Here is a 66,073-nt window from a genome sequence, read left to right on the forward strand (position 1 = left end):
CTGGTAACGTAATGTTAAGGGACTGGTAACGTATTGTTAAGGGACTGGTAACGTAATGTTAAGGGACTGGTAACGTAATGTTAAGGGACTGGTAACGTAATGTTAAGGGACTGGTAACGTAATGTTAAGTCAGCTCTTATCGTAAATATAAAGTGGCAGCTAAAAACCTTCATCTAAATTTCGATGTGGTCCAAAAAAGGATCATCTCCGGTCCGTTTTTTCTGCTCATGATAAACTAAAATAAATTGAAAAATGTTTATATAATAACTCCTCTTACTGATGAACTATTGAGAGAGATGAACACAAAGTCTCATATGTAACCAGTTAAAGGAATTGAGTCATTGCCACAATTGAGCCTTTAAATTCCTACATCTCTGTATTCCGGTTTTGTGGACCTTAGATATTTCAAACTATGAATTCTGTCGGATCAAATTATCTAAGTTTGAAACATCAAACGTTTACACCATAACGCTGTAAAGATATAGTGATTAGAAAATTTGAGTTTGTGTCTGGGTCTCAATTCCATTGTATCTCAAATTTGAGCGTAATTTATAAACTACAAAAGCTACGAGGTCACAAAGTCGTACTGGTAAAGTCACCGTCTCTTTAATTCTGGATAGTTTAGAAAAAGACGTTCCTCATTGCATTTATCCTAAGATTTTCGCTGATAAATTATTTATTTTACCCAAATTTAATCGCAACATAAATTTAAGAATACATTGATTTGTAGAAAATTAAGTATTTGCAATTGGACTTTTAAAACTGTGGGAAAAGGAAGACGAAATAAAAGCAATCTTGCATTTCATTGTGTTATAAAACTATAGCTTTAAATAAACTAATTAACGACATGGGTCTCTGTACACGACACAATTTCTGTGCTTCCTGATTAGTGGCATATTAAAACAATCTAAAAGTCGTCTTCCTCTTCCACTGTTTAATGGGTCAACTTTATAATAGATTTATTAATTAAAATATTATTTTGTTCAGGTGGAAAAGAATCGAAAAGTTCGAGCTGTAACAATCTTCATTTACGAGACTTCACTTTAACAAATTTGTTTTAAGACAAACGAGAAGAAGTAAATAAGTTAAAAGAATAACATGGATATCCATCACTTAGGTATTCCTCAAAGAAGGATATCTAGTACCAAGATATTCTTTAAACATGCAGATATCCAGTACAAAGTTATTCCTCAAACATGGATATTTAGTACAAAGGTATTCCTGAACATGGATATCCAGTATAAAGGTATTCCTGAACATGGGTATCTAGTGCAAATGTATTCAGAGAAATGGATATCCTGTACAAAGGTATTCAGAAACATGGATATTTACTGCGAAAATATTCTTTAAGCATGGATATTCATTACATAGATATTCTTTAAACATGTAGATATTCAGTACAAAGGTATTCCTCAAACATGGCTATCCAGTACAAAGGTATTCAGAAGCAAAAATATCCAGAAAAAATGTGTTCAGAAACATGGATATCCAATACAAAGGTATTCCTCAAACATGGATATCCAGTACACAGGTATTCCATAAACATGGATATCCAGTACACATTTATTCCTCAAGCATGGATATCCAGTACACATTTATTCCTAAAACATGGATATCCAGTACAAATGTATTCCTCAAACATGGATATCCAGTACAAATGTATTCAGAAGCAAGGATATGCAGAACAATTGTATTTAGAATCATGGATATCTAGTACACAGGTACTACTCAAACATGGTGATTCAGGACACAAATATTCGTTAAACATGGATATCCAGTACAAAGGTATTCTTTAAACATTGATGTCCAATACATTGATATTCATAAAACAAGGATATTCAGAACAAAAATATTCCTTAAACATGGATACTAATCACACAGATATTATTTAAACATGGATATCCATTACAAAGATATTCCTTAAACATGGATACCCAATACAAAGATATTCTTTAAACATGGATATATAATAGAAAGATATTCCACAAACATGAATATCCAGTACAAAAGTATTCATAAAACATGGATATCCAGTAAAAAGTATTTAAAATCATGGATATCTAGTACAAAGATATTTGTTAAACATTTATATCCAGTACATAAATATTTCCAAAACATGGATATAAAAGTACAAATATATTCTTCAAACTTGGATATTCAGTGCAAATATATTTTTTAAATATGGATATTCAATACAATTTTATACTTTAAACATGGATATTAAGTACAAAGATATTCCTTAAACATTTTAATCCAGTACATAGATATTTCTAAAACATTGTTATAAAAGTACAAATATATTCATCAAACTTGGATATTCAGTGCAAATATATTTTTTAAATATGGATATTCAATACAATTATATACTTTAAACATGGATATTTAGTACAAAGATATTCCTTAAACATTTTAATCCAGTACATAGATATTTCTAAAAAATGGATATCCAAGTACAAAGATATTCTTTAAACATGGATAGCACAAAGGTATTCTTCAAACATACAAAGATATTCCATAAACATTTATATCCAGTACATAGATATTTCTAATTCATGGATATCAAAACACAAAGATATTCTTCAAGCATGGATATTCAATACAAATCTATTCTTAGAACAGGAATATTAGGTACAAATATATTCTTTAAACATGGATATTCAATACAAATATATACTTTATACATGGATATCCGATACAAATATATTTTTTAAACATGGATATTCAATATAAAGATATTCTTTAAACATTTAAATGTAATACAAATATACTTCATACATGGATATCCAATACAAATATATTCTTTATGCATGGATATCCAATACAAATATATTCTTCATACATGGATATCCAATACAAATATATTCTTTAAGTATGGATATCCAATACAAAAATATTCTTTAAACATGGATATTCATTACAAATATATACTTCATACATGGATATCCAATACAAATATACTCTTTAGACATGGAAATTTAATACAAATATAAACTTCGTACATGGATATCCAAAACAAATATATTCTTTAAACATGGATATTCAATACAAAGATATTCTACAAAATGTGGATATCTAATACGTAAATATATTCTATAAAATGGGTATCCAATATAAAGATAGTCTTTAAACATGGATTCCAATAACGATATATTATTTAAACATGGATATTCAGTACAAATACATTCTTCAAACATGGATGTTAAGTACAAATATATATTCTTCAAACTTGGATATTCAATACAAATATATTCTTTAAACATGGATATCCAATATAAAAACATTCTTTAAAATTTATATCCAGTGCAAAAGTAATGATAAAACATTGATATTCAATTCTCGATATTCTTTGAACATACATATCCATGTCAATGATGTCTATTGTCTATGTTCTCTGAATCACCCTGCAGTACAGATTTAGTGTTTGCATATTTGAATAATGTAAATATTTAAAAGATTGTATAGTATTATTGTTCCTCCATGTCACTTTTAAACAAAAATCGCCTTTACAATAAAACAATCGTTATTAATCGCTTACATAATTTGTTTTCCTGTTATATGAAGAGGGGGAGGGGATTAAAAAAAATCATCAGGGAAGAAAAAAGGAGAGTTTAAAGCACTGAGAACTCGGGTTCTTCAATTTAAAAACCTGACCGACTGTTAACCATCTAGAGCAAGCTGTACAAGTGTACATGGTACTGTTAACCATCTAGAGCAAGCTGTACATGGTACGAGTACAGACTATTTGGACAAACCGGGACATTATGCCTAATTGAATTATCCAGTTTAAAGAAATTTAATTTCAAGCAAGGTTATTTAATGCAATTTGAAAGTTATTTCAGAGGTATACGCATCTTTTGTAATGCAGTGTACTGTCACTGGGCGGTAATGGAAATCCGGATGTCGAAGCCTGACATGGGATCCATTTTCCACATAAATAAATGAAATATTCTGGTCATAGGAAACTATTAAATGAATTATCAAAATTATTAAAAGATGATGCTTTAATCCTCCTTGAATACTAAACGATTACTGATGCATCTATTCTTGTTTACAAATTCCGCCCAGAGAGAACTGGTTTCAATATGTACGCAGAGTGTACGCTACCGCAATTAACTTTCCTTGCATTACATTCTTGATTTCAAGTAACCCTCCATTTACAGAGAGTAATGTCCGCTTTACAACGGTAAACAATTCAAACCTGTTTCATCAATATTGTGGAAAAAGAATTGAGTCTTTGAAACAAAATCAAATATTTAAACCTCAATATCTTTAGAACTCAGATCATTTGATCTAACAGAATTCATAGTTTGAAATATCTAAGGTCTGAAACATTTGGTTCCAAAGATATAGTGATTAGAAAATCAGAGTTTGGTGCAAAGGCTCTATTATTTTCATTGTTTTAGCTTGAACAGCGTTTCACATCTAATTATCTATCTATGTATCTATCTATCTGTAAATCTGTTTATAACTTGTATAGTTGCAATCTGTAATTACTATTTCAAACATGTTATATGTATAATTTATATCTTTCTCTTATCTGCCTATATCTATCTATCTATCTATCTATCTATCTATATATCTATCTATCTATCTATCTATCTATCTATCTATCTATCTATCTATCTATCTATCTATCTATCTATCTATCTATCTATATATCTATCTATTTTTATATCTACTTAATTATCTAGCTATATTGTGTATGTTAGACTACCATCAAATATGGGTGGGGTTTTCTCAATTCTTTCCTCAAGAGACTTTAATTAAATTTATTTAACTTTTCTTTACTTTTCTTTATTTTACATTACTTAGAATACCATAATTAGAAACTGTCGCTGAAAAAAACATAATTATAGATACAACATGCATAGATTAAACATACTGGGTGTCTTAAAAAAGACTTTTTACGACATCTATATAATAAAACAGATATTCGTATATATGTTCCCTAGAGTCAGCCAAACGGCTGGACCTAAAGGGCTAAACTGTTTTGTGGGGGCTATATAGGCTTTAAGAAAAATCTTTTATTTTTTTCGCTGGCAATTCCGGGCACTTGAGCTAGTAATATATATATATCTCATCCTAGTTCAATTTTATAATTTTTCAACCATTTTTAAAATATTTCCCCTCGATGGATGCCCTTTTGATAGCGCATCTATTTTGCAAATTACTTAAATTTTAGACTTCGTTGAATGACAAATTTTTACATTTAGGAAAAGTATTATAAATATAGAAATCAATCTAGATTGAAATCGTCGATTCGCAAAATGTCCACTCCTTGGTTAAACTCCCATGGTAACTCCCTGATTACTCCCTGGTTACTCCCTGGTTACCCCCTGGTTACTCCCTGGTAACTCCCTGGTTACTCCCTGGTTACTCCCTGGTTACTCCCTGGTTACTCCCTGGTTACTCCCTGGATACTCCCTGGTTACTTTCTGGTTACTCCCTGGTTATTCCCTGGTTACTCCCTGGTTACTCCCTGGTTATTCCCTGGTTACTCCCTAGTTACTCCCTAGTTACTCCCTGGTTACTCCCTGGTTACTCCCTGGTTACTCCCTGGTTACTCCCTTGTAACTCCTTGGTTACTCCCTGGTTACTCCCTGGTTACTCCCTGGTTACTCCCTGGTTACTCCCTGGTTACTCCCTGGTTACTCCCTGATTACTCCCTGGTTACTCCCTGGTTACTCCCCTCGTTATTCCTTGAATATTTCTAACTCTGAATAGTTAAGATGTATTGAGGAAGTTTTCATTAAGCTGATGTACTCTTAGTATCTATAACAGACAGACAGACAGACAGGTAATCAAATTAGAACTCCCCTCTTACACCTCCCCACCCCTCCTCCTTTTCTAACTCCCCTCTCTCTCCCTTGTCTACACTTTAATGGGATTTCCAAGGAGAATAGAAAGAAGGTTTGGGAGAAAGGAGTACAAAAAGGGACAAACAACTAAAATCTAGTTCATTTCACAATAACACAATTTATTCAAAAAAAAATAAGTCGATAGCTCAAACATTTAATTTAATGTAAAAATAATTAGCATTTATTGAAATATATGTATATCTGAGGCCGGAAAAAGCCAAAAATACAAGTAATATCATTTTTTTTGTGTGTGGCTTCAACACTTTTTACAATTATTATCATTTTTTATTCAAAAAAGAAACTATTGTCAGATTTTCTAAAATTTAAGAACTGATTGAAATCTATCCTATCTATCCGATCTATCCTATCTCTATCCTATCTATCCGATCTATCCGATCTATCCGATCTATCCTAATTATCCTCTATCCTGTCTATCCTATCTATTCTACATAGCTTTTCTGCTATATTCATTTAAATGCTCTTTTCAACTCTGCCCTTAGTAACAATTTAAATTAATTGTAAATAGGAAATCGAAGCATATCGGTCTATACCGGCGTGTGCGCATGATTCATGCGCAGAAGACGAATTTAGGGAGGAGACTTTAACGATCGACCTGACCGTAATTTTCAGTTTGACGTCACAACTTGACATAAAACTAACTGGTTCTTGAGTGATCTCACGGACCTTAGGGACATCAGGGGCTTCAAAACTATTTTCAACTTTAATAATAATTTAAAAATTATATTTTAGGTCCGAAGTCGTTCTTTATTTAGGGAGGAAAGGGGCCAAAAGTTTAGGTTTGCGTGATTTCAGGATTTCTGAATAATGGGTTAGTTCTCAACTTTTGTTAAGCTCCGAAGGATCAAGAATTAAATGTCTCCGGGCCCGATCCTTATTGATCGGATTTTCCATCAACTTGTCAAAAATATAATATCTGTTGAGACCCAGGACAGCCTTAGAAACTATCCACCCCTGAAATATGTAATTGAGAGAAGATGAATTGCTTGAGCCTGAGTAAGATATATTTCTGTTTCTAACCCTGCTCCAGGATGGGAGGAGAACAGAGTAAAATATCCGAACCCGGAGTCAAAGTTGCAGTGGAGGAGGCAAACTTTGATTTTCTTCCCGAGGATCTGGTTCAAGGTTCGGAGAAGGAGAAAAATAAGATGCTTTCCTTTCGTCCGGGTTTCATGAAAAAGGAAAAGCCTGCCTGTGTTCAGAACGGGTTGAGGAAGAGTAAAAGTTGTTCGGACGGGTCTCTAAGTCTCGGAGATAGAACGAGTGTGTTCCGAAAATCCAGCCATGGTTCAGGAGAGGCTCAGAGTCTGGGTTGGATCCAAGAGCAGGGTTGGATGGAGGGAGGATGGAGGGATGGAAGGAAGGAGGATATATGGAGAGAGGAGAGGGAGAAGGTTGAGAGGATCTGTGATGGGACGGATAATGAGGAGGAGGAGAGACTACTTGAATTATGGAACTCTGGTCCGTGCTGGGGGATAGAACCAGCTAGGGAGGTTATCCCTTTTAATCTTCCAGATAAAACCAGATAGTCAGATACTAACTGTGATATTCTTTATCTGTATAATTTACATGCAAGAATTTGAATTCATTGTTTTATACTTTATAAGTATTCTTGAAAAATAAATTATAACCTATCTGTTTAATTTCACCCTGTTCAGCCAAAGTTCTTTATTCGAAATGTAAAATAATTTTCCCCAGATATTTTAAGAACAAATAATTTTTACAACCTGTGATCACGATCACCATTGGACTATTTTAACATAATTTTTTTTACTTTTTTCTTTTTTTAATCGTTGTTGGTCAATAAGTTAATTAATTTAATAGCAAAAGTATACGAAAGCAATTTCTTAAGTTTAAAGATTGTGAAAGTAAAGACCAAAACGCAATTGAATTAAAGTTAGAAACCGAGTGCATCTTGTGGTGGTTATATTCCATGGTGTAATAATTATAAGAAATATGAATGTTTTCTGAAAGTTATTCACCTGTTTTTCTTAATAATTTAAAATATGTAAAAAACATGATTTCTACATTTTTTAATATTAGGAAAATGTTCTTATATTGTTAATTTCTAATTTCAAAACAACATTTTTATGTTTATATTCATATATATACAGTGTTTCAATATAAACATGACTTGAAGGTCGGCTTTGATATTAGAAAAAATTTTCGACATTCGTTCGTCGAACTACTTAAAGAAAGTACATGTCTGATTTACAACATTAAGCAATTCTCCTAGTTAAGGCATTTCCAAAATTCGTCTAGATTTTAAATTATTAAATGAATCCAAAATTGTCGTGATTTTAACAACTTTCTTCATACATATTTTAAGCAGAAAAAAAGGCAGACCACGTTTTGAAAATAACAGGACTAGGGAAAATTTGTGAATTTTAACTCTGAATTTTTTTCTACTGTCAAGTTTCGAGGGACACCCTGAATATTATTTTCTACTGTCAAGTTTTGTGGGACACCCTGTTTTCGTAGCGCAGTTCAGTCCTGACAAGTGACAGAGAGGGTTATTTCAATCCCTAAATATGCCAAACAATATTTTTGCCAGATGCCCAATTATAGTAATGGACTAATTAAATGAAGGTAGGGAGGTTAGGATTGAACAACGAGGTAGGGAGGGTAGGATTGAACAACGACTCCTGAACGAACGGAAATTTTTTAAATAAGCGGAAAGTTCCGTTAACGAACAGAGAGAACCAAATTAACGAAAATTTTTGAAAGAACAAAGGGATAATATATTAGATGAAAAAGAAAATAATTTCGTCAATTTTTTTCTAATTTAAAACCAAAACTTTTCATAGGATTTAGGGTGTGTCCCAATAAACACAAGAATTTATAGAGATACATATTGAAAAATATCTATAAATCTAATTTATCAACGATTCAACGATTGGATCTAAATTCAAATGTCTGTTTATGTGTTATAGCTTCACAATTATCGTAAAATTAACAAGTACACGATGTCTGCTTCGGTTAATGAAAACGATTAGTGATAAAAGAAATAATAAAACGAATTTTTTGTTTAAAAAACACACAGTTTCACTTTAAACTAAAGTCAATTTTAAGTGAACCTCCCAGCTTAAAGAAACCTTATTCTGATGAAAATGTAGAAGCTAAAGCGTCGTTTTTTAAAAACAAGCATATTTAATTCATACTTGATCAAACAAAGTTTTTAAGAGTACCGTTGGAAAATGGGCATTATCATCTGTACCTGGGTCACTAGAAATTATGCTTACAGTTCCTATAATATGTATTTATGTTATGTCAAAGACGACTTTTCTGTGCATCTTGAAAATATTATTATGCTTACAGTTCCTATAATCTGTATTTATGTTATGTCAAAGACGACTTTTCTGTGCATCTTGAAAATATTATTATGCTTACAGTTCCTATAATCTGTATTTATGTTATGTCAAAGACGACTTTTTTCTGCATCTTGAAAATATTATGCGAATTATTTATTTAAGATTGATGGAAGGACTAAACATACTACGAAACATGTAAATTTGAATTCTTAAAATTACAAACAATAGAAAATCAGGAATCGTACGTACGTAGGCCTACACCGGGTGCCTCACGAAACATGACAGTAGCAAGACAAATTGAACGTGGTCTTTAATCTTGGAATTTATTTGTGACAATCCGAGTCGTCAACCTACTTGAACGTGTATGCTTCTGGAAACAATAACCACAAAATTCGCCTAGTCCTGGGATTTCCAAAGTGTTGTCGGCCTTTTTTTGTTGTTAATATTACCGGAGATATTAAGTATTTTGATCCGATTTTAATTTTGTTAAATAAAACCAAAAGGATTGAAATCTGAAAGAAATTTTTCATATCTCGGCTAATATTGAAATCACAAAAAAGGCAGACTACATATTAGAAATGTCAGGCTGGTAGTATTTTGTGATTTTCTATCGATATAACTTTACTTGTAATATTGGGGTAACAAATATTAAATACCGCAATTAGATCAAAAATCAAAGACGACGTTAACCTTTTAATTAAAAAAGTACAAGGCTTATCATTTTTATTTAAAGGAACTGAGTTTTTGACACAAACTTAAATTTTCTAAACTCATTATCTTCGCAACCTTATGATTTAAAGCTTTGATATTTCAAACCTAGATTATTGGAGCTAACTGAATTCATAGTTTGAAATACTAAAGATCTACAACATGGGGTTGCAAAATTAAGGGTATTCAAAAATCAGATTTTTTGTGGCAAAAACTCAGTTACTTTAGGCATATTGTTAGGGTCCATTATTTGTTTAAAAAGGAGAAAGTTTGGTTGCTCTAGCGACTAAAATAAATATAGAAAGCTCCAAGTATATCCAACTACACAGTGTAATATGATCTATTCAACTGTATTGAGGGAATATTATCAAATAAACCTTCAAGTGGTTAAATATTTGTAATTGTATCTGGTTACCATGTATAATATCACCAAAGTAAATTGAAAACGCTGGAAGACGACGTTTAGACTCAAGTTATGACTTTAAATAGTCCAATTAACATGAGACACAGCAATTGTGCAGTGCTCGAGACCCATTTCACTTTATCAGTGATTTAATATTTACTACCCTTAATAAAGAATACATCGAAAGAATTCATCAAATGTCGTATTCTTCACTTTTTGATAATGGAATGTTGCAGATATTTAGTTTTTTAATTAAATGATTATATGGAGCTCTTTAAAACTGTTCCCGCATATTCATGGTTATTTAGTTATTTTCGCAAATACTGAAATTTACTTAATATAGTATAAAACTCATTGAAAAATTGTCAAGACATTTGATAAATTCTTCCGATGTATTCGTTATTAAGGGTTTCACTGTAGTAAAACTATTTGCTTTGTAACAACATCAAATAAACTGACTTATTGCTTTAATGTTGTCTATCCAGGGTTGAGCAGGAAAAGCCAAAATTTTAATAAAAGCATAGATTTTCTATTTTCATATTTCATAAGAAGTAAAAACAGAGATCTGAAGATATATTTATAAATATTTTTGGAGATATTATTCAATCAAAAAAGGTCAAAAAATATGTTTCCCACACATTCGTGAAATAAAGGGAAGGGAAGAAACTATCACACAATTTTTGCCGTTTGGCTTTAAGAATTTTTTTACCCCTCCCAAAAAAAAATAAAATAAAATATGAAAAAGATGATCTATTCAGAATAAAGTTTAACGTTTCATAGATCAATGTAAAAAGAAGATGTTTCAGAAATGTTTAAATGATTAAAAATGAAGAAAAATTCTCTCTATACATTGGTCGTCTTTATTTCTCTCCTTAGGAAATCATATTTTTAGAGAATATACATGTGTTCCAAGAATTATGTGGATTTTAATAAAATGTATAGGTCTTTTTCTATTTTCAAACATAACCTAATAACTTCATGAGCTTTCCATGGTCTCTTCTTTTAGATATTTCGACAATATTGATTTTATTTCATAAATTGAAATATGGAAAAATGCAAAATGTGAAATATATAAATAGTTAACAAATTATACAATAAGAGATCATCAAATAAAGAAAATATTTTGGTGGGAAACATCCATAGAAGAAAAAACTTGTTGACAACTTTTATATCTAGAAATTAGGATTTTTAGTTTCTCTGCAGGGTTGACTTGCTACTCTTGCGGCTCAGATTATAATCAGGTTCAAAATATAATATTTTTGTGTTTTTCTTAACCTTATGACTGATCCAGAATTATCAAGAACGAGTTATTCTTATTTTGTAACTGAAAAATTGAGTATTTTAAATGGGGTTTCTCTACAGAGCTACTTACGGTTTTATACTCCAGAATTATTGATAAAACCTTTTCGAAGATAAAAGAACGGCGGTATCTTTTCCATTGTTACTCAGATTGGAGTTTAAAGGTACTGTTGTGGTTGGTAGATCGGGGTTTAAATGTACTGTTGTGGTCCGTAGATTGGGGTTTTAAGGTACTGTTGTGGTCCGTAGAACGGGGTTTAACTCTACTGTTGTGGTCCGTTTATCGGGTTTAACGGTACTGTGGTTCGTAGATTGGGGTTTAAAGGTACTGTTGTGGTCCCTAGATCGGGGTTTAAAGGTACTGTTGTGGTTCGTAGATCGGGGTTTAATGGTACTGTTGTGGTCTGTAGATTGGTGTTTAACGGTACTGTTGTGGTCTGTAGATCGGGGTTTAATGGTACTGTTGTGGGCCGTAGATTGGGGTTTAAAGGTACTGTGGTACGTAGATTGGGGTTTAACGGTACTTTTGTGGTCTGTAGATCGGGGTTTAATGGTACTGTTGTGGGCCGTAGATTGGGGTTTAAAGGTACTGTTGTGGTCCCTAGATCGGGGTTTAAAGGTACTGTTGTGGTCCGTAGATTGGGGTTTAAAGGTACTGTTGTGGTCTGTAGATCGGGGTTTAAAGGTACTGTACGGTACGTAGTTTGGGGTTTAACGGTACTGTTGTGGTCTGTAGATTGGGGTTTAACGGTACTGTGGTCCGTAGATCGGGGTTTAAAGGTACTGTTGTGGTCCGTAGATCGGGGTTTAACGGTACTGTTGTGGGCCGTAGATTGGGGTTTAACGGTACTTTTGTGGTCTGTAGATCGGGTTTAACGGTACTGTTGTGGTCCGTAGATTGGGGTTTAAAGTTACTGTTGTGGTCCGCAGATCAGGGTTTAAAGGTACTGTTGTGGTCCGTAGATCGGGGTTAAAGGTACTGTCGTGGTCTTTAGAACGGGGTTGAACGTACTGTTGTGGACCGTAGATCGGGGTTTAACGGTACTGTTGTGGTCCATAGATCGGGGTTTAAAGGAACTGTTGTGGTCCGTAGATCGGGGTTTAAAGGTACTGTTGTGGTCCGTAGATCGGGGTTTAAAAGTACTGTTGTGGTCCGTAGATCGGGGTTTAAAGGTACTGTTGTGGTCCGTAGATCGGAAATCACAATCTTTTAGTTTAGGACCATTAAATTATGCCTATAGTGACTATAGTACCTTTAAGGATCAGATTTTTTAATTCCTTTATCTTCACAAGATTTAATACAGAGGAATTGCGTATTTTCCACAAACTCGAATTTTTTACCCCTATATCTCTGCAACCTGATGATGCAAGCCTTTGATATTTAAAACTTAGACTATTTGAGCTAACAGAATTCATAGTTTGAAATAGCAAAGATCTACGACATTGATGTTGCAAAGATATAGTGATTACAAAATTGGAGTTAGTGGCAAAAACTCATTTCCTTTGACTTAAAAACTGATATTTGCTAGATAAGCTGTGATAAGTTTCTACCACATGTAAAAGAATTCCAAAAGGAGTGCGATTCATCATATAATAGCTGTGTATACACAAAAGGAGTCTTTCAGGTGCAAATATGAACCTAAGCATAAACATAGTTATTATCATGCATAAACATAAACATAAACATAAACCTGTACTAGGATGTAGAAGTAATGAGCAGAGAGTGTGGGACTGGAGAACCGATGAATTCATGTGGAACTCGAAGTTTAGGTATAAAATATAATGATTGAATAATAGTTGTCTTTATTCTTTGATATACAGGGATCAGACTTCGGAGGAGTACTGTACGTAATTTATTCAGTTTGTTAAGCGAGTATGTTTAGATTTTTGATTGCTAATTATTATTTGCTGCTATGGATTTTAGTCTTTTAGACCTATAGAGCTTAAAATTTGATTAAAAACATTCAGTTGTAAATTTGTTTATTTATTTGCTAAATAAACTAGTTTATCATTTACAAGATTATGTATTCATTGAAGAAAAAAAGCTCAAATCTTTGATAGTTTCAGTGTGTCGTTAAAGTCTTATATATTTGGAATTTTTTAATGAAGATATTTCTAAACGGTCTTAGGGTGCACTTTAAAAATTAAGTCAAATACAAGTTACAAGATAAAATTAACAAAAATGACATCAATTGTTTCGTATATTTCTTGTTTTCAGTTTTTATTTTTAGAACTTTTCTTTACACATCAACGGCCTACTTTGCTAAAAAAAAATAATCAACTTTTGAACATTGAATGAGAGTTACCACAAAAAAAGCTGAAGTCGTTTTGACGTTAACCCTATCCCTGCTGGGGTACTTGAAAACCAGGATAACCCATCCTAGCCGCAGCGCTCGGCCCAGAAAGTGTGGCCGCAGCGCTCGGCCTTCTCTTAACCTAACCTAACCCTAAATAACAAAAAAATAAATAATAATAAAGTTGTTAAGTTGTTATCCATTTTTTTTTACTAACACTGTACAAATTTGTTTACTGAAAAAATCATTATTAATGGTTTCTATATTTATAATTCAATGCAATGAATATTTTTGTCTACAAAACTATGAAAAAAAGGTTATAAACATACATATAAAAACTACATATGGTACTGCTCTGCATTACTCCAAATGTTTAATTGTCATACAATGCTGTCAAGTTCGTCATAAACATATTAAATGAGACTTGGTCGTATGTTTGTAGGACATTCTTCAAATCTTCTCTCCTCTGTACGGTGATTGATTTTCTTGACTTATTAGCATCTGGGCCAAGATTTCCTCGGGCTGCCTGTAGCAGAGACTGTTTTGCCTGAACATTTTATTTACATAGATATTTAATTGACATTTTTTAATAGATATTTAATTGACATATTTACATAGATATTTACTTTATATAGGATATTTTATATTAATTTACCATACTATCCTCTTCCCTAAATCTGTCAATGAGAACCCAAACAGAGGCATTTGCTGGCAGACAACGCTTGAATGCATTATTATATCCCTCACAAAAGTTGTTGGTTGATGGCAAATCCATTAAGACTGAATCATGTTTGTTCCACAGTCCATAATCAAACATTGGTTTCCCACGGGACTTGGTTCTTGGGTTCACCTCTCCAATCCAGGTACGATTAAAGTATAGAAAAAATGATTTTATTTCTTCCAAGTACTCTGCCCAGTTGTTGTTGTTTTTCAAGTTTTCCTTGATAACATTTTGAATCCGGGTTTGGTAGGTTTTAATAAGATCACCTAATGGGATAAGGGACAGAGCCCATAGAGTACGAACCAGTTTGTGGAACTCTTCATCAGAGTCGTGTAAAGGAAGAAGTCCATGGGCTCTAATGTTCTCTCTTAGACACTTTTTCCAATGAAAATCACAACCTATGATTTTTACATCTTCAAATGTATTCTTAAACGCAGATATCAGTCCCTTTTCAAAGTCCATAGTGATGGAATTCAACTTTATATCATCCAGGTCGGCAAAACTGTCTCGAATAACCTCCGCCAATCTAAACCAAAGTACATAGTTTAGAAAAGTGTATATAAGGTACATTTTGTATAAGTTACATTTCATATAAGTTACATTTCATCCAAGGTATATTTCATATAAGTTACATTCCATATAAGTTATATTTCATATAAGTTACATTCCATATAAGTTATAAGTTACATTTCATATAAGTTACATTTCATTCATATATAGTTAAGGTCGTCATTTATGACTTTATAACTTTATAACCTTGTGTAAGTAGATTTTTCTTTATCCGGCAATAAGCAGTAGGCACAAGGTACAGCTTTTCCCAGAGATGTAAGACCGATTATGAAAAAAACCTATAAACAACCATTGTTACTTTTTTAAAATGCTTTTAAGAACAAAGTTTCAAAGTTCATACAAAAGTTGTCTTTTAATTGTTGCTATTTTTTTACCTGAATAAACAAAGGTGCAGGCGCCGACTTGAAGGTTCCATCAACAAACCAGTGCTCGCAGGACGCAAGGGTGTCCCTTCCTTCCCCACTCATGAAGATCATCAAGCGTTTTGCGTCCTCATGGGGGTTTTCTGGGATGGTCTTATCATTGCAGAGTAGGAATTTTGATCCATCCATTGTAGAGGAGAGCTTATCTGTGATGTTGTCAAGGTCTGAGTAGGTTTTAGGAATGGATGGATACCCCTTCTCAGCAACTCTTTTCCTTTGAATTGCACGAGCAATCGTTGAGGATTTCCTAACATAAGCTGCAGCAAAATCCGTCATTTCTTGGTTTACGGTCCCAGTAATATCAGCAAAAACTGCTCTTGGGGCAACTGTAGGCAGGTTTGCAGCAGCCATTATTTTCTCCTGCTCAACAGCTCGAACTTTATTCTTCACAAACCTATTTCCATGGGTATGGTCGGGTTTAACGGACTGAATTATCCCAGATTCATTGATAAGAATGGCTCTAGCATCGCATTTTTCAGCAATCTTATCCCGGCACCTCAAATAGCTTACACCCGTCTTCTTGTTTACACTTGTCTTCTTGTAATGATATCCCTGTTCATCTACAATGATCCTACCACCTTGTTTTGCAGCAATAAATGTTGCCAACCCGACCATTATGGAAGCCAGAATCAGACTAAAGTTTTAAATCTTCAAAAAAGTTTGGCGGATTTTTGTGATTAAAATTGCGAGTTTCCTATGATTTTTATCATTTTGACCCTTTGTCGTTTGACCCTTTGTCGCACTTTTGACCCTTTGTCGTTTGACCCTTTGTCGTTTGACCCTTTGTCGTTTGACCCTATGTCGGTGAATCGATTTTTTGCCAGGAATATACTGTTTTACAATTTTGAAAACTGCATGACTTATTTCCATTGCGAGTTCTCTACAAACGTGACTCACGCATTTCACATTTCTGTTGCAGGGAAACAACATAGAAATTATCATAACTGAACATTTTTAACTTAATTAAACGAAAATATCTTCCACATTAATGCTCAGATAAAGGTTTAAAGGGTACCGTTGTGAATCGGGCATTGCCAACCTTGAATGGAGGGTCACTTAGGCAGTCTGTTAAAAGGATAAAAACCAGACTTTAGACAAGTATTTGGGAAAAGCCTTAGAGCATATGAACACTAACTTTTTAGAGCATATGAACACTATCTTTTTAGTCCAAAAAAACCAGGGTGAATGTTAAACTTCGTCGAATTCAGTGGTTTTTACCAAATAAGGTAATCTTTCACATATATAGGGTTGAATTAATCGTTATTAAAAACAAAACGATCGAAAAAACGACGGTTTTTTTTATAAAAAGCATCTTTAAAAAACAACCGTTTCGTTTTTCGTTTTTCATTTTTTCTTCGTCTTTTTTAAAACGAAACGAGCATTTAAACAAAAAAAAATAAAAATGCTTCATTTCTATCCACATTCTATATACATTATATAAATCTTTTTGGATTATAAAAAATTATTCTGAAAAAAAAGTTTGGCATGTAGAAAAACCAAATGCAATCGTGATCCTCCCCAACTGAGAAAGCTTTAATCTGTAAGAGTTTCGTCTGCTATGTTTACATTTTGATTGTTTATGTTTTGACTGCATACGGTTGTACTTAGTAAAACAAGAAAATTGCAGTATACAAAAAGAGAAAACTTGTCCGTCTTCACTAGCTGTTCATCTTGCAGAGACATTATAGACACATCTTTACAGTCTTTTACCCTTTTCATAAAATAAACTCTAGCAGACATAATAATATTATGGCTTTTGAAATTAGTTATTACAATGCTAATTCATAGCAAAGACGATATACAATTCGTCACTGAATTCCCATGTTTTTTGGGACACCCTGTATGTAAGACAAGGAAAAGCAAGGCCATAATGCAAGGAAAGTTATTTCAGAGGTGTACGCATCTTTTGTACTGCAGTGTACTGTCTCTGGGCGGTACTGTAAACACAAGACGGATGTCGAAGCCTGACATGGATCAATCTTTCACATAAAAAAATCGATGAAATATTCTGGTCATAGGAAACTACTATGTGAAAATTCAAAATTATCAAAATGTAATGCTTTTAACCTCCTCGGATACCAGACGAACACTGATACATCTGTTCTTGTTTACAAATTCCGCCCAGAGAGAACTGGTTTCAATATGTAAGCAGAGTATACGCAACTGCAATTAACTTTTTCTTGCATTATAACCTTGAGGAAGAGGGTCAACTTATTACATATTAACCCTGTGTGTAGAGCCCAGAGCTGTCTCATCAAGAATATATATATTCTTACTCTAACGGTACATATAACCCCACATTTTTCTGAATTTCATTTGACACATATATATAGATCAGTAGCCCAAGAGTTTTCATTCTGAAGTAGAAGAACATAAGCTTTGAAATTCAATCAAATAAGGAGGCGCAACTGCTTTAGGCCTTAAATTGGTCTTTCATGACAAACTGCCTGGACGCCAACTTGTTGTTCTTTGCCAATATCTTCCACTTAAGGATTTTAACGACCATGTTAATACACCTTTTTGGAAATTCTAGGTTGACAAGAAGCAGATTCAGCCACTTCTTTTTATTGGATTGTACGCATGCGTCAGTAGAAAAATGTTTCTTGGAGCCCAAAATTTAAAAGAGTATCGTTGAACGAAACTGCTGAGTTTCCTTTTTGGGGCCTTAACATTCGTGCAGATTTTGATTTAAGGATTCGAAAAAATAGAGAATATAAAGAAACTAAATAAAATAGTATTTCATCACCAAAATATTGGTATCCACAAAACTGCTAACCTAATTCGTAAATCCTGGGTTCCAGATTGGTTTTCATAACGATACCCTGTCTCAAGTTTTGGGCTCAGATGCTTTCATATAAATATTTATGACAAATAAATTAGGCTGTTTATCTGCGTCTGTAATAAGGGTTTGTTCTATATTTAGCATGTCTTAACACTTCTTATATGGGTCACACTGCTGAAAATGAACCATCAGGTTTCAAGTCAAAACACCTAATTTTTTTCGGAGTTATAATCTAAATTTTAAGAAAATGCTACCTGGGGAATTTTAATTAAATCTATATTAAAGAAATTGTAGAAATCAAGTGCATTTTTAAGTCTAAACTCAATCGTAACTGTAGGTTCAAAGATTAATCAAGATTATTCTGTGTTTTTTTTTGCGATATTTTTAGAACCGTTGGTGGCAGGGTCCCCAAATTTTGTGAATTTTCCTAAACAGTCATAAGACATGTATTAGCAAAAAAAGCTTTAAGCGAACTGTATAATTGCCCAATTTCCCTAAAAAAGACTTTTTCAAATAAATCAGTAAAAATTACATCAAAAAAAAACTTACACATGTATCTTAGAAACAGCATCTATATTTGAATTTTTCTGCAGGAAAGCCTACCACTTAGTGTGTTCACCATTTTTACGCACGATGTCTATTAAAGTATTTTGATTGGTAAAAATGTCTCAAAGAAATAATTATTGTTTTACAATAAAAGAAGACGACATTTGCGAGGAAATAACATTTTTTACGTTACCCCCTTCAATCATACATTTTAGAACTAACGCATTTATGTCTGTAAACTATAAATTTAAATGTTTTAAAATTAGTTTTAATGTCTAAAATTGTGTTGAAATAAATAAAACACAGCTAGCATGGGAAGGCTCTCCATGCACGACACCGCCGGTAAGAATCTAATTCTGAAATCCGTAAGGAAAACGAGAAAATCTATTTAATTTGTCCACAAAAGATGTACACAAAATCTCTAATGGTTGACAATCTGCTTTTTATACAGTTACATTTTTTCAAGTTTCAAGGCAAGCATTATTCGTTAAAATCTTTGATTGCAAAGCTAACTGATGACATGTACGTTACATACAGGGTGTCCCACGAAACATAACAGTCGTTGAAGAGTTTTGAATGTCCTCTTCCATATATTATACCGGATGTTAAAGACTTTTTGCATGTCATTTCGTTAAAAACATCTTTTTCTCAGATATATTTTACGTTGAAATCAATTTTACAATAATATAATTGGCATACAATGTTTTTCATCATTCTCTTTAATATCAAACAACTTAACTAATTATGTTTCGTGGGACACCCTGTATGTAACGTACATATCATGTTAATTTTGCATCAAGTTTTTAGATTGGACCAAGGACTGAACCAACTTTTACCGGTCGCAGGGTATTTGTCTTTCGGTTTAAGTTTTGAAGAAGCATATTTGGTAAAGTTCTGATAGACCTTCAATTTAAATAAAATAGTGGCATGTCTGATTCACAATGTTACCACTGTAAAGTATTATTTTAAATCATAAATGTCTTCAAAAACGACTTGGGTTTATCCGCATTAGAAGCAAATGAGGAAATTGTCAGATTAAACTGAAACAACGTGGATTCAATCTTCTTTATTTATCCAAAAAAATGTGCAAAGTGTACTGTTGTGACAGTTCGAGAGTTCCTTAACTATAAAAATATTGCAGGTGGAGGGGCTCGAGCAACTGTTTGCAGCTGTGCAGGGGACATCTGTAATATGAACTTCACATCAGCATCGTCATCCTCTTCAGCGCTGTCATTCATAACAGCTGCTGTTATATCCCTTATTATCGCACGTTAAATTGACATTTGACATGTCTGAAGCATCTTAAGAAAATATTTTTTTTGACATTTGACATGTCTAGTACTTAAAGAAAGTATTTTTTATTTGACATTTGACACGTATAGCATTAAAAGAAAGTATTTTTATTGATATTTGACATGTTTATAGTATTTAAAGAAAGTATTTTTATTGACATTTGACATGTCTATCATTTAAAGAAAGTATTTTTATTGACATTTGACATGTCTAGCATTTAAAGAAAGTATTTTTATGAAGATTTTTCTACAGGGGAGTATCAATGTAATTTCTTGTAAACGAAACCCAATTCACAACGCTACCTTTTAAACCTTTATCTTCTATGTAATCATGATAAATCTTAAAAAAAGATTATTTATTAGCAGATAGAAAAAACATAGGTATTTCCATTTGTTTTACCCAGACAAAGGTTTCAAGGATATAATTGTACCGTTGTCAATTTTCAACTCTTTAAAATGAAAATATGTCGACAGTCCTTTATAAAGTTTTTATTTTTGACAAATTAATTTAAATCAGTTATTTTGTAGTTGGAAACTGCACTGCTTGGAAACCATTATACAGTATGTGCAATGTGATTATCTTAAACTGTATAAACATTATGAAATATAAAAGCAAACAGAGCTGAAAACTTTAGAATAGGATACCCTAAATCCCGATCGGTTAGTTAATCGGGAAATTAATAACAGGAGGAGAACTAGCATTATTTAATCTGGAGATTTAGAAAAAGAGAGGATCAAGCATTAATCCCGATATCCACAATTCAAAAGTTCCCAGCTCAGATAACATACAACTTTTAAATCAGAATATTTTGACCAGAGGTCGGAATTTTTGTATGGATATACTTAATCTCCAATTCGCTTGATTTCGAAATACAAGTATAGGCACTTTTATATTTGAGGATTAACACTTGATCCCGATCAATCAAAGTTATCTCTGCTTGGGTTTGAGAAATCAATGCTTGAAAAGTTTTGACTTATGGATACTAAACCAAAAATTATTAGATCTAAAAAGTTTTGAGCCCTTATTTTTGTATATTTAATAGTTGATTAAATAAATTTAGTTAAATAGATCTATAAATCATTAATAATACGTAATAATAAATTTTGTAAAATTGAAAAGAGAGCATTTTTTATGTACAGTGATAACCAGAAAAGTCTGGAATAGGAAGTCGACTTTTTAGACTCAAGTTATGCCTTTAATTATATTCCAATTAACCTTGAGAGACAGTAATTGTGCAGTGTAATGCAGACCTATTTAACTTAACAAGTGATTCGATAATAGTAAAGCTAATATTTGCTTTGTAACAACATCAAATGCACTTCAGTATTGATAAAAGGTCGTCTTGGCCTATTCTACAGTTATGGCTGCATTTATAAAATGGAGATAATACTAGCGCAATTTCATTATGCATTCTCTCCTTACAAAGGGAAAACAAGTTGAGCCCCGAGCCCCCGATATTTCCTGTATACGCCCCCGTAATCCTGCTTATGATGACGCATAAAAGCGTATTCTGGTATTGCGGTCAGCTTGCAATTTATCTAGGTTAACACTGTCCTGTTCAGCTCACACACAATACATATACTACTCACATAGTTTTATCTATCTATTGAACTATCTATCTATCTATCTATCTATCTATCTATCTATCTATCTATCTATCTATCTATCTATCTATCTATCTATCTATCTATCTATCTATCTATTTATCTGTCTGTCTGTCTATCTATCTATCTATCTATCTATCTATCTATCTATCTATCTGTCTATCTATCTATCTATCTATCTATCTATCTATCTATCTATCTATTTATCTATCTATCTATCTATCTATCTATCTATCTATCTATCTATCTATCTATCTATCTATCTATCTATCTATCTATTTATCTATCTATGTTTTGTGCCGAGCTTTCATTTCTCCGCATGAATATATGTTCTCTAAGTTGTGTGTAGTCTGTACTGTATACTGTTTAATAAACAACTTCCTAATCCTGTGTATCTGTTTTATAATTGCTGCAGCAACAGTGACAACTAGCTCGACGCTTTCCCAGGATCGCTAAACTAATATTATAAAGTGCATGTTGCAGCTACAGTTTTAATCAAAATTACATCTAAAAACGCATACGGTTTGAAGGGACTGTATATGGCATACACATTATTCTCAGTGATTCTTAACTTTTAGAGTGACATATCTGATTCACAAGTTCACAACGGTTTAAATGGTTTAACTGTAGGACAGAAGAAATGATGCACGATACGTCACGATACATACCGACCATCTTTTTTGTGTCTTTTACTCTTAAACCCTTCGGACTTTCTTGCTTATTTATTAAAAATCAATTTAAAAAAATCAATATTCTTTGAGTTTTCTCTTTTTTGATGAGAATCAATATAAAAATACAAATTTAAAAAAAATAATGGCAAAAGGATTTCTCTAAGACTTTATTTGGAGAAAATTTCAAAAGGGAACTCCTATTGGTCACAGGACTTTCTATGGCAGGTAGAAAATCCGGGAGATTGTACCCGTTCCAGTGTACACTTTCAACTCAAAGGTTCAGTTCAATTATAATTGTTTTCTTATTTCAAATACGTGTTTGAAAGGATATGTTAATATACCAGTGAAACGGTTATTACAGTGCAGTGATTTTAGACGATGTAATTCAATAATATATATTTGTTTATGATAAGAATTTCTAGTTCACAATTGTTTTCATATCAAGGGTTTGTGTTTACAGATATGATATTGTTGATAGCATAGCCTCAAATACATTTTAATTCTGGCCGTTTGTAAGGAGGTTGCATTGCAATATCCCTTTTTATTCTGTGTGCTCATAAGTTTAGTAGTAAATAATTTGAACTTGAACAAAGTTTAATACCTCTGTGGTAAATGCCCTACTCCATAAAAGTCTTTCAGACCCGTTTCAATCCAGGTGCAACTCAATCAGGAACTCACGGTTCCATGAATACACTACCAATGTCAATCCAGACACAACTTTTTGGATACCAATAATCGTTCCCTCCTGTTATGGTTGATGAGGCATGAGAGCTTTTCAGTTCAGTAATACTTTACTTTCAATGTCAGTCTGGACATGACTTTATCTGTATCGATACTCGTTCCCTCTCGTTACGATTGACAAGGCATAAGAGCTATTCAGTTCAGTAATACTTTACTATCAATGTCAATCGGGACATGACTTTATTTGTAACGATACGTGTTCCCTCTCGTTATGGTTGCCAAGACATAAAAGCTATTTAGTTCAGTTTAGTTTCGTTTAGTATCCGAGGAGGTTAAAAGCATTTAATTTTGATATTTTGATAATTCACATAATAGTTTCCTATGACCAGAATATTTCATAGACTATTTTGTGAGAATGGATTCCGTGTCAGGCTGTGACATCCGTCTTGTCTTTACTTTTCCGCCCAAAGACAGTACACTGCAGTACAAAAAATGCGTACACCTCTGAAATAACTTTCCTTGCATTATTACCTTAATCATGAAAGGGTTTTATGTAGCTTTTTACAAACGTAGATAACAATATACAACGCAGATCAGGTTTACAGAATAAGGTTACAAGTTACAACGACATTTTTTACACCCCTTTCCCCTCCCCCCTTTCAGCTCCTTCCCCACCCCCTTCTCTCCCTCCCCTCCTACCCCGGCAGTCTGCTACCTGCAGTACCTGAGAATATCTGGAGGTTTACTATATTCTTTAGTTCTCCCGGCTCCGTAGTTCCCGAAGCTTGTGACAAGTTTATCCAAGTCTATGTAGTCTCCGGAGCTAGAAACTAAGTTTTTCAGTAGACTATGTTCTTTAGCTATTGGAGCTATTGACAAAACTCTTTAATTCTCTGTAGTCCCCGCAGCTATAAACAGGGTTCTTCAGTTCTCTGTAGTCCCCGGAGCTAGAAACAAGTTTCCCCAGTTCTCTGTAGTCCCCGGAGCTAGAAACAAGTTTCTTCAGTTCTCTGTAGTCCCCGGAGCTAGAAACAAGTTTCTTCAATTCTCTGTAGTCCCCGGAGCTAGAAACAAGTTTCTTCAGTTCTCTGTAGTCCCCGGAGCTAGAATTAAGTTTGTTCAGTTCTCTGTAGTCCCCGGAGCTAGAAACAAGTTTCTTCAGTTCTCTGTAGTTCCCGGAGCTAGAAACAAGTTTCTTCAATTCTCTGTAGTCCCCGGAGCTAGAAACAAGTTTCTTCAGTTCTCTGTAGTCCCCGAAGCTAGAAACTAGGTTCTTTAGTTCTCTGTAGTCCCTGGAGCTTGAAACTATGTTCTTCAGATCTCTGAAGTTCCGGGAGGTTATAATAACTAGGTTCTTCAGTTCTCTGTAGTCCCCGGAGCTAGAAACAAGTTTCTTCAGTTCTCTGTAGTCCCCGGAGCTAGAAACAAGTTTCTTCAGTTCTCTGTTGTCCCCGTAGATAGAAACAAGTTTTCCCAGTTCTCTGTTGTCCCCGGAGCTAGAAACAAGTTTCACCAGTTCTCTGTAGTCCCCGGAGCTAGAAACAAGTTTCTTCAGTTCTCTGTAGTCCCCGTAGATAGAAACTATGCTCTTCAGAACAGTCCCCAGAACTAGAATTTGGTTCTCTAGTTCTCTGTTGTGTCCGGAGTTAGAAACTAGGTTCTTCCATTCTCTGTAGTCCCCGGAGCTAGAAACTAGGTTCTCTAATTCCCGGAGCTTAAGACAAAGTTCTTCAGTTTTGTGTAGTGCCCGGCGCTAGAAACTAGGTTCTCTAGCTCTTTAAATTAGGGACAAAAATCTTCAGTTCTATGTAGTCCCCGGAGCTTGAACCTAGGGTTTCTAGTTCCTGGAGCTTGTGACAAAGTTCTTCAGTTATCTATTGTTTTATGACGAAAATTCTATACTAGGAAAATACCAACATTTTTAGGCGTAAGTAGAGAAAGCGAGAGGGACAATGTAGCCATTTTTGTTTGATTTATTTTAAGCAATTTTTTTTCGCCACTAATGGCCCCGGCCATAGTAATCACTAATTTAATAAATTCCAGGGGGGGGGGGGGGGGGGGGAGGCTGAATCTATGTAAGAAAGTCACAGGAAAAAAAACTTAGAAATGAAAACGTTGGTAAAAAAGTCCCAATTTTCTGAAGTCCTAGAGGACCAAAGAACACTGGAAATAAAATCTCAGATTCCTGGGAATTTATTCCTAAAATAGTATGGCTGTGAATAAAGTCTCAGAAAATAAGATCACAGGAATTCAAGTCCTGGAGGAAATAAATCCGAAGGAAAAAAAACCAAGAGAAAAGGTCCTAAGTCTTGGGGAAATGAGGTTAAGTCTGAGACGTTTTATAAAAAGGACTTTTCTTTTATGCATATGCATATATTGAATATAGCCATGGGCTGGTATCAAAAAAGTCCTAGAAAATAAAGTATTAAAATGGAAGAACTTTATTTCCAGAAACTTTTTATTCAAGGACTTGATTTTACCAAGACTTTTTCAGTGCCAAAATTTAAGACTTTATTTACGAAAACTTTTTCAGAGAATTTTTTTTTGGCGGTTGCCGGGGGGTGGGGGACTACATGAAACTTCCCAATCCCCTTTTTTATTATTGGGGAACCTTTCCATTTAAGTGGAAGAAAGAGAAACTTTGTATTGCCTGCTTATTATATATCTTTTTAACATGACATTACATTAAAGTATTTGAACATGATTGCTTAGTTCAATGACAAAAGTTTTTTAGGTCATGGTTGAGAAGGGGGGGGAATGGTTACTTGAGGGGGGGGGGCGAAAGGAGTTAGGAGGAGGAGAAAAACCTTAAACTTACTGGCGTTAGAAAAAATGTTTTCGAATTACTAATTCATATATCTTTGCGATCTAATAGTGTAAACCTTTAATATTTCTCAAGGAAATTGTGTCGTTGCGACAGACTCACATTTTCTAATCACTATATCTTTGCAACCTGATGGTGTAAACCTTTGATATTTCAAACTTTCATTTTTATTAGACCAAATAATCTAAAATAATAAACTAAAATTACTAAAATTTAACCATCTTATTTTTTTTCAGGGCTGTGTTGCCATTAAATGTAAAGAATGTAGATAGTAAATGAGAAAACTGAAATATAGTCATGTTTTTGTTCTTCCGATTCCTGGGAATACTTCTACGCAAAAAGTTGGCGTTTTGGGGTAAGACATTCTTTTCACTCAATTCCTTAAAATTCAGCTAATATTAAAAAGGTCGGAAGGTTTTTTTTTAATCAAAAATAAATTTATTTGGATACTTGTTTTTTATTTCAAATCTTCTGGAAGATTATTAAAATGGAATAAACGTTCACGCTTCAGATTCCAACAAAAATACTTATTTTTTTTAACAAAACTTGAATTTTGCAATTCACATACAAAATCATATTTTCCGTTCATTTGATGCCGATAGTTCTTCTCCAAAGAAAATTATAATTTACAAATTCAAGATTGCTTCAAATGATATTTTTTTTTTGCACTACACTGGCGCGGTTAATGAGGGCTGGGGGGTGGGGGAGATTCGAAAATAAAATGATAAATTATTATTTTATAAAGGTCTGTTAACTGGTTTAGTCCTCTTCATATTCTGCTTCTACACAAATAGTATCATCAAACATACAAGGTCAGATTTTAATCATTTCCGATCAATTTACGATCTGTAATTTCCGATCAACGAACGATCTGTAAATTCCGATCAAAGTACGATTTGTAATTTCCGATCAAAGTACGATCTGTAATTTCCGATCAAAGTACGATCTGTAATTTCCGATCAAAGTACGATCTGTAATTTCCGATCAAAGTACGATCTGTAATTTTCGATCAAAGAACGATCTGTAATTTCTGATCAAAGAACGATCTGTAATTTCCGATCAAAGTACGATCTGTAATTTCTGATCAAAGAACGATCTATAATTTCCGATCAAAGTACGATCTGTAATTTCCGACCAAAGTACGATCTGTAATTTCCGATCAAAGTACGATCTGTAATTTCCGACCAAAGTAAGATCTGTAATTTCCGATCAAAGTACGATCTGAAATGTAGTTTCTGATTCTTCATGATGCAGGAAAGTATTTTAAGATTGTGTTTTCTAAAAGTTTGCTTTAATTACATTATGCAAAATGTGTCTCGGACAGAGGAAAACTGGTCTGAGAGAATCATTTACATAATTTCAGGTCTTTTTCTTTTGTGAGAATAGATACCATGAATATTAAAATATTAAAATTGTTAATACAATTTTCAACTCAGTAAAGAGACTGCCGACGAAATTTGAGAGTGATATGTCCGATTAACTTATTAACATTTCATCGGAGCAAAATTGATTGAGATATCATTGTTTTTCTATTTAAAATTTGAATAATTCCCCATGTGTTTTCTCTGTAAAAGTGACTTGCGGAGTAATGTAGCAGAAACAAAAATCCAAAGAATCAGAATTAAACACTTTTTAGGATAGAATTACTAAGATGAATGTAGAAATGTTATTATCGGGCATTCAACTCTTTAATTGGTGCAGAGGCGTCACTTGAAATTTCGTCAACTGTCCCGTTAATATAAAAACTTTAAGAATACAAAACTCGTATGAATTGATTGTTACTAGTGAACAATTATTGATATATTGCCATGCCTTTAAAAGAGTGTCTAATTTAAAAACATAATCAATTAACGGGACTGTAAGCGTTATTTGAAATAACCCTCCATTCAAAGTTGACAATGCCGAATTTACATCAGTGCCCTTAAAAGCTTTGTCTGATCAAGTATGAATTAGATATTAATGTTAATAGTTCTTAGAGCGGATTATTTTTAATTGTGGTTTCTTTTGGGCATTTCTATACTGCAGGAAAATATATTGAAATTATTAGAATTAAACACTTTTGCCTTGAAAAAACAACAATATCTTTTACTTTATTGATCAGATAGAGGTTTAAGGGTACCGTTGTCAATCGGGCACTGTCATTTTTACGCAGAGGGTCCCTTTAAAATTACGTTTACACTCCCTTTAAGCGTACACTTGGTACGTTACCTACAGGTTGTTCCACGAAACATGACAGTTGGTGAAAAGTTTAAAATTTCTTCTTCCATAGTTTGTTTAGTTGTTTGAACCCCAAGGAATAAATAATATAGAAATTTTCACGCCAGCAATATTATAGTAAAATTGATTTCAAAGTAAAATATATTTGAGTAAAAGATTTTTTAATCTAAATAAACTTCAAAAAGTCTACAATATCTAATACAGTATATGGAAGAAGACATTCAAAACTATTTACACACTGTCATGTTTCGCGGGACACCCTGTATATAAAACTTGCATAAATTTCGTTTTCTTAAAAGCCGTTCAACCTCTTTATTTTCGAAAAAAATATCTCATTTCTTAGTTAATTCTCCCTCTAGTCCTATGAATTTTATTTTGTTTTCATCACTTTCATGGATCTAATTAATATTTTTGAGGCACATTCCAAAAGACGTATGTATAAGACATTTTAATGTAAAAAAAAGAATATTTCCCCGAATGATTAGGCCAATTATTATTATTAAAAAATACGAACTGTTCAGTAAAAAAGGGTTTTTTGTCAATCCTCTGGATTTATCATAAACAATTATAGAATTATTAATCATTATCATTTAATTACGCAATTTCCGGTGCTAAACATTTAATTGCTTGTTTTTCATATTTTTTTAATGACTAGATATCACTAATTTAACTTAAGTTTTTTTCCATTTTGGAGTAAAAAAAATATACATTTTGGAAAAAATTGTTTGGGATATAAACTTTAAATATTGTTCCAGATACATTGTAAGCAAATCAGAACTGTATAAAAGATTACTTAAACTGAATAAAAAATATCTAAATCTAAAAATATTATGAATTTCTGGTTTTTACTTATTTATTTTATTTTTCTAGAGAGTCAAGCCCCGAGCATTATGTTGGAGTTCATAAACGTCTCCAGCAATCCAACGATATTGATGTTGATCCAGTTCAATTCATTCCTGGTGTTCCAGGACTATCAAGGTTTAACTTTTATTCGGGTCTTCAGGGGGTTAGGATTTGAGTACATTTTACTCAGAGGTGTAGAGCAGGGGGGGGGGCAATGGGACTAAGCTCCCCCCCTTTAAATTAAATTAAATCAGATCAGACAGAGTTCAATTGTTTGGTAACAAAAGGGACAGTTTAAGATGAAAGTTAGTATTTTGTCTTTGTAAAAGAATTTATATATATATTTTTTTAGATCTGCGCGCAAACTAGTTCCAAACCAACAAGATGTCAGAAATTCAAGACAAAATATCTTCCAGGTGGGACAAGCATTTTCTAAAATTCTAATGATTTTAGAAATATTTTTGGGGGATTTTCTTGACACTAAAGCTTTTGGTTGTTACACGCATTGTTTGCACAATTTTGCAAAGAATTTTTTATAGCTTTTTTTGCACAGACGGCTTGAAAGGAAATTTGCACATTTTAAGTTTTTCTTTAATACATATTTAGGGCTTAAAAATTTTAGAAATATTTTTGCATATTGAAATTTGCTTGGCCACGGGCTTTTCAAAAATGTATATTTTGCTATATTTCGAGCATTTGTTGGTGCACATTTGTGCTAAAAACCTTGATTTCGTTATTAATATTTAGATTTGTTCAAAATGTATAAAATATTACGCCATTATAGGAAAATGGTTAATTTTCTACCTTTTCCAGGAGGAGGCTTTAAAGCATAGTTACAATGGTGACCAAGCTGTTGAGACTGTAGAGAAGGGTAGAGAGGTGTTTTCACCTCAGGGAATTAACATCCAAAGCATATTTTAGTTTCTAATTATTAGATATCATCATAATTTTATTCCGCGGCCATTATCCCTTCCCGAAAAATGTATTTACTCTCCAATAAAGTAAAGTTTTGCGATACAACATGTAAGAAATTGTTATCGCTGTATCTTAATCCCGGTAAAAAAAATGTTTTAGGACTAAAAAGGCGTTTGCGTAGCCTTGTTTAGGGCTGGGCACGTTCCAACTTTTTCTAACCGTTTCGTTAACGACTAGTAAAAATATTATTATTATTTGTAGTAAAGCTTTCTTAGGTTAAACTGATTTTGAGAAGTAATTTCATTGTGCAGTGAAACGGATTAAATTAATCCTTCTGGGTTATCCAGTGTTTTTACCCGGAAATGACTACAATTATTCCTCACAGCTATAGCTGTTACAGATGTTCTAGATTAGCGCAATTTGACCTGTGAACTACCTTCACACAAAACTAGAAAATAAAAATTTTAAAAAGGGGAAATAATAGATCAAATTAAAAAAATACGTTTAAACGTGAACAATGTAAATGCAATGGATAGGACTAGGCGTCATTCCTGGGGAACGATCGTTCCTTACAAGAGCTTTATAAATATGTAAGATAGATCTGTAGCTCAAAAAATAAAAAAAATAATGGACTTTTTTGCTTATGAACACAAATAACGAAACGTAATGGAACGGGGATGGAACGATTTGAGAAAGAACCAACGATTTAGTTCTGACACGAGGAACGAACGATTAAAAAAAATAGGAACACAAGATAGTTGTATATAAAGTATTTATTTTCAAACACAAAATACAAAATAATTATGTATGATGCTTCAGCTAAAAACAAAACACAAAAGAAAATTTAATATGAGCCAATTGAAAATTTAATGTTTAATAATTTTGTTCTGATCGGTATTTGTTGAAACAGACTATTCATATTGAAATCTCAACTGAATATACATTCATTGTACATTTACAAGTAGACACTTAGTCAGCACTCAAATAATCAAAACATTTCTATTGTTTAACTAGACCACTTCCTGGCAGGTTAAACCTGAATTATGTTTGTAGGAAAAATCAGAGCTAAAACCTTTAGAATGAGATATCCTTAATCCCAATTACTTAATCTTAGCATCCAATGGACACCAATGGACATACTTATGATTTTATTCTTTAACCGTTCTTAATTGGATATAGTAGAGAAAAATCAAAAACCGGTTTTTTAATTTATACAGTTCCTCCTGTTTCTGTATATAATCTTAAATGGCACGCAAAATTTCAAATTTATCGGCTTCATATATGCGACTGTGATTGGTTGAACTTTATACACTTTTCAGAATACAATTACAAGATTAAGTTAGTCTCAATATTAAGAAAAGAGAGGATCAAGCATTAATCTCAATANTCTAGGATTTGTGTATGGATGTAAATTATAGAGCAGTGATGGAGAAGACAATGTTGAATTTTCTAACAATCAAATCCAGTTTAACGCTTACGGGAAAAATCCAGGTAAAAGTAATTTAAAATTATTATTTTTTTTCAGATAACATGATAGGCATTTTTTTATTTTATATGTTTTTAATTTTTATACGCACAGTGGTTATCTAAATAAGCCGGAATTTACCTTAGAAAGAGTTTCTGGTTTTTCCCAACGTCTCATTTACCTTAAAAAGAGTTTCTGGCATTCATTGTTGTGAAACCTAATTTTAGAAATATTTTTTATGAAACAAAACTTACAAAAAAGCCCTAGTCCTGCCATTTCCAAAATGTGGTTCGACATTTTTGGTATTTTATTATTGGTATTGGTATTATTGCCGCAAATTTTTTCTAATGTCAAAGACGACTTGAAATATTCAATCAATCAATATCACTGTAGAGTTTAATTTTAGGGTATATTGAGATTGGGAAAAATAGTAGAAATGACCCACCTGTATATTTTAATCAGGTATGTTTTGACAATAAGAATAAATACATACTTTTATTTGTCTTCACTAAAGAGGCTGTAGACGTAATTTCAAATGACTTAATAGGCGGGCATTTTCAATTCACAACGGGAGATGTCGTCTTAGTTCCATCTTTAAAAATGGCTGACTTTGCTAATTACAAGTTCTTTGTCTAAGCTACACAAAATCCGCAGTGCACCTTGATAAAGAAATAACATCTAGTAATTATCAAATATGTTTTTTATAAGCGAGTTGTACAGGGAATATAATGTTTGAACGAATACTGTTGGGAATCAAGGATGCAGCTCTTGAAATTATCGATGTTTTGAACAAAATTTACAAAAATTTTATTTTGTTCAGATTTTAGGCCGAAACAAAATAAAAAAGTGATTTAAAAAAAATATTCAAAAATATTTTTAAAAACATTGAAAAAAAAGCGAAACCAATTTGTTGTATACAAATTATACTTTTTTAAAAATTGTTGAGAAAATGTATATTTTATTGTTTTCTAAAATTTCATAAAAGTTCATCAAATATTGAATGAGATATAACAAAAATATAACAAAAATGTCAGCCAATTATTTGTATTTTTACTATGAAAAGGTTAAAACCTTTTATTTATGCCTAAAGTCAGAACAAAAAACATGATTTTAAAAATTTTGTCCATAACTTCTATAATCCCTGTTTGTTGCTTTGACTCACCCTGTATGAATATGTATATTGTCCACACAGCAAAAATATGTTATCCTCATCTACTAATAAACTAACTTAATTATTTAGGCTGATGTGAATCTAGATGGATATCAGAATCAACAAGGTTAATAGATAAAAAATATTTTTTGTCAATTTAGTTCAGCTTTTTACCTTTCTCGAATATACTTCGTTTTAAGTGACTTATTCGTTGTAGTTAAAAAATAATTTAATTTTTTTGGAAGACATTTACAATTATCTTTAGTGTTTTAAAAGTCCACGGGGCAACGCCTTCGAAATTATGAACCAAATGTTAGAAATATCTAACTAATTTTAAGATTCATTGCTTTGTTCGTAATTTCGATTAAATGTTCTTAATTTCGAAAAAGAGTACAGTGAGTACCAGAACACTGTGAACTAGGAAGACGTCATCGATTTAATAATCATGTGTATTTGATTTTTTTGTAAAGCAAATATACCAGTACAGTAGCTTTAAAATCTATTTGTTTACTAAAATGGCTCTGAACAGAACAATTGCTGTATTTCATGATAATTGGACTATTTAAAGTAAAAGACTAAAAGTCGTTTTTCTATTCCAGAGTTTTCTGGTTCTCAGTGTTGTTCAATATACCAAACATTATGCTAGCTAGGGTTTTCTTTTAAGGAAGTTGAACTGAGTATGCAGTGTTGTGGACAAATTCTTTAGGATTCATTTGAGACTTTTTAAAGATCTGTAAATCCTGAGTTTGAGCGCAAATTCGACGTTCAAAATCGTACTTTTGGATGGATACGTTTTCAGAATCGTTTTTTTAAATTACTAAATAACAACGACGAAAAATAAAGTAAAAATTACAGAATCAAATTAGATGGTTAGGAACATATTTCTCAAAAGAAATTTGTCCATAAATCAATGCTAGAACTAATTATGTCGTTTTCATCTTATTGAATTTCTAAGGTTCTTTGCATTTATTTGTAGATTTATTCAAATTCTTCAAATGTCGTCTTTTCAATAATAATTTCAGAAAATCTGCAGAAAATCTTTGTCAATAATGAGAAACTAGAGTTATGAGAAAATAGAAACTAATAATTAAGCAAGATTTCTTATTTTCGATGATAAGATTAATTTTTATTTTCTCAACATGTTCCTATACATGACATCTGCAGTTTATTGTAGAACTTTTTACATTTTATGTCGTCGTTATTTAATAATTTAAAGAAACAATTCTGAAAACCGCCCAGTCGACTTTGCGCTCAAACTCAGGATTAACAGATCTTTAAAAAATTTTATATGTCTCAAATAAATCCTAAAGAATTTGTCCACAACACTGCATACTCTTATATAGCATATCTTACATAGCCGGTCTGTCCCTTTAACAGTGCAAATTCATATAAAAATTCAATAAAAAAGTTTGTACAAACCTTTAATTAAACAAATTTCTGATCAAAACTATTACACATACCCTTTTCTTGAAAATGATTAAGACTCCCTTTTTTGATATATTTTGTGTTAAAGGTGGGTTTGCATCTAGTTCTGAACCTTATATACCGGAGCAGAGGATAGTTCATCTAGATTTCAAGGTATTTCTCACGTCAAACTAAAGTAGATTTCAAGGTATTTCTCACGTCAAACTAAACTAGATTTTAAGGTATATTTTACGTCGAACTAAACTAGATTTCAAGATATAGCTCACGTCATACTAAACTAGATTTCAAGGTATATCTCACGTCAAACTAAACTAGATTTCAAGATATATCTCACGTCAAACTAAACTAGATTTTAAGGTATATTTTACGTCGAACTAAACTAGATTTCAAGATATAGCTCACGTCATACTAAACTAGATTTCAAGGTATAGCCCACGTCAAACTTAACTAGATTTCAAGATATAATTCACGTCAAACTAAACTAGATTTCAAGATATATCTCACGTCAAACTAATCTAGATTTCAAGATATATCTCACGTCAAACTAATCTAGATTTAAAGATATATCTCACGTCAAACTAAACTAGATTTCAAGATATATCTCAAGTCAAACTAAACTAGAGTTCAAGATATAGTTCACGTCAAACTAAACTAGATTTCAAGATATGGCTTACGTCAAACTAAACTAGATTTCAAGATATATCTCAAGTCACACTAAACTAGATTTCAAGGTATAGCTTACGTCAAACTTAACTATATTTCAAGTTATACCTCACGTCAAACTTAACTATATTTCAAGTTATACCTCACGTCAAACTAAACTAGATTTCAAGATATAGCTTACGTCAAACTTAAATATATTTCAAGTTATACCTCACGTCAAACTTAACTAGATTTCAAGATATAGCTCACGTCATACTAAACTAGATTTCAAGGTATACCTCACGTCAAACTTAACTATATTTCAAGTTATACCTCACGTCAAACTTAAATAAATTGCATGTCAAATTGAAATTTCACTAATTAAAAGGATGCTGGGTCTTGCTGGCACTGCACAAACATATTTTAATTATCACGTGATCCTGTTGTTCAGGGAGCTCCATCTAGTGTATCCTGTTGTTCAGGGAGCTCCACCTATTGTTTCCTATTGTTCAGGGAGCTCTACCTAGTGTATCCTATTGTTTAGGGAGCTCCATCTAGTGTATACTATTGTTCAGGGAGCTCTATCTAGTGTATCCTATTGTTCAGGGAGCTCCACATAGTGTATCCTATTGTTCAGGGAGCTTCACCTAGTGTATCCTAATGTTTAGGGAGGTCCACCAAGTGTATCCTATTGTTTAGGAAGCTCCATCTAGTGTATACTATTGTTTAGGGAGCTTTAACTGCTGTATCCTATTGTTCATGGAGCTCCACCTAGTGTATCCTATTGTTCAGGGATCTCCACCTAGTGTATACTATTGTTCAGGGAGCTTCACCTAGTGTATCCTATTGTTTAGGGAGCTTCACCTAGTGTAACCTATTGTTCAGGTAGCTCCACCTTGTGTATACTATTGTTTAGGGAGCTTCACCTAGTGTATCCTATTGTTCAGGGAGCTCCACCTAGTGTATACTATTGTTCAGGGAGCTTCACCTAGTGTATCCTATTGTTTAGGGAGCTTCACCTAGTGTATCCTATTGTTTAGGGAGCTTCACCTAGCGTATCCTATTGTTTAGGGAGCTTCACTTAGTGTATCCTATTGTTCGGGATCTCCTCCTAGTGTATCCTATTGTTTATGGAGCTCCGCCTAGTGTATCCTATTGTTCAGGGAGCTTCACCTAGTGTATACTATTGTTCAGGGAGCTCCACCTAGTGTATCCTATTGTTTAGGGAGCTTCACCTAGTGTATCCTATTGTTTAGGGAGCTTCACCTAGTGTATCCTATTGTTCAGTGAGCTTCACTTAGTGTATCCTATTGTTCGGGATTTCCACCTAGCGTATCCTATTTTTTAGGGAGCTCCGCCTAGTGTATCCTATTGTTCAGGCAGCTTCACCTAGTGTATACTATTGTTCAGGGAGCTCCACCTAGTGTATCCTATTGTTTAGGGAGCTTCACCTAGTGTATCCTATTGTTTAGGGGGCTTCACCTAGTGTATCCTATTGTTCAAGAAGCTTCACTTAGTGTATCCTATTGTTTGGGATCTCCACCTAGTGTATCCTATTGTTTAGGGAGCTCCACCTAGTGATTACATTGTTCAGGGAGCTTCACCTAGTATATCCTAGTGTTTACTGAGCTTGCACCTAGTGTATCCTATTGTTCAGAGAGCTCCTCCTAGTGTATCCCATTGTTTAGGGAGCTTTACCTAGTGTATCCTATTGTTTAGGGAGCTCCACCTGTGTACCCACTCTTCCTAATGTATCCTATTGTTTAGGGAGCTCCACCTAGTGTATCCTACTTGAAGCAGATCCTTCCAATGGTTAAAGATCTCGGAGCTACTGGAATACTATGGGAGTGGGAGGATACCTTCCCGTTCACGGGCAGGTTTGACAACTTACTTTAATACTATGTCTGTCTGTCTATTCTTTAAATTCTATACAAAAAAAAAACGTTCAAACGGCTGAACCGATCGGGCATAATTATCACATGACCCCATGGCATGTCTATGGACGATCAAATTGAAAAATTCCAGAAAATATTGTTGGTATTTCTCATCAATTTAAACTAAAATAATCTGCAAAATTTGAGAAATTAATAATGGCTACTTTAATAGATTCAAGTATTACTGCGGATGGAATATGAAAGCACGCAATTATCTGTTAGAAAAATATAATGATTTTATTTTCAATGAGACGAAGGTTTTATGGGTACCGTTGTGAATCTGACATGCCAGACTACAAATTTAGTCTATAATCCCCATACATATCTCCAGATCTCCAGATTTTATATTTTAGTTTTATGCAAATTAAAAACGTTTTTATTTATTTCAAGGTTGAAAAAACTTTTAAGATTACTTTAAACGAATGTCAAAAACTTGGCCTTAGCCAGGCTCTTACCCTTTTATCCCAAATGTATGGATGAACAACAATATTTCTCAAATGCAACATTAACTTTCAGCTTCAAAACGTGTATTGCGGGCCGCCTAACTAAGACAAAATGCAAAAATTAAATTAGGAAGCCTGTTGCAGTAAACTATTGTTATATAATCATAAAAGTATTATTGTTATATAATCATAAAACATTATTGTTATATAATTATAAAACATTATTGTTATATTATTATAGAAACATTATTGTTATATAATTATAAAAAACATTATTGTTATATAATTATAAAAAACATTATTGTTATATAATTATAAAAAACATTATTGTTATATAATTATAAATATTATTATTGTATTATTGTAATGTGATTATCATACCGCAAGGGACAACGAGGATAAAGACAAGTTAAAATAATTGCTGTATGATCAAATATTACTGCAACAAAGTGTGAATTCAGAAATCAACTAAAATATATTTTAAAATCCGCAAATTCAGTTTTTTCTATCCATTACTTTAGAGCAATTTGATTTATGTAAAAAAAAACAATTATTTCACAATGCCAACTCGACCTGGAAACAAAAGTTCCAGAGTCGTAAATTCTCTTCTTTTTCCCAAGAGTGCACATTCTTTATCTTTCAATATGGCAAGCTTCAAAGTTGATTATGACTTCAAACATTTGGTATTTAAAGTTAAGCATTTTTTGTTTTCTCTGTGTTCTATTGTACACTCAATAACAATGTAAAAAGGTTCATGCATTTTTTAGTATATTTTTATTATTATTATTATGATCTGTTTAGATTAGCTGCAGTGTCCACCTCAAACCATTATACAGTAGAGGAGGTCAAGGTAAAATATTATTATTATTATTATTATTATTATCAATATAATAAAACAAGGCATTCGTATAAAATATATGTTATCTATAGCCGGCCAAACGGCTGGACCGATTACGTTGAAATATATAGATCAGGTAAACAATTACAAGAATATATAGATCAGGTAAACAATTACAAGAATATATAGATCAGGTAAACAATTACAAGAATATATATAGATCAGGTAAACAATTACAAGTTAATGGAGTCGTATATTTTTCAACCATACCGCTTCTTATGAAGAGATATTGAAAAAAGCAAAAATAATTTGAATTTCTAATATGTAAAACAAGCTGAAAGGAATTGAGTCTTTGTCACACTCTCTGATTTTCTAATCCCTATATCTTTGCAACCCAAAGTCTTAAATCTTAGATATTTCAAACTATAAATGTTTTTAGGAAACTAAAAAATCTAAGTTTGAAATATCAAAGATTTACACCATCAGATTGCTAAGATATTGGCATTCGAAAATTTGAGTTTGTGGCAAAGACTCAATTCCTTTTCACTGGAAAAGGTTTTCTGAGAGCCTTGAACCCTAAAAATAAATTTGGCATCCCTGTGGTAATCCAATAAACATCCAAACAACTTAACCGATTGATTCCAACTTTTCTGTGGTAACTCCCCATGCCTCCAGGATTGATCATAGTTGTAAATATAGACTGGAAAATAAAGTCGACATTTAATATTTTAAAAATACTACAAATAAAGCAGAAAAACCCTAGAAAATATTTTTAAAAAATCACGACTTGAAATGCAACAGTCAAATTCTAAAATGGATAGAGGGGCGTGAAGCGCCCTAAATATACTATTTGATTTAAGACCTAATTTAGGTGATGAAACTGCATACTGGAGCTAAATACGTCCATATTGGGTGTGACGAAGTTTATCATCTAGGAACATGTGAACCTTGTTTAGATCAATCCAGGTCAGCAATACTTTTTTTTACATTTTGAAGAATGATTCATAAAAATTGTGATTTTGAAATAAGAAGCACAACTGTTCTATCCTACTGCTTAAAGATATATCCTGAGTAATCAATATTTTCTGTCAAAGTAATTTTGTAGATAAACTAGTTTTCTTTCCCATAATTCAGATTTTCATATCTTTGCAAACCAATATCAAATAGTTTTCTTGTAAAGGAATCGAGTCTTTGCCATAAAATCAGATTTTCTAATACCTAAATCTTTGTTAAATAATCTTAGTTAGAAATATTAAAGGTGCACACCATCAGGTTTCAAAGATGTAGGGATTAGAAAATTTTAGATTGTAGCAAAGACTCAATACCTTTATTCCCATTCAGATTAACTACAATTTAAAAATAGAGACGGTTTTTAGTTTTCAGTGCTTTCTACAGAAATCCCCCAAAGAATCCCATTTAGCATTAAAAACTATATATTTTCTGTAGGACAGTTATATTTATCGATCATGTATCTCGGACAGCTAAATATGTGATAACCAAGTACATCAGCAAACCTATAGTCTGGGACGACATGCTCAGGAATTTTATGGAGGTCAGTTTTATTTACTTTCTCAAAACATTAATAGTAAATATATTTATTGCTCTCTCACTTCTTTCTTCTTCTAATTTTTACCATCCAAAGGAAATGTAAGTCTTTTTGTACTCTTTTTCAAGGAAAGGATGAATGAAATATTTTCACAAATGTGACAAGGAATGTAAAGTTCTATGAGATATATGTAGATATAAGATAAAGGGGTGTCTTAGCCCTCTCATACAAACAACACCCCCCCCCCCCCCCCCCCCTTACAATCAGTTTTAGATTCTTGCAAAAATCTAGACATTTATTATAAGTACTCATGAATTTTTTAGACCGGATCGACTTTGAAATGTTGCAACGCCTATACTAAGAACTATACAGTTACTAAAAGTCTTGTTTTATCTGTATAATTTGCATGCACAATGATGACAAGAATAAAAATGAATTTCATTCTTTGTCTTCGTTCAATATTTTATAATAAACATAACTAAAGATTTTACAAATGATAAATCTTAAATTATTTTTAACGCTTGGTTATGATTATTCCAGAAAAAAATCCATTTCGACTTTTCAACAAATAGTAAGATAGAGTAGAGGGAAGACGACTTTAGATTTATTGAAGGGTTTTTAGAGAGGGGAAAGTCCAATTAACATCGGTACCGTTATGTACAGGATGAAATGTTGAAACTAGCAAGTCTAGTTGAACCAATGGTCTGGGTTTATGCAGAGGATGTTTACAGGTCAATATAAATTATCAATTATCAATATATATATAATTTTTGATAAATAATTAGAAATCTTGCAAAGGAAAATTTTTATTCATTATAAATATTCCCGTAGTATTATGTAAAATAAATGTTGTAGAATTTTGAACTAAATAGATTGTATTTAATTGCAGGTTCATGCCCCCCTACACGTGGGAGAGGTATGCTCAAGTCTTTCCTTACCTTTGGACAGCATCAGCTTTTAAAGGTATTATTATTATTGTTATTATCATTATTATTATTGTTATCATCACTGTTACGTATCTAAAATTTGGTATTGATGTTGGTGAGTGTTAGTATTAGTATTAGTATTAGTCTTAGTATTATTATTATTATTAATGTATGGACGCTAAGTTATTCGGTATGAGACGTCTTTAACAATTTTCTCCTTATAGACGCAACAGATAAAAGTAAGATTAGTAGCGATCAAAAGCGCTTTCATTAAGCCTATACCCCCTTTCATTTTTCGCGAACACTCCTTTTAATGCATAGAAAAAGTATTAATGTTTCAATAAATTGAAAAAAGAAATGTAGATTCTTTCACTAAAGGTTAAATTCACTACCTGAACAAAATTATTTTGTAATAATAATAAAAAAATGATCAAATTAATATTAAAAATAATAATTGATAGAAAAAATTACGATATTTTTATTATTTGTAATATTACTTATATTTTAAGCGTTACTACTACTGACAATGCGGCAAACTATTTGTTATTCAGCTATTATTTTTAAACTTTTACAGAATTGTTTTTAGACTTATTGTAGTGTGTCATTTTTGCACAACATTTTTCAAAAATTAACTTTTTTATTTTTAAAATTTTAGGAACTAGATTTTGAAAGGGATAATTATCTTTGGAAAGCCTTATCTTGGTGCTACTTTCCGGGATCCAATTTTTTCAGGTAAATGCATTAGTTTAAAGATTCAAGTTTTTTAATAGTTGGAGATTTTTTAACAGAATCCCCTCCCCCCCCATTATAATTATTATTAGGTGCACATGGTGAGACCCTTGTGGTCCCAGATGCTAAGAGACATCTAGTGAATAATCTCTATTGGATTAATGTTATGAGGGAACAAGGACCTAAGCTTAAGGGAGGTTTTAGGGGCATAGCACTAACAGGTATTTGTTATTTATTAATTTACTTATTTTTTAATATATATTGGTTTGAATTTGAATTCAAAAATGGCTGACGCTTTAAAAAAAAATTATTTTGAAGGTTTTTTACTCTTTTTACAAAATGTTGACTAATTTTACTCTTTTTACAAGATGTCGACTAATTTTAACTCCATGTAAAATGTCAAGGTAATAATTTGCATCTTAGAAAATATCAAAAAGAAAAATTATGTTTTACAATTAACCAATTTTGGATTAAATCAAATAGGAGTCGTTTGACAATCTTTTTGTAAAATGAATCCTGGAAATATTTTTAATATTTATTTTCAGGTTGGCAGCGGTATGATCATTTTTCTGTTCTCTGTGAACTGCTGCCCGCAGGATTACCCAGTCTTGCGATAGGCGAGTAAATTCAATTTGTTTTTGTATTCATATGTTTCCTTGAGTGGTCGGCATTTATATCAATACAACGAAGACAACTTTTCCAGTTTTTTATTTTTTTATTTCTAACAAGCTTTTTTCAAAATTACAAGTTAACAAATAAACAAAGAGAAGCTGTTAATTAACAGCTTCTCTTTGTTTCCATGTTTATGTGTATCCATGATGTTAAAAAAATTAAAATCAAAAGTCGTCTTCATTGGTATTCGTCGACGACTCAATCATAAACTTAAATGACGCCTCAAGTTTTTTTTTACTTTAGTGTATTGGTGTAGTAAAATGAGTTTCATTCATTTCTCAATAAACAAAAGTTTGAAATCATACAAAAATACAACCACAGACAAGATTACTATTCTCACTCTTGGGTGTAAAATCAAAATTAGAGGAGTAATGAGATCGTAAAGTCGTGCTGGAAATATCGGATAGAAGTTACAAAATCCTTGCTGCATAAATGTTCAAATACGAAATTACGCTTTGCGTATTATAATTGTTTTTTCTTTCAAGTTTTTTATGAGTTTTTGGTGCTCAAGTTATTTTTTGCAACCCGGTGAAATATCAATACAACGGTAAAATATCAATACAACGGTGAAATATCAAAGGTTATTACCATCGGGTTGCTAAGTTACTGGGATTAGAAAATTTGATTGTGTGGCAAAAATTCAGTTTCTTTTATCAATAGATTTAAGCTTCAAGGGAATTTCAGTTCTTCATGTCCGGTTCCCACCGGTACCCCCTAGAGTCTTTATCTAAGTAACTAAAATAATAATCTGGCCGTTTTCCTTTCTTGACAAATGTTAATTCCTTCTTTTGGCTCTGTTGCAAAATTGAAAGTTACTCTTTCTGATAAATAATCAAGGTTCAGATTATTAAACATGTTTAAAAGTGTACTATCGTGAATGGGACATGATCCACTTTTAAATTAAGGCTCACTTGAAACTACATTATAGATCTGCTCTCTGTCAGCCATGGGAGTTATAATGTATCACTAAACTCAAAATTCTTCCAATCCCTCAGCTGTCCAGACAATTACAGACGTCAGGTCATTTTAAATTTAAAAATTAATCATTCACGTTAAACTAAAGTAAATTGCATTCACGTTAAAGTTAAGTAAATTGCATTCACGTTGAAGTAAAGTGAATGCATTCACGTGAAACTAAAGTTAATTGCATCACGTAAAACTAAAGTCAATTGCATTTATCTTAAACTAAAGTAAATTGCATTCACGTAAAACTAAAGTAAATTGCATTCACGTGAAACTAAAATCAATTGCATTTACGTTACACTAAAGTAAATTGCATTCACGTGAAACTAAAGTAAATTGCATTCACGTGAAACTAAAGTAAATTGCATTCACGTAAAACTAAAGTAAATTACAATCACGTAAAACTAAAGTAAATTGCATTCACGTAAAACTAAAGTCAATTGCATTCACGTTACACTAAAGTAAATTGCATTCACGTGAAACTAAATAAATTGCATTCACGTGAAACTAAAGTAAATTGCATTCACGTGAAACTTAAGCAAATTACCCTCAGGTGAAACTAAAGTAAATTGCATTCACGTTAAACTAAAGTAAATTACATTCACGTGAAACTGAAGTAAATTGCATTCACGTTAAACTAACGTAAATTACCTTCACGTGAAACTAAAGTAAATTGCATTCACGTTAAACTAAAGTAAATTACATTCACGTTAAACTAAAGTAAATTGCATTCACGTTAAACTAAAGTAAATTGCATTCACGTTGAAGTAAAGTAAATTGAATTCACGTGAAACTAAATTAAATTCCATGAAATATTGTAATCTTATATGTTTTCAATCCAAACTACGCTAATTGTTGAGTTATTGAGAAGAATAATAATGTTTTGAATTTCTAATGTTTTGCTTAAAACTAAAATATAAAATATAAACTATATACAAATGTGGCGAAAGATAATCGATGATCCTAGATTTCACCGGTTTTTTGGAGATAAAAAGATTTGTAAACAAACGGATCTTCAAATAAAATTTAGTTTTAATGTCTGTGGACAGAATTTAATGAATTTGCGGGATCGCTGAACTGCTTAACACCGGTAAAAATTTGAATCACCGATTCAAATCCTTCAAATTGGAACCGGCAGTAGGTAGTTGGGTCCGATCAGTTCTGCAGTTTTGATGTTAATTGGATTCAAGCCATTTACTCATATTGAAAACATCTCGGAAACCCAGCTTAGCCTTGATTTTTTCCTTTAAAAATCGACCCACTCATTTTAAAATTAAAACCAAACTAATATTTTTTCCGTGGTTTTCCTGAGTTCCCCAATCAAATTTTGAGGCAAATCGGTCCATGGGTTCCTGGGTTGTGATCGGACATACAAACAGACAAACGGAGATTACTACTTTATATACTTCTATGCAGTATACATGATGATGATATATGATTATTTAGGGTTACGGAGAAACTAGTTTTGTTGGAAAAAGATGTTTTTGAGTTTTTAGATAAGTATGTATAATGTATACCATTTAAAAAATATTAGGCATCCTCATATTTGCAATAATTAAAATCTCATGTAAATAATTAATATCTCATGTAAAACAAAAAAAATTAGCTTACCTCATAATTGCAATGATTAAAAGCTTTTCATTTAAAAGTTAAGGCTTAAAAATAAACAATGTAATAGATCATTGTATAGCTAAAATATCTGGGAAATTTATCTAAAACAGTATTTGGTGTATAATCCATTCCTACATTTATTATTATTTTTGTTGCTTTTATAAATTTAGGATTTTGAACCATTCTTTTTATACTTTTTTTACAATGATTATTCAAAAATATTGAAATTCAAATTTAAAATCAAAATTTTTTTTTAAAAATTGTTTTTAGGGCTGAGAGGAAAAAAGGCTGGTTAACCCAATACAGCAAAGATCATCATTTTGGTTCACCCTTCAGGATAGAAGAGGTTAGCACCAACTGATACAAAAATATTAAATTTAAAGGATTTCTTGAAAGACATTAAAGATTGAGTCTTTGACAAAAACTCTGATTTTATAATCCTTATAACTTTGCAACCCAATGTTGTAGACCGTAGATATTTCAAACTATGAATTCTGTTACATAAAATAGTCTCAATTTATAATATCAAAAGTTTACATTATTAGTACAAAGATATAAAGATTAGAAAATTCGAGTTTATGGCAAAGACTCAATTCCATTAAGATAATTTTTAAGCGTGCACTTTCGAATAAAATTTAACCTTCTCAACAGAATTTTTTATCTTTTTCTGTTTTGAACCCTTTGTTTCGAATGAAAAAGTACAAAAAAGTAAATAAAAAGTTAAAATTGAATAAACTGAACGCTTCTAGACCTGGTTAGTCCGTGATGGAATCTTATCAATATTAATCAAATCAAAATTGGGATCAATATCTCTGTGATTTTTACCATTTGGGGAATGAATACTAAACTAGGTTTTTTTTGGGGGGGTGGGGCGATAATCTTTTAAGAAAACGTCAACTTCTGTTGAGAAACCCTATAGTAAAATATTCTGTTTAGATAATGTCAGACTGGTCAAGATATCAACATGAGGTTATATCCCTTATGTTTAGATAATGTCAGACTGGTCAAGATATCAACATGAGGTTATATCCCTTATGTTTAGATAATGTCAGACTGGTCAAGATTTCAACATGAGGTTATATCCCTTATGAAGGTGGCAAACTCAGCCTTAAGTGAGGTAGGATTTTAAGCAAATATTTCTCAATAGATTTTAAGTGAAGGATTTCATCATAGCTATGTTTCCAGGGCTTTAAAAAAAATTAGTTTATTCTTTACATTTGTGTTCCTATCACTATGCAAAAGGTAACCCGGAGAGAAGATATATGCAAAAAAAAGAACCAAACGCGATCTTGTTTTGTTGTTAGATTTTCTCCAAATGTTTCCTTGAGATACAAATTCTGCAAAGTTTAATAAAAACAAACTTTACAGAATTAAAACTATTCAAACTTAACCGGCACGGTTTACATCTAGGATATATATATTAAAATGAAAAGTCTAAAACTTTTCTCAGAATAGCGTGATGTAATTTGTATTTTATATTTAGATTATTTGATGAAACTGAATATATTTTTTGAAATATCTAAGGTATTCGATATTGGGATTAGAAAAATGTGTGGCAAAGACTGTACTCCTTTATACAACAAAATAAATATAAGGTTTCTGTGCGTACTGCCGTCATCTGCAGAACACAAACCTAAGAAATAGCGGGGTTTAGTGGAGACTGACAACATTCTTAATAGCTCTGATTGAAACCATTTCTTTCTAGGTATTTGATCATCACACAGTAGGGGAGTGGGTTGAATTAAAACTGTATCCGATGTACAAGAAACTATCCATACTCAGGTCATTAATTCATTAATTGATAATAGATTTAACAATTTATTAATTTATTTATTACTAGCTGAAGTGCACGGCGTTGCCCGTGGAATTGTAAAACACTTTTTTTTTTAATTCAAATGTTGAGAAATAAAGTTGAGGCAAATTGGTTGGTCAAGGGGTTCGTGGAGTTATGATAGGACAAACAAACAAACAAAAAGAGATCACGATATTTATACTATATAAAAATGTTTATGAAACTATAGTGTACTTTATCATTATTCCTCACTTCATCGTGAGTTTCATAATGAACTTGCTGTAAAGTAATCATCGTGCTATAAAGTTAAATTAGCTAAAATATCTGTCCAAAAACTTTGTAAAACTGCGAACCAAAATAACAGTGTTATAAATAGTTATTTAATTTGAAGCTGAAATATATATATATATATATATATACAGATACGGGAGGAACCAACTGTCCATGTAATATGGGAAAAATACTCGACCCATGTCAACATGTATTTGTTTATGTTTTAAAGCAAAGCCACTGTAGCCTGAAAATCATTTGGATCCATGTGAACACTAAACAATTGAAAAATGTAAAGCATATCTTGAATTCAACAGTTGTCATCTTATTCCACAGTTTGGTCGAGTTAATAATATTTAGAAATTATTTAGGCAAGAAGCTGACGTCCTAAAAACATCACTCTACTGGGAGAAACGTCCTTTTCCTGTTGCTAACTCCATTTTAGACCTTGGTATTGGGGTTCCCCCAACCTCCCCGCCCCCTCCATCACAACATGGTGAGAAGAGGCGTGTCTATCAACAACCTGACTTATACTCCAGCAAGAGTAGGCTACGAGCACTAGGAACCGTATAGGGAGGATTAAATTAATCCTTTTAGTCAAATATCTGATAAAATAGAATACAGATTTTAAATGTAACTTAAAACCCCCAGCCTCTTGTTTCTTTGCGGAAGAAATCCACGAATCATTCTTAAGAAAATCTACGGATCAAAATGAATGCACAAGACACGCTGTATTACAGGATAGTTTATAGGATCTTTAAGTTTCAATTGTCAAATCTTTTTATATAAGTATACAGCCTGAAAAAAAAACAATGTAAATCTGAATGTTTGCTATCACAACAATTTTTTAAAACTCTTGGTTGCGGTTATTTATAATGATCGTTTTGTATTCTCTTTCTCCTTTCTTACTCAATAATCTTTTTACGACGTGTCTAAAATGATAAGTTTATGTAAACCGTCCATAATATTTATAGCCCCAAATTTATAGAAATAAGTCAAATAGATTAATGCCGGACCTTTAAATTAAAATTTATCTAAAGAGGTTCCATCACTCTCCAGTTTGCCATAATATCAACCCCCCCCCCCACCCCATCTAAAAGAGATAAAAAATGAAAAGAAACATTTATCAATCGCATTTATGACTATTTTTTTTGCTCTGACCTGTGCAATGCACGTTGTTTGTTCGTTTTCTACATTTATATTAGTTTTCAACTTTTCTCATTAAACTTGAATTTTATAATCCTTAAATCTTTGTAACCTAAGCTGGAAACTTTAGAATGAGATATCCTTAATCCCGATTACTTAATCTTAGTATCCAATAAACACACTTGATTTTCTTGGATATAGTAGAGAAAAACCGGTTTATTCCCTCCCGTTTCTATATATAATCTTAAATAACACGCAAAATTTCAAATTTATCGACTTCATGTATGCGACTCTGATTGGTTGAATTTTTTACACTTATCATGATACAAGTACAAGATTAGGTTAGTCTCGATAATAAGAAAAAGAGAGGATCAAGCATTAATCTCAATATCCATCAAAGTTTTCAGCTCTGAAGCCGTAAAGGTTTTTAATTTTAAACTATAAATTCTATTAAATCAAATAGGAGGTTTTTATATCAATATTTACAACATCAGGTTGCAAAGATTTTTAAATTGGAATATTTGAATTTAAGGCGAGTAATCATGGTCAATTTTCTATTTTCTATTAAGAATTGACAGAAAGTAATAAAAACGTCAGACAATCTTTCTACATTCTGTGATAAATTAAACTGAATAATAAATATTGTGTCTTAAAGTTGACATTTTAACCTTTTTTTAAAATTTTCATCGTTTATTTCAATTTACTTCGCGATGCCTTAGAGTAAATATGTAAGCAAGAAAATCCTGCTGAAGCAATTTGTTTTGTTGAATAAATTTGATAAATGTTGATGTTTATATGTATTTAATATTTATGGTATCCATAATTTTAAATGAAATCAAATTTTATGATTTTAAAAATAATCCTGTACTCACTGAAATTTATAATTAAATGGAATAGTTTGTATTATTTTAGTTTAAACTGAACATCTCATACTGTGAGATAAATTGTAAAATTTACAGTAAACATTGTAAAATGTAGTATAAGTATACATTTGTAATTTATTTGTTTAATTATTTGTTTGTTAAATCAAATTTTCTGGAAGAATAATTAGAAAAAGAATTAAGTCACTGAGTCGTTCAACGATTTTCTGATTTATGTTTTACTAGCTTGAAAACCCAGCGTCGCCTGGAAACTAAACTTTCTTTATTTTTAACAAAATAAAAATATTCGCGTGGTCGTTAGGTGTTCCCTTATTAAAGTTTGAGGAAAATTGTTCCATGGGTCCTTGAGTTATGATCGGAGAAACAAACATCTCGACAGAAACTACTCTTTACATTTACATTTAAAAAACTTACATGACCTAGGGAAGGATATATGGATTGTTAAAGTTGAATAATATCGCCTGAAATAAATGTCGACAATCAAGTATTTTTAAAATAAAATAATCAAAAATTGTCACTTTCAGAGCAATAGCTAAATGCTGAAACTGTAATAGTTAAGGGGCGCAAAGCACCATAAAAGCCTTATAATGTTAATTTAGAATATTTTAAAACGGGGTTTTATTTAAAAATTAAACTTTCTATAATATTACATGGCTTTAATTATTTTCAAACGGTGTCTAAGAGGGGTTATGAAGTTTATTTTGAACACTTTTGAACAACATGATTTGCCTAATCTGAAATAAAAGGATGCAAATATATCATTATTTTTTTTAAAATCAAGTTAACAAAGCTAATAAATGTTCTAAAGAAGTGTCTATATCATCTAAGCCAGCCCCGTTTTAATTTTTGCTACCTAAAAATGAGAGTTTGTCATATGCAACTTTATCTAAAAAAAATTTTTAAATGTCGTCTTAATTTTCAAAGTATAGACATGCTTGGATGAATATTTTTTATGATTTACTTGCCAACAAAAGTAGGCAAAAGTTTCAGTGAATACTGCCATGATAAACTGAATTCATACATATTTTCTGTAATAATAATAATGTAATACCAGATATTACCAAAACATTAGAATATTGAAAATATGTAAAACTACTGCAGCTGAAAAGCTTTGATAGCTTGGAGCTGCTTTTATAAAGAGTTCTCCTGTGATCCTTAACATTTAGATATTTTATAACGAAGGTTAAAGATGGCATGGTTGGTAGAGTATAGGGAATATGAATATATATCTTAATTCCATAAAAACCTTCATTGCATGATGTAAAATAAATAGTACATTTTATGCCTTGTGTCACGAACAACAGCTAATAGCTATATACTGATATTTCGATTATTTAAAGATTTATGGCGATTCATTTAGCATACTATCCCGAGTTGTCGTCTTTATTTCATCAATGCTGTAAAACTTGCTCCAGCTGCACTAAAAGTCGGCCCGATACAGCGACTAAAGGAAAGTTGACCAAATTTTTATTTCGCAAATTCAAAATTCTTAATTAATTCGAAAAAATATGAAATTTGTTAAAAACATTGAAATTTTTAGATATAAATGGGTCAAGTCGCGATATGACCCAAACATATACACTAAATTGAGCGGATGTCCCGAAAATTGTTGTTGCCGAAACGTGGTCAATCCCTCCCTCCTCCTCCCCTCATTTGTTCTTACAACTCACACTCTCTCAACTTACAGCGCGTCTTGTTTGGTAGGTCTGGTACGTAAGGAACAGTTCAAGACCATGAATTTCAGGCTGTAAGGCAGTGTGTCCGGTCCGGGTATACCTATCTATCTATCCATTTATCTATTATCCTTCTATCTATCTATCTATCTATACATCTACCTATCTAGCTCGAACATTAGTCAGTCAGTACTCAGTCTTCCACTGTACAGAAGCGCAGGCGCTGCCTCCAGGCCTAAAAATACGCAAACGCAGAGTGCACATTCCTCAAGGAATTCTATATGTACGAAAATACAGATATTAGTACAAGCTTTCATTATGAAAATTAAATGTATATTATAGAGTGATGATGTTTCTGCAGGATCGTGTAAAAGAATGAATGACATGACTCATATTTCTCATACTGAACTTTTCCTTTCAGAAAATCTGGAATTCTCTGTGAAAAAGTGAGTAAAAAAATGGCATCATTAGAGGAAAAACAATTAGGAAATGAGTTAATTTGAAAATGAAAAACTAGGATTTGTGAATTATTATAGGTTTGAATTTTAAGATGCGTTTAAATAATTCATTTTGGAGAATTATTTCAAATTAAAGAGGTCAGGGTCTGTCCTATTATACGATTTTTGGACCCCCCCCCAGGCCCCCTCCTATCAATTTTGTACATGACCATTTATTTTTCAGCAAATTTATATCCCCTCCCCCGTCTACCTGTATTCTCAAAATAATTTATAATCTTGTACTCCAGGATGTACACTATAACCTCCTTCAGGCAGCTAGGCCTATACTGCCTGTGCCACTTTAACTGCCTTAAAATCCTGATCAGTGAGTTCAGTTATACACTCAAGGAGGTGTACTTGTTGCTAGGAAGCAAAAAATATCGTTCATTAAATAAAATATATCCTTCATAAAGACCTTGCACTTTCACTGGAATTGCAATTATGGTTCCTAATGGAATCGAGTAGTACATTAATAGTACATTTGGGGGCATAAGAATACAATTTCTGTATCATTGTTAAAGGGAGTTTTCGCGAAAAATGAAAGGGGGTATAGGCTTACGGCAAAAAATAATCGCTTTTGATTAAATTCATAATCACTAATCTTCCTTCTATCTGAATTGCGTCTATGAGGAGAACATAGTTAAAAACGACTTTTACTGAGTGACGTTGCGTCCATACAAATTCAGAAAGTTGCAATATACAACTCGTATCGTAAAATAATCAAATTAATTTCAAGCAAATCATTCAAATATTACAACTTAAATTCATAGATGGGTCATTCCATGTCAAGTCAGCCACCTGATGGACGGCATGTCACAGATTTTGCTGAAATTTTGCATACAATTTGGGATATGAAAAAAAATGCCGGAACCCGAAGATGAGCGTTCTGAGACCTCGGAGGCCGGAGATATGGCTCCGGAAAGTTTCCGATAATTCGAGATTTCGAGGCCGGCCTCTATATTTCAAATGGCTCTAACTTTTTTGTTTTAGGTTATATAATTTGAAGCTGAAATATATATATATATATATATATACAGATACGGGAGGAACCAACTGTCCATGTAATATGGGAAAAATACTCGACCCATGTCAAAATCTAAATTAGCATTACATTATCAGGTCTCCTCCTCAACAGGAACAAATACATATGAATTTAACTTTTCTAACCCCTTCCTTATGGCAGTATAAAAATATGTAAAAAAAATCAACACAATCGGAATTGGTACACATCCTCAAACGGAGGCTGAAAATAAAGAAATGCAATTATGACTTGTAAATAATATTTTAATGATATTTTTTCTTTTAACGCCAAATAATGGGCTTGTGATTACCTATTCAAAACTGAAAAAAATTTGGAGCTATCTTCTAAAACAAAAAAGTTAGAGCCATTTGAAATATAGAGGCCGGCCTCGAAATCTCGAATTATTGGAAACTTTCCGGAGCCATATCTCCGGCTTTGGAGGTCTCAGAACGCTCATCTTCGGGTTCCGGCATTTTTTTTCATATCCCAAATTGTATGCAAAATTTCAGCAAAATCTGTGACATGCCGTCCATAGGTGGTTGACTTGACATGGAATGACCCAGATAGATTTTTTTCGACGCATTCATATATTGTTAATAAATCTGAATTTGTATGGACGCTATGTGCTTCAGTAAAAGTCGTTTTTATCAATTTTATCCTTATAGAAGCAACAGATAGAAGTAAGATTAGTAGCAATCAAAAGCGATTATTTTTCGCCGTAAGCCATTTTCCCCCCTCACATTTTTCGCGAACACTCCCTTTAACTTTGGCAAGTGAACTGCATTGGGTGATAAAATGTGTAAATATCGTAATCAACATAAGAGATAAGTTATGACAAATAGAAAAAAAACTCCCTTGCACCGTACATTCTTCCGTATGGAATTTTTTCTACAACTCGAAATCATACTTACTATTGTTTACAACAACAATTCATGGTTAATTTCTGTCCCTAATATTAATCAATCAACATTGGGATCGTATTTATAGAGGGAATTATATGAACGCTTGTGCAGTGTACTGCTTGGGATTAGTGTGTATTTATTATATTTTTGTTAATCAACATTTTCTTAATTTCTGATTCTAAGTTTATTCCAGTACTCCTTTAGTGATTGCAGAAAAACAATCTGGGGGGGGATTATTGCACCCCCCCCCCCCCTCCTTCTATTGTTTATTTATTTAGTTTTTCGATAAGAAAAGTCAAGTGTAAATATTTCATCAGAAAATTTTTCTCATCAAAAAAATTTCCCCATCAGCTCGTGGTATAGTAATGCCAAGTTAGCCTCTATTTAATGCCCGATTCACATTTACCTTAGCAAAATATTGTGATTAATCTTAAATATATTTTAAATCTATTAAATTTCATTATTTTTTCTGTTGCATAAATATGCAAGTCACTGTTTATAGATTTCTTTAAAAAAATTAATTATTCTTATTTTTTACATAATTAGTTATTGCAAATTGATTTAAACGCAAACAGTGTTAAAGATAATAAATTTATAATATCTTCAGTTTACAGAGATAACCCGGCTTCCAATTCTTCTACGCTTCAATAATTCAAGTCATATAACAATAATATTTTTAACCTGATGTTTTCCTTTTATATTTGAAAGCGTGCTCTTTATTAAAGATATGTGATGTTAATGTTTTTTAATGATACTTAAAGTCTTATTTAGTTAAAATTTGCCATTATACTAAACTCATTTCTAAACTAAAAAATATAAAATGGAAAAACTGGTTTCATCATGTTCAAGTTTTGCATATCTAAATGGTCAAAATTTGGCAACGTGTAAGGAAAGCAAATGTTTAGAAAAAAAAAACTATTTTGAAAACGTTACTGTTCCTAAACTATTTTAAACCTGAAAAGTATGGGGAAAAACGAACCTAAATGATAAACAACAATAATGTAAAAACTGTGTACAACTGTGTGACTTCGCAGCTCCTATCATCTTTCTTTAACGCCCAAAAATTAAAAAAGCAAATTGGTTGTGTACACTGTACACTTAAATTCTAAACTTTTTCCTTCTCAGTAATAAGAAGGCTAATTAACGTTTTACTCTACTTGAATTTGAAGTGTACATATTGTACACAGTACACACATTATAACTTGTACATATTGTAAACTTCTTCTGTACAGTCAACACTTTGCTAGGTCCAAAAGCGTTTTTTATCAAAACGGAAAAACGAATATTTTAAGCGAAAAAAATAAAAAAAAACATTATTATTAATTAACGAGTTCTTCAGATCTGTTGATTGCCGCTGTGACCAGTCACAATCAAAGGTAAACATATAAACACCTGCACTGGGATTAGAAAGGTTGTAATATCTCTCTCAAAATTCGATGAGAATATTTCCAAATACTTTTTTTAAAATAAAACCTAAAAATAATTGCTTTTTAGTTCTGTATAGGTGTAGGTCTACACAAAATAATAAGTGATTTTGTGGGGTAAAATCTGAGGCCAATGCGTTGCGACAATTTCAAAGTTGACCCATTCTTGAAAATTTGGATCTATGTGCCTTCACGGAGGATGTACATTGTACAGAGACACTTAAAGGGATTGTACATCTATTTTGAACAATAACTAACTCCTCAGCTTTTGAAAAAAGTTAACTTGAATACACTGCCTATATTACCGCTGCACAAATCTCAGACTGTTCCTGCACTTTCTGTCAAAATAGCCAACTCGTTTTTGACACAAACACAAACACAAGTTTCTTGGATTTAAAAGTTTTTTTCCTATTACTGCAAAAGACAATTAACCACTGTTAAATATAACGGATTATATTTAAATAATAAAAAATTGTAAAAAAAATATGTTCTCACAAATAAAGATTATATTGCCAAACTGCACATTTTGACCAGTTAAATTGGTTTTGATATATATATTCCTTGCTTATATTGCTAATTAAAGTGAGTGTTCACAAAGTTGAGAATAGCTGTATAGTATCAAGTTCACAAATAAAATATATATCTACATAATGTACAGTAGTCGGCGTTTATATCAATACAATAAAGATGACTTTACTATTTAAGTTTTCATTTCTAACAAAGTATTTTTCAAAATATAATTTAACAAGTTAATATAGAGAAGCTGTTAATTGACAGCCTCTCTTATTATCCATGTTTATATATATCCTAGCTGTATAAAAGCTTGGCTTAAATAAAAAATTAAAGTCGTCTTCATTGTATTGATATATACGACAACGACTGTATTTACATATTTAGATCTAATATGGATGGGGTTGGAAGAGGAAACTTTTTGCAAAGTCAGATGAATTCAAACTCAGTTTTGAACTCTGAAGATATGGAGGTTGATGATAGTCGCAGGTATAAAGGTTGATGTTTAAGTTGATGTTGATGTTGATGTTGATGTTGATGTTTATGTTGATGTTGATGTTGATGTTGATGTTGATGTTCATGTTCATGTTCATGTTGATGTTGATGTTGATGTTGATGTTGATGTTGATGTTGATGTTGATGTTGATGNTTCATGTTCATGTTCATGTTCATGTTCATGTTCATGTTCATGTTCATGTTCATGTTCATGTTCATGTTCATGTTCATGTTCATGTTGATATTTAATGAAAATTTATTTTAGTGGAGAATTATCGGTTGATGAAATTCAAAGGATTTTAGGTATTTTTTTTAAGTCATTGGGTAATATTAAATCGTCTACACGCAACATCTCCCCTGCTAACTTTCCGACCTACTGGAATATCAGCTGTTTAATTTTGTATTATTTGAGGGTCAGGTCAGGTTAAGGCAATTTCTGGGCCGAGCGCTACGCCTATGACAGGATAGGGGGCCGAGCGCCGCGGCTAGGACAGGCTAGGGGCCGGGCGCTGCGGCCACAAGTCCATATAGCAGCTGAAAAACCACGTGCTAGTAGGTCGGATGTGTAGTATAGCGGATTTGGCGTAGGTCAGAAGTTGAGTATAGCGGATTTGGGTAAATTATCTTCAATAATTTAATCTATGCAATTTTAAATCCTAATCAAGATTTTTGATTATAGAATAAAATGGTTTTCGTGATTAATTTAATTAATTGATTTTAGATTTGCCAGCTTCTGCTCTTCTGGATATATCCAACAGTCGTCAGTATACAGATGGACAATATTCATTCGATGAATCGTCCACCATCGACGAACAGGATCTAATCAATATCACAGGGATTCCTAATCAACATGAGCAACCAGGGATGAACGACCCAATGGGGATGACCGAACAGCTTGGAATTACCGATCGGGCAGAATTAAACGGTCATCCTAGCATGTACGGTCAGGTCGATGTGACCGGAGGGAATGAGATGCCTAGTATTGGTGACACTCATCAAATTTGGAACCAGCAAATTCTCCGGGTTCAGGTAAGTGTATTGTGTATAACTGATTCTGTTCTTTTTACTTCTCTTTTTGACGTTTTGGGAAAATTCATTATTAAGTATAATCTAATATATATATATATATCTAACATTTTGTGAGTCACAAATGTTTACCTTGCTTTGTGAAATTAAATCTTAAAATTTTATTTCTTCGAATTGAAAAAAAAATGCGTTCAGGCTCGGCCGAGAACTAATTCAAGCAACTACCAAGCATCAAGCCCTGAAAGTGGAATCAGGTAATTTAGGAATTAAGAAAAAAACTAGAACCTTGCCTCAAACTCAAGGTTTCTGAATATCTACATTGTTTTAACCTGATGTTTTAAACCTTAAATATTTTTAACTTTGGCTTTGGTCCTAATAGTATTCATAACTTTATATATTAGAATTCTACGGCATTATTGCAAAAATATAATAATTAAAAATTGTGAGTGTTAGGCAAGTGTTTTTACAAGGAGTATTGTTGTATTTCATGTTTATTGGCCTATTTTAAACTTATAGTCGTCTTTTACATTCTTCAGTTGTATGTATCTCACTGTATAATCATTATAATCCAATCAAACTTATAGTCGTCTTTTACATTCTTCAGTTGTATGTATCCCACTGTATAATCATTAACATATAATCAAACTTATAGTCGTCTCTTACATTCTTCAGTTGTATGTATCCCTCTATATAATCATTAACATCTAATCGCTTAGTATTTTCCTGTGCAATATTATCCTGTTCATTGTATCCTGTTCAATATTAAACTGTTCTTTGTATCCTGTTCATTGTATCCTGTTCAATATTGTCCTGTTCATTGAATCCTGTTCAATATTAAACTGTTCAATATTATCCTGTTCATTGTATCCCTTCAATATTAAACTGTTCAATATTATCCTGTTCATTGTATCCTGTTCAATATTAAACTGTTCTATATTGTCCTGTTCATTGTATCCTGTTCAATATTAAACGGTTCAATATTATCCTGTTCATTGTATCCTGTTCAATATTAAACTGTTCAATATTATCCTGTTCATTGTATCCTGTTCAATATTAAACTGTTCTTCCTGTTCATTGTATCCTGTTCAATATTAAACGGTTCAATATTATCCTGTTCATTGTATCCTGTTCAATATTAAACTTTTCAATATTGTCCTGTTCATTATATCCTGTTCAATATTATCCTGTTTATTTTATCCTGTTCAATATTAAACTGTTCAATATTATCCTGTTCAATATTAAACTGTTCAATATTATCCTGTTCAATATTAAACTGTTCAATATTATCCTGTTCAATATTAAACTGTTCAATATTAAACTGTTTAATATTAATCTGTTCAATATTATCCTGTTTAATATTAATCTGTTCAATATTATCCTATTCAATATTATCCTGTTTAATATTAACCTGGTCATGTTCAATATTATCCAGTTCATGTTTAATATTATCCTGTTCAATAATTTTCCTGTTCACCCCGAACTAACCAGAGAGAGAAGCATTCGGTTTCTTTTATTTGAAATCAAATGTGTTTTCGTTTATATTTCTACAATCTTTAAACTTACGGATTTGTTTATTTTATACTTTTTCATTAAAAATGTATATGCCAACAAAAAAATATTTAAAAGAAAAGGCTATAAAATTATGTAAAAGGGGTCAAATTGTGATCGAAAGGCACAGTTTTCTAAAATATTGACAGAACCGTTAAATTCACGTGTGTTCAATATTTTCCTGTTCAATATAACCCTGCGACTGCAAGGCTGTGCTATTATTTACAACATGTTTGCTAATGCATGTTTACATAAGAAACCAGTTCCTCAAATCCATTCATGTATATTTAATATGGTGATTGATTTTATAAACATTATGATAATACATTTTAGAAATATTCACACAAGAGTGCCTCAGTTACCACAAACCATGCATTTAAACATTATTCATTTTGTTGAAAACAACTCCTATTTAAACCTAGTTCTTTCTCAAGATGAAAATCCATGAAACTACAAAATGTATTATCTGATATTAATATTGTGCGTGCATATTATTTTTTTTTCTGGGCGGGGGGATTTGTTTTTGAGAATTTGAGAAACCCCACAAAAATGTACAATCCTAATAATCTACAAACTCCACAATAACTATAAGGCTATATAGATAAAAAATAATATGGCTTCAGTTTGGTAAAATGTTGAAAGATTTTGAGAAAGAAAAAAAGGCAAGCAAGCTGGTATACTCTAATCGCCATGGGAAATTTAAAAATACTGTCAGAAAACAGCTGTTCTTAGGTTTGAATCATGTCAGGAACATACTGGCAGACATTATAATTAACATATTCTGTTGTAGTGGTTGTGGGAGCACCTATGATGCCCGAAGTCCTAAAATCGAGTACAGTCCTAAGTATATGAGCACTTTCAGTCCGAATTATAACAATGATACAATAAGACTCAGTACAGAGAGTTTTACAAGCAGTGTACCGGAGAACAGGGAACACATGGTAAGTTCACAGAATATTAAAAATTTGTAAATTTTAAAAAATAATAATAAAAGGGACGTTTCAAATTAAAATAATTTTATTTGAACCTAATTTAAAAAAACGAATTTTATGAAAAGAATTTTTTTATTTAAAAAACAGTTTATAGAATACTTTTTTCTTATTTTCGCCTCAATTTGCAAATATCTTCCTGTAAGATAAGAGTCCTTGAGCCGTAGCATCATAATTTTCATAATACATTCAAATTTTTCATCTTATAGAGATCCCATCAAAAAGCATTGGAATGACTGTCGTCTTCATTCTGTCTTTTAATTAAGAAATGCCTTAAATGATGTTTAATTGTTTTAACTGATTAGTTGAAGAAAAAAAAATAAGTTAGAAATTACAAAATTCTGTAATAATGATCAGAAATAAAGGAAACGACAATCATTTATCTACTTCTCTGATTACCTCTGTAAATATAAAAATATCTTTAGGGAAGCAATTTTGATGATCTTGGATCCTCCAGCACTGATCTTGGATCCTCCAGCACTGATCTTGGATCCTCGAACAATGATCAATATTTTGATATCTCGGAGTTTATCAACTTCCAACAGGATAAGGAACAAGGTGAACTTTACAACCAGATATTCTGGGATTAAAACTTTTGAATTTTAAATCTGTTTATTAATTTAAGTCGTCAGATACAGCTGTTTATTTAATCGAATTATTTTTTATTATCTCTTTTTTAGCTGGAATGAATTAAATTCAATAATTTAAACGCTTACGTTGTCGAGTTGAACGCGGTAAGTTGATGTGGCTAAACTCTCAACCATAAGTTTTCACCTTTGTTCAGTCATGACAAATATTTATAAAAGAAATCAATTTAAAACCATTTAAAATCCTTTTACAAAAAAGTATCATAATATACAGGGTGTCCCAATAAACAAAGGAATTCAGTGACGAATTCGATATCGTCTTTTTAGAGAATTCTTTGATTTAGTCTAGTGATATCTACAGAGAAAGCTGTAATCTGTAAGAGTTTCGTCTGCTATATTCACATTTTGTTTGTTTATGTTTTGACTGCATACGGTTGTACTTAGTAAAACAAGAAAATTGTAGTATACAAACAGAGTAAACTTGTCCGTCTTCACTGTTCATCTCGCGGAGACATTGTAGACACATCTTCACAATCTTTAACCCTATTCATAAAATAAACTCTAGCAGACATAATAATATTATGGCTTTTGAAATTATGGTATTACAATGCTAATTCATAACAGAGACGATATACAATTCGTCACTGAATTCCCATGTTTTTTGGGACACCCTGTATAATAACTAACAGCTCTTTATAATATAGTCTTTAAAACGTTTTGCTTTAAACTCATTTTTCCTCTAACCTAAAAATCTAGGTAAAGAGGAAGTGGACAGTGGAGGGGGAAGAAAAGAAGATAGAAGGGAGAGAGTGGGGGTTGGAGGGGGGAAAGGCAACATCTCGTCCGAGTTAAGAATGCCAGCTGGAGGAGGGAAAGGCAACGCCATGTCCAAACTATTAATTATAAACCAGGTACATTAGAAAAACATTTTAAAATGTTAATGATATTTTGACATATGTATTATTAAGGGTTATATTTGTTTAAAGGGAATGTAAGCGTTATTTACAACGATACCCTTGAAATGTCTGGTCACGTATGAGATATATCATTGTTTTTATTATTAAATGTATTTTTTCCTAATTTTTTTGTTTTCAGCTCTGGAAAACTCACAGAAATAAACACTTCTCCAACAAAAAAAACGACAGTATCTTGTAAATTTTTGATCAGATTGTAAATCTTTGCATGGAGGGTGACTTGAAATTACGCTTACTGTCCCTTTAAGAAGTGGCTGATATTGACCTTACTACAAACTTACAAATTGGCAAACTAAAACTTTTTAACTAGGAAATACAATGCATTAGATTATTGATATTGGAACGTATAAACTGGTAGTAGATAAACCAATCTAGGATCATCATTGATATTGTCCTGAGCTGAGATTTTTAAATCTCAGTCATGGGTTCATTTAAACTCATTAAGGGCTGAGGGAAGAGAATCATCTGAAGTCCGTTTGATTAAGTTTTTAGTTAATTCAAAAGTTTCCAGTTCAATTTAAATTCATATCTATAAAGTTAGACAAGAAATCATAGAGAATAGAATATATATTAGAGAGGAATTAAAAGAATCTCTCGGTATGAATTTTTTCAGTCCCTTTCAGCCTGAAAGGGAGTTCAAAGTGTACAAATCATGTAAATGTTCACAAATTATGTGCAGTATAGTACATTAATACAGTATGTCCTCTAGACTATTCATTTCAATTTCGAAATTTTTAAAGCTGTTAAACTTTATAATGAATTAGGTAAATAAAAACCATGATTTGATTTATAGTTATAACGGAAAATCATCGTTTGTAAAGTGAAAGGCATAGAGTTGTGAAATGATCATTGGTCAATTATGAAACCAGTCTATTTCATAATTTGGTTTTCTTTTATAACATTAATTTTAGATTTTCTATAAAATGATATTCCAGGGCCCAAAAGGTTATATAGCATAAATATGTGAAGTACACCTGCAGTATGCAAACAGTACAACAAAATGGCCGTTTTGCACTTTTTTCTAGTAAATTCCCCTCTATATATATTCTATTCTCTATGCAAGAAATTCATATATATATATATATATATGTTGTCTATAGCCGGCCAAACGGCTGAACTGATTGGGCTGAATTTTTTTGTGGACACTCATGGCCGGGGGGTTTAAAACGCTAAAAAATCGAATTTTTTTTAAATTTTTTAAAGCGGGCAACGGTGGGCCCTTGCTTCAGCTGGTCTCATTTAAATTTTGTTTCCGCCTTTCCTACAATGTAATTTTTGATTTAATACTTCAAATTTAATACTTCAAATTTAATACTTCAAATTTAATACTTCAAATTGAATACTTCAAATTTAGACATTTTTTCATAAAAATTTGTTTTCACTTTAGGATCCATTTCTGGTGAATAGGAACCCTGTTCAGTTCTCCTTACCCGGACAGATGATATTTTCAAAAGTAAGTTTAAAGGGAGTGTTCAAGAAAAATTAAAGTGAATTAAAAAATGTTTTAAAATACCTATTTTTTCTGCAACCTATTTCTTTTTCTCATCACCGTAAATGTGTATTCGACTATATGCTGTGAGTTCGTCGAAGAATGCAAACAATCAATTCCACCAATTAGTTTAGAATTTAAAAATAAATATGTATCTTCCTTTATTGGTGGGGGTGGAGAAATATTCCCACAAACCCTATAATCCTATATTTGATTTTTTTTTACATCTCCTACTCAAACACTTTATTTTAATATTTTTTTATTTTATTTTATAAATAAATTAATTACTTGCTACTTATTTAATATGAGAAATTAATCATAATTATATGAGAAGTTTATATAAACCATTTTCCGTATTTTGAATCTAATTATAAAACTTAGAGTTGGATTTTAACAGTATCCTTTAAGCTTTCGACTGATCAAAAGTTTCCTTTTTTCTTTTCTCAAATGAATTATTTTTAATTGTGATTTTCCTTTAAAAGTGGCTTGAGGACCTATGCTGAGAAAGAAGGACATTGTCAGAATTCAACACGTTTGAATTCCTAATTTTTTCTAATATGGGTAAACAGGTTTTCATGTGAGTCGACTATGCTACTCTTTGATTAGAGAGTCACTTCAAATTACATGTACAGCCCCTTTAAACTTGATTTTTCTAGGATTCCATCGCGTTTGATGCTCCTGAGTTCCTGGTTGAGGATCAAGATATTTCTTTCCTCCTGGAGCACGCTTCGGGTTCTGGAAATACTGTTCCGTTGACCGAGGTTCAGCAAGCTCTTGATCTAGATCTAGATCCAGTTGGATCAAAACATGCTGGACTTATATATCATACAGTTCAGGACCATGGAGGGGTACAACAGCTGGTTCGAGATCAGCAGCTAGAAGGGGGTCAACAGCTAAGAGGAGGTCAACAGCTAGGAGGAGGTCAACAACTAGGAGGAGGTCAACTGCTAAGAGGAGGCCAACTTCTAAGAGGAGGTCAACAGCTAGGAGGAGGTCAACAGCTTGCAGTAGGTCAGCCGCTAGGAGGAGGTCAACAGTTAGGAGGAGATCAGCAGCTCCCTGGAGGAGAGATTACCTCCATTGTTCGAGGTCGGGGCCGGGGTCGAGGAAGGGGTAGGACGGGGAGTGGAGGATATAAACCATACAATACTGTACAACAGAGAACTGGTTCTGAAAGTGTTGGTAACCCAAGAGGGTTGTCATCAACAGAGAGAAACCAGAGACACCCGACTACTCAAAACATGTCTGAACAGTTCAGGTGAGACAGTCTAGACTCTTTTAAGGGACTGTCTTTGTATCTTCAGTTTTAAAGAGCATTGTGGTTTCCTTTAAACCTTTGTCTGAGCTAAATTGATTAAGATATCCTACTTTATCTATCTAGAAATCGATTTTTTTAAATTGGGGTTTCTTTCTTTACGAGCATTTTGCGGAATTATGCAACGAATATGAGGAAGGAGGAAATTGACCATAGTGGTGTATTGGGCGTGCAACGTGTAACCAAAACTCATATATATGTGATATGGTGTTTGAATCAAATTTTTAAACAGATCATATTCAGCAAATACGGAACAAATCTGAAAATAAGGATAACCCAGGGATGCCTAAAAATTCTAGGTACACTCCAATTATAATTTGAATATAGTACATGTTCATTGTTGATAGAAATAATTAATAATATAATTGTCACGTCTGAATTACGTGACCAGAATTTCCACCAATGGCAGTGCAGTATCTGGTCACGTGGCTCCGTCTGTATTATGTGACCAGAATTTCCGCCAATGGCTGTTCAGTATCTGGTCACGCGGCTCCGTCTGCCATATTACTTATATATGAGTTTTTTTTATAAATTTGACACAGTTTTACATCAATTTCTTGAGACAGGGACAGCAGATAGAGGTTAATTGGTCTGTTCAACTTCTAAAATTTTGAGCGCTTCAGCATATACCCCCCTTCATCTTACCTAACAGTCCCTTTGATTAAGCAAGCATCCTGAGGAAAACAAAAATGTATTGAAATAAAAGGCCCAAATCAAATTTAAATTTGTTTCAATTGTTTCATAATTCAATTTTTATTAATTATAAAATTTACCATCTGTAGATTATTTGCAAGTTTCTATAAGTAAATTCTATACTTCTAGTGACAAAACTGAAGAAGATCAAGGCATAAAAGAGGAAGAAGAGGTAATATTTAATAATAAAGATAATAATCATAATGATAGTAAAAATAATGACAATAATTATAACTACAATAAAAATAATAAAAATAATAATTATAATATTAATGATAATAATACAATGTTTAAAAATAATGCTTTTGTTTGCTAAATATAAATGAATTATTTAAGAATTGTAAACTAGATTCCCTTAAAAAAGCCTAATTTGGTCAAGATTTAGATAATAACAGTAATAATAATGATAATAGGGTGAATACTTCTGCTCTGTGTGCGGGGATAAAGCAGGGAAACATTCCTACTACGGTGGACAGGTATTTGTACACAGTTCACAGTACACAGTACACAGTACACAGTACACAGTACACAGTACACAGTACACAGTACACAGTACACAGTACACAGTACACACAGTACACAGTACACAGTACACTATGGGTACTGGAACAGCTGGTATACACAGTACGCTGTACACCATGGGTACTGGAACAGGGTATACACAGTTCACAGTACACCATGGGTACTGGAACAGGTTAAGGTAGTCATACAATTCTAGTGATTCTAGCTTCTATCCGATGCCTACGTCATAATCCTGTACAGGACACAAAGGATAGGGCACCGGTCCTAGAATTGTCTTGGGATGGATAGACTATCTTGCAGTACACTGTACACAGTGTACAGTGTACACTTTGAGCTACAGGGTGTCCCACATCATTTCGGATCGTGTATGGCTCTAAATGGAGATTTTCGTGACTAGTCAGGAAATTTAAAAAGAATGAATCATTTAAAAAAATTGTGTAAGCCTAATTTGAATGCTGAAAACACTAGGTTTTAATTATATGTGCGTATTTCAACGTTAAATCTTAGAGATAATCCAATATGATATAGGACGCTATATACGTGGTTTTACTACCGGATCAAAGACGAAATAAAGCCGTCCACTGAATTCCCATGTTTATTAGAATACCCTGTAAACTCTCCCCACCCCCCTAAAATTATTTAATTTCCTCAAACTTACTAACATCAGGGGGGGGGGGTGATTTTCTTTAGGGGGGTAGCCAGTGTTCTCTTAAGAAAATAAATAGTAAATAGTCTTGTTTGAATATATAAATTTATAGGTTTGCGCATCTTGCCGCGCTTTCTTCAGGAGATCTGTTCAATCTAAGGTAACTAAAATCCAATAAGAACTGGAAACAATATGAATGTCGTCCTTGGACGTAGTTTCAGGATTGTTATCATGGTCATCTTAATATTATATTAATTTTCAAGTTTTGTAGTTTTGTACAGTGATAGCCAGAAAATAATGCAATAGAAAGACAGCATTATAGCAATACTTAAGCTTTTGATGTTGTTACAAAGCAAATATATTTACAAGTAACTTAGCAGATCACTATTTAAGTGAAATGGGTCTATTTACACTGTACAATTGTTATGTCTGATGTTCATTGAACTAACTTAAGTCCTAACTTGAGTTTAAAAGTCGTCTTCCTATTTCAGAGTTTATTGGTTATTACTGTAGTTTTGTAGTTTTGTGGTTTTGTGGTTTTGTAGTTTTGTAGTTCTGTAGTTTTGTATTTTTGTAGTTATGTAGTTTTGTAGTTTTGTAGTTTGGAAGTTTTGTAGTTTTGTAGTTGTGTAGTTGTGTAGTTGTGAAGTTGTGAAGTTGTGAAGTTGTGAAGTTGTGAAGTTGTGAAGTTGTGTAGTTGTGTAGTTGTGTAGTTGTGTAGTTGTGTAGTTGTGAAGTTGTGAAGTTGTGAAGTTGTGAAGTTGTGAAGTTGTGAAGTTGTGTAGTTGTGTCGTTGTGTAGTTGTGTAGTTGTGTAGTTGTGTAGTTGTGTAGTTGTGTAATTGTGAAGTTGTGTAGTTGTGTAGTTGTGTAGTTTTGTAGTTATGTAGTTATGTAGTTGTGCAATTGTGTAGTTATGTAGTTTTTTAGTTTAGATATTGTAAATTGATTAATGTAGTTTTTAGACTGTAGTTTTTTAGTTTAGAGATTGTAAATTTACTATGGATTTTTTTTATTTAGATATTGTAAAGTTAATGTATAATGTCTATTCATTATTGTAATTTTGAGAATGCATTTTGATTATTGTAGTTTTGAGATTGTAGTTTTGTAGTTTAGATATTTTAAATTAATTATTATAGTATTATGAGCTGTTTGCCTGTAAGAAGTCTGAAAGCTGTATTGTGGAAAGCAAGACAAGAAAAAACTGTCAATTTTGCAGGTTAATATTTATTCTCATTGTTATTTTTCGTCTTTTTTAACCTTATTCCTACTTCTAGCCCCTCATTTGTTTAAATCATACTGGATGGTGGGAGGGGGGGGGGATGCTGGGTTTCCTGTACTCTAACTCCC

At 32.2% G+C, this 66,073-nt stretch overlaps 5 protein-coding genes across 7 annotated transcripts in view; 3 read left to right on the forward strand and 2 right to left on the reverse strand.

Annotated features, from left to right (window-relative positions):
• Positions 1–2,823, forward strand: part of LOC111698634 (TWiK family of potassium channels protein 7) — a 16,273-nt gene extending 13,450 nt beyond the window's left edge. The window contains exon 10 of the mRNA XM_023469013.1: positions 988–2,823. Within this exon, the coding sequence (XP_023324781.1) occupies positions 988–1,047 (60 nt within the window). The 3' untranslated portion in view covers positions 1,048–2,823. The remainder of the gene's footprint in view (positions 1–987) is intronic.
• An 8,267-nt stretch (positions 2,824–11,090) lies between these two features.
• On the forward strand, positions 11,091–21,207 carry LOC111698633 (uncharacterized). 3 transcript variants are annotated; one of them, XM_023469010.1, is made up of 5 exons: positions 11,091–11,174; positions 11,491–11,539; positions 13,127–13,222; positions 13,298–13,367; positions 20,074–21,207. In XM_023469010.1, exons 1-5 carry the CDS (start codon positions 11,125–11,127, stop codon positions 20,205–20,207), a joined length of 399 nt encoding a protein of 132 aa, XP_023324778.1. In that variant the 5' UTR covers positions 11,091–11,124; the 3' UTR covers positions 20,208–21,207. The 3 variants fall into 3 exon arrangements, with proteins under 3 accessions (XP_023324778.1, XP_023324777.1, XP_023324779.1); XM_023469009.1 differs by having other exon boundaries at positions 11,103–11,174; positions 11,482–11,539; XM_023469011.1 differs by lacking the exon at positions 20,074–21,207 and adding an exon at positions 13,419–13,610 and having other exon boundaries at positions 11,103–11,174; positions 11,482–11,539.
• On the reverse strand, positions 14,068–16,310 carry LOC111698632 (uncharacterized). The gene is made up of 4 exons (XM_023469008.1): positions 15,557–16,310; positions 15,369–15,460; positions 14,547–15,138; positions 14,068–14,438 (listed from the first exon to the last, which is right to left on the reverse strand). The coding sequence occupies exons 1-4, from the start codon at positions 16,217–16,219 to the stop codon at positions 14,265–14,267; spliced, it is 1,521 nt and encodes a 506-aa protein (XP_023324776.1). The 5' UTR covers positions 16,220–16,310; the 3' UTR covers positions 14,068–14,264.
• Positions 21,208–24,037: 2,830 nt separating the features above from the next.
• Positions 24,038–25,100, reverse strand: LOC111698637 (uncharacterized). The gene is made up of 2 exons (XM_023469014.1): positions 25,095–25,100; positions 24,038–24,895 (listed from the first exon to the last, which is right to left on the reverse strand). Exons 1-2 carry the CDS (start codon positions 25,098–25,100, stop codon positions 24,038–24,040), a joined length of 864 nt encoding a protein of 287 aa, XP_023324782.1.
• A 1,141-nt stretch (positions 25,101–26,241) lies between these two features.
• LOC111698638 (hexosaminidase D) lies at positions 26,242–47,485 on the forward strand. The gene is made up of 26 exons (XM_023469016.1): positions 26,242–26,360; positions 26,751–26,817; positions 29,093–29,200; positions 29,418–29,481; positions 29,879–29,959; positions 31,399–31,471; positions 31,852–31,907; positions 32,686–32,722; positions 34,109–34,173; positions 36,430–36,539; positions 37,841–37,889; positions 37,970–37,980; positions 38,029–38,071; positions 38,749–38,843; positions 39,324–39,429; positions 40,087–40,154; positions 40,313–40,386; positions 41,171–41,299; positions 41,624–41,695; positions 42,679–42,797; positions 43,267–43,277; positions 44,160–44,213; positions 44,595–44,670; positions 45,367–45,441; positions 46,030–46,106; positions 46,758–47,485. The coding sequence occupies exons 1-26, from the start codon at positions 26,303–26,305 to the stop codon at positions 46,957–46,959; spliced, it is 1,980 nt and encodes a 659-aa protein (XP_023324784.1). The 5' UTR covers positions 26,242–26,302; the 3' UTR covers positions 46,960–47,485.
• The last annotated feature ends 18,588 nt before the right edge of the window (positions 47,486–66,073 follow it).

The sequence above is a fragment of the Eurytemora carolleeae genome, unplaced genomic scaffold, assembly GCF_000591075.1.
Source record: "Eurytemora carolleeae unplaced genomic scaffold, Eaff_2.0 scaffold140, whole genome shotgun sequence".
Taxonomy (NCBI): Eukaryota; Metazoa; Arthropoda; class Copepoda; order Calanoida; family Temoridae; genus Eurytemora; species Eurytemora carolleeae.

Excerpts from the sequence above, each read along its gene's own strand:
- LOC111698632 (XM_023469008.1), bottom strand. The coding sequence starts at position 16,219 with ATGGTCGGGTTGGCAACATTTATTGCTGCAAAACAAGGTGGTAGGATC. Across the intron at positions 15,461-15,556 it reads CTGCACCTTTGTTTATTCAG|GTTTTTTTCATAATCGGTCT; the intron begins GTAAAAAAATAG and ends GGTTGTTTATAG. Across the intron at positions 15,139-15,368 it reads GAAAAATCTACTTACACAAG|ATTGGCGGAGGTTATTCGAG; the intron begins GTTATAAAGTTA and ends ACTTTGGTTTAG.
- LOC111698633 (XM_023469009.1), top strand. The coding sequence starts at position 11,125 with ATGAAGAAAAATTCTCTCTATACATTGGTCGTCTTTATTTCTCTCCTT. Across the intron at positions 11,540-13,126 it reads GCGGCTCAGATTATAATCAG|ATAAGCTGTGATAAGTTTCT; the intron begins GTTCAAAATATA and ends GATATTTGCTAG. Across the intron at positions 13,368-20,073 it reads ATGTGGAACTCGAAGTTTAG|GTGGAGGGGCTCGAGCAACT; the intron begins GTATAAAATATA and ends AAAATATTGCAG.
- LOC111698638 (XM_023469016.1), top strand. The coding sequence starts at position 26,303 with ATGTTTTTGTTCTTCCGATTCCTGGGAATACTTCTACGCAAAAAGTTG. Across the intron at positions 26,818-29,092 it reads AGTATCATCAAACATACAAG|AGAGTCAAGCCCCGAGCATT; the intron begins GTCAGATTTTAA and ends TTATTTTTCTAG. Across the intron at positions 45,442-46,029 it reads CAAACTCAGCCTTAAGTGAG|GTATTTGATCATCACACAGT; the intron begins GTAGGATTTTAA and ends ATTTCTTTCTAG.